The sequence below is a fragment of the Polyergus mexicanus genome, unplaced genomic scaffold (genome assembly GCF_030449975.1).
Source record: "Polyergus mexicanus isolate NDT 795.1 unplaced genomic scaffold, iyPolMexi1.0 SCAF_19, whole genome shotgun sequence".
Classification (NCBI taxonomy): Eukaryota; Metazoa; Arthropoda; class Insecta; order Hymenoptera; family Formicidae; genus Polyergus; species Polyergus mexicanus.
The window spans coordinates 3,116,595-3,188,683 of record NW_027223339.1 but is presented as its reverse complement, the minus strand read 5'-3'; the positions used below and the strand labels follow the sequence as shown (position 1 = coordinate 3,188,683).

The 72,089-nt window shown below is 34.4% G+C and overlaps 1 protein-coding gene across 1 annotated transcript; it reads left to right on the top strand.

Moving 5' to 3' along the window:
* The first annotated feature begins 33,200 nt into the window (after positions 1 to 33,200).
* On the top strand, positions 33,201 to 65,056 carry Myc. The gene is made up of 3 exons (XM_070311322.1): positions 33,201 to 33,975; positions 42,259 to 43,188; positions 62,281 to 65,056. Exons 1-3 carry the CDS (start codon positions 33,786 to 33,788, stop codon positions 62,955 to 62,957), a joined length of 1,797 nt encoding a protein of 598 aa, XP_070167423.1. The 5' UTR covers positions 33,201 to 33,785; the 3' UTR covers positions 62,958 to 65,056.
* The last annotated feature ends 7,033 nt before the right edge of the window (positions 65,057 to 72,089 follow it).

Below are 72,089 nucleotides of genomic sequence, written 5' to 3'. Positions count from 1 at the left end.
AAAATGTTATCTTATAATTTAGGCATACATTAAATATCGAAAATATTCGCAAAACGTTTTAAGAATTAAAACTTATTCGCATACAATGTTTAATAAATAAAATATTTTAAATCAATTTCCTCAAAATTAAAATTTTATTATAATTATTTTTTCTCTACATTTTTCTATTATAATCAAAGACTGTATTAGTATCTACATTTTCTTTATGCAATTGAAATTTTATTCAGTTAAACATTGTATTCCAATTAAATATCAATGATAAGTAAGTTTTATTTGAAGAGAAAAAAATAAGATGTGTAATTATCGAGACATAACAATTTTGCATAAAATCGTAACGTATTGTTTGCACAAAACTTTGATCCAATTTAAAAATATAGCTGATGCAGAAATCTAAATACAGACAGACACTTATCTTATATAAATTGATCTTCACATTGGAACTCCTCTGTTTACCTTACTGCGAATCAGCCGTCTGTAAAATCGGCGCAAACCACATTCGTGCCAAAAATATTGAATTCCCGACGATGAATTGACGTTCACTGGCTCGATATCATTATCGACTCGGGTGTCCTAGAGTGGAATGAGGGGACAAAATCCTTGGAGGATATTGACCTAGGTTCTCGTAATCTAGAGCATGATAGCTTCTCTCTCTTTCTATCGCTGCTTTCTTTCTTAGCTCTTTCTTCTCACCTCCCCCCCCCCCCTCTCACTCTCTCTCTGTCTCTCTTCTCATCGCGTAGATGAATTATTTGATGCAACGTACACTGTAATGCGAAAATCTAATTTTGCCGAAAGCCGTAACTGAAAACGTATATTGCTCATCTCTTCTCGTTTATGTATAACGGGACTATAGAGTATTCAAAATTTGTTGTAATGCGCATTTTTGTACCTTTCGCAATATTGAAAAGTGAAATTAGTTACAATATCGCGATTAATTTTATTGACTTTATTCTAAATTTTACATCTCTTCGTATATCTTTGTGTATACTGTGCCTTTTATTTTAATGCATATACTTTGTACATTTATTTTAGTCTCTCCAAGAGATATATTTTATCTCATTTTTTATTATCATAAAATACGAGCGCACATATATAAGGTGACAATTTCTTTTTCTTATTTTTCTATACGCATCAGTATAACGATTCCAGGAATATCCGGCGTATCCTGATCACGCGCCATCAGTTGTGAGCTACTTTACGCTAAATATCGTTGACTGTACGGTTAAACTTTACGTTTCCGGGATGGCACGTATTCGTGATGTTATTCCCATGGCAGTATCATGAAAGGCGCGCATCGGTTTCCCGCGCGGAAACCTGAATTTGAATGATTTAAGTGAAGTTCCTTTATCTAATATTTGACAGTAATGTGTATTCACGCACAAGAAGCAAGAGTGTCGATAGTGTTATATTGCAATTCAATATCACTTTTATCGATGAGCGTGGATCCATTGTCATGGATAATTTGCATTTTAACATACCGGAACATGCATCTGTACTTTCTCCCAGGGTTGGGAAGTAACGCGTTACTTGTAACGTCGTTATCGTTACCGTTACTTTTTTTCGGTAACGAGCGTTACTTTTTTTCCGTTTGTAACGGTAACGGTAACGTCGTTACATTTTTACAGTAACGGTAACGAATCAGCCGTTATTTTTATCGTTATTTTTTGGTTCTTTATTATCTTATACCTATTCAATAGATGTATTTTTTGAAAAATATTTTGTAGCCTTTTATCATAGGCTGCATTCCGATAGTCACTGCCAGTACTGAAAATCTATAGTAACGTAAATTATAGATTTTACAATACTGATAGTGAATATTGGAATCACACTCTTAATAATATGAATATTTCTCTTATCAATATTTAAAAACAATGTTTGATAAAAATTTTCGACAAAATTGAAATTTGTAAATTACGATTTAAATTCCTATAAAGATAAGTGTATTAAAAAGTAAAGATATTAACATAAAAAATTAGAATCATTAAATAAGTTTAATATAAAAAACGCTTGCTATATAGAGACTAAGTCAGAATTTTTAATTGTAACATAGATTATTATATTTAATATTGATTATTAAATAATTTTATAATCTAACAGCTTATTTTAGTATTACAAAAAACAAAAACGTAACGAAAAAGTAACGGTAACGGTAACGCGTTACTTTTTAAAATCAGTAACGAGTAACGGTAACGAGTTACTTTTTACAAAAAATAACGGTAACGGTAACGCGTTACTTTTATAGAGTAACGTTCCCAACCCTGCTTTCTCCATCTGTAATCATAAAGTCAATCAATAAAATTGTCGTGTACTTTCTTTTTCATAATGCAACCGTCAATAAATTGTCGTATGAAAAGTCGTTTAGTATTTATTTATACCATAGAGGTTGTTTATTAATTTACAAAACTGTGGTTGCAATTCCTATGGTATTTCGTATATTTCGTGCTTCAAATCTCTATATTATACATACGAATGCGCCAGATAAAGTATGCTAAAATATTAATTGTCTATGCTAAAAGCTTTATATAATATACCACATGCATATACGTTGATCATGTAATTAATTTAGTCGCGATTAAATTTAAAAAAAAATTTCAAAGTAATCAATATTTTTGTTAATAGTGATGGCAAATCGAGGCAAGTAGCGTACATTCTCATTTTTTTAAACAAAAACATTACACTTTCTTTCTTTTGTCAGTTATCTATGAGGATTCTTGGTTTATTCGCTCAACGAATAGTTACGAATTATAGAATATGCCGGCACGCCTTGCGGTTCCTCCACTCACCCCCCCCCCCACACCCCTCCTTCTCGACTTGTGTATGATTACGAGTAATATCATTAAAAATAACCTTTCATCAAAAGTGCTTACGAGGGCATCACGATTTCGTGCCCGGATATAGTTGCTCCAGAATGATCACAAAGTACCAACATTTGCATAATTAGGAATAATCACGCGAGATTAACCGTCAAGATTGTCAGTTCGCGACGTGTCTTCATTAGCATACTTCTCCTCGCAATGAAAAACAATCAGCGTTCCTTACGTTCCCCCTTCCCACCCTTTTCTTCTTTTCTTCCGCGCCTCTCGCATCTTCCTTTTCTCGCTTGTAAAAGATACATCGCGTGCCGTTTACGATACCTTTCACATTTTAGACCATCGCTACTGCAATATGTCAGAAGCGAACGCGGTACACGAGCTCGTCAAAGAAAACTTAAGTGCAGCGGTAATTATTTTTTACACGAGCATCATGAAGCACAAATTTAATTTTATCGTCTAACATACAATTATCTCTGTGTGTAGTTGAATGAGATAACGATATGAATCAACGCTCACTCATTTTAAATGACAAAAGTGAAAGCCGTTAATGTAAAGATACAACTATTTTATGAGTATTCATTTATTTACGATTTTACGAAGAAAATCTTGATTCTTTATAGCTTGATAATTAATAATTACATGGAAAAAGTGATATACGTCACTTTTACTGATTCTCACTCACGACTTGTATTATTATTCCGCTTAACAATTCGTCCAATCATCAGCGTCTTTGTATTTGTTACAAAATATAATTTGTCCGGCATCTGTTTTTATATCGATGCGCGCATGACGCAAAGTTACATTATATACTAAGTATACGTGTTTATATTATAATGATAAATTAATTATAGTAATTTTCTTTGGGTTTGTCACAAGATTATACGATCTAAAAAGGGGAATGGAAAATTGCTCAGCAGAGTTAATTAACCGAGACTCTGTCGGCGCGTACTTTCTTTCTATCCACGAATCTGAAATCTCTTTAAAATCTACGTCAAGTTGTATATCTATAAGTTAGCCCGTGGACACATAAACGTTTATAATCTTTTCTAGCGATCGTAAGCGGGAAAAAACGCCGCGTACTTGGAAGAGATTTTCCGCGCGAAAAGAGATGCGTAAAAGAGAGAGAGAGAGAGAGAGAGAGAGCCCTGGCCCGATGGGAAGATCACGGCCACAGGCTGATCCTTAAACTTCGAGCATTAGTATTATTAACTGAGTAGACGGTTATCGTTTAGGTTAATCGCCGATTAATTTTCGTCAGAGCCCGCCGCCGTGGCGCGCCGCGTCGACGAAATTCAAGATCCGATCGAAGGTCTCTCTCTCCCTGGCTCGTAAAGAACCTCGGACCGGCGGGCCAGGTGCGGCCCCAAACCCACGAGGGGAAAAGAAAGAACCAGTTTTTTTAGGGGTCTCCTTTCTTTCAATTCGACGCGACGAAGGGCACCGCATTGGCTCGCGCGCGCATTCGCTCGCCGTCTCGATGTATATATTGCTTTTCGCGTGCGAACAGTGGGAAAGTTACACGGTGACACACCAATTTCAAATTTGCCAACGATTCGGTTCGACGCGCTTCTCTTGCTATTTCCTGGTAGTTTAGTATTTCGCAATCGGCAATCGGCCGATGATAATAATCACGAAATAAATTTAGAATCTAAATCACAATTAGTTTTTTGTGAAATATTGTTTAATATAAATCTGAGCTGCGTGCAATAATTTTATTATTATTATATATTTTATATTCAAAATCTATTATATTTGTCTGCAAATACATTGTTATAATCGATATATTAAAATATTGAAAACTACAATACTTTAAAAATGCAAAAAAGATATATACATATTTATTTTGTTAACATTTTAAATACACTTATTGTTAATGCAATGCTAATTACATATGGCTTGTTTATTCCATATCTTTTATTTATTCCGCTGAGTTTAATGAGCGCGTTTTTAAATTAAATGTTTAACGGAGAATGAGTCGATTACAGGCTAATTAAGCCGCGCGGCTTGGCATCTTCGTCGCGATCTTCTCTGAAATTTCTCCGATGGAATCTTGCGCACGGCCGTGACAATTATCGCGCCACTCATTTAGCTCTCCTTACTTTAACACATTGATGCATTACATATTCGAATGTGACAAAATGGGTACGATTTTTTTCCCACTTTCTCTTTCTCTCTGGAGAATATCCCACTGAGAGAGGCCGTAAAAGAGCGGATGAACCGTAAAAAGATGAATAGAAGAACGGTATTAAAATGGCACTAAGAATAAGCTAGAAAGCCACCTATATTTCCGAATTACCGGATTCTACGAAAAGTTCTTTATTACGCCTCGCATGTCTTTCTTTTTGTCTAAGAAAATAAAGTAACTTTGTCCTTGAGCCTTCTTTTTCTTTTCTTATAGAGATTTCCACTCCGTTAGGACAAACAAAACTATCATATATTTTTTCTTTTTTCTTTTATTTCAGTTTCCTCGAAAATTTTCATAAAGAAAAATTGCCGTAGCTAACGTTAGTCACGTTCGAGGCCAAACATAGACTTTCTCATTTCTCAGTGACCATTAACTACGAAATATTTTGTGGCTGAATAATATCTTAATGTTTCCACATTTATTTCTCATTAATTTTAGGGTTAATCGGCATTCTCACGATATTTTATACGATTGCTTAAGCATAAAAATTTTGTTTTAAAATTGTAACGATTTAATTGATAAATTGCTATGGCAATTCATATGGCAAAGATTGTTTGCGTTAATAAAAATCACAGCATAATGTTTCGCAATCAATTGTAAGAAAAATATTTATCAAATACAACGAAATAATTTTAAGCATTGGCCGAAATCTATATTTTAGAATTATTCAATAATCGATTAAAATGGAAAGATAAGTTTGAGACATTTGTATAAAAAGCATTCATAAAGAATTCAAAATCTTTATCTGCAAAATTTGATATTCAGAAAAAGAATGAGATATAACGTTGAACAGTATAATAGGTCATCGTTGCAAATTGAAATCCCTCACAAAAAATGCTTTATTATTTTTGTAATAGATATAAATAAAGTTAGATGCAATGTCACCTCCTACCCCCCACCCCCCAATCTTTTAGAAACAAGATGTAAACATAATTTGTAATAAAAAATCAAAAGCTTTCCACTGTGTGCAAATCTTTTCGATATTTGTCTATATATTTATGAGGAGATATAGAATAAATTGACGAATATACAATTCTCAAATTATTGCTTTGTCGTGCTCGAATAAATATCGAGTTTGTGGGGATTAAGGATCAGTGACCCCGACTGCCGTTCGACGTTAATCGCCGCGGTCGACCAAAACTTCCGGAGAACGCGAGCGCCCTTTCCTTCTTTTGCTTTTCTCGTTTTCTTTTTTTTTCAAAATGACGCGATGCGTCTACATACGAAACACAAAAAGGACGAAATGCACATGGTCAGAACGCGCAACGTATTTTTGCAGGACGCGCGTCGCTTGCTACTCTCGCAAACTATCCCCCCCTCTCTCTCTCTCTCTCTCTCTCTCTCTCTTCGATCCCATACCGTCCGTCCCACTGTTCTTTATCTTCGCGGCTGAGGACAGCCTCTTTTTTTATCCCTTATCCTTTATTCTTTATCCTTTATATCCCGGTTTGCCTACTAGGCAGACGCGAGTGCCTCGAATGGCATAATGCAAACTGGTTCCTTACTAACTCTCTCGCGCGCGAGCGACGTGTCTCATTTTTCCCATTGGTCCCGCGAATTGCGCCACGCACGGGATCCCCCTCGTCCTCTTCATCGTCGGCCTTCTCCCGTCCCTCGCAGCCCCCATCACCCTGCGTTTCCCCGCACACCTCATTCACCAATGCCGCTTCCTTCCTCTTTTCCTTTCTCTCCGCTATGTGCGGCGCGCCCGATAAAAGAGTCTAGACCGACACCTGTGTGCGTCCAGGACACACAATCGGTCTCTCTCTTTTTCCCTCGCCTCGGCCTCTCTCCTTTTTCCTTCCTCCGCAAGCCTAGTCTCCTCTCGTCTCGTTTCCCGCTTTACACCCCATTTGTTTTCTCAAGCGTCGCCCTTGGCCACCGCGGACTTTACCATTGCGTCAATATGATGCGTTTCACCCCGGAACTGCATCCTTTACACGCGCCCTCGTGGCCGGATGGAAGAATCGTTGGAACCTGTCGGAAGCGTATTTTTACGAGAGATCGCTTAAGAGGATGAAGTAAACGGGGCAAAAATGACACCCTAAGACTCATCGGTGGTGAAGTATCGCTTGTATAATGATACGCATCGTTATCTCTATGTATATGTAATATCTTATTTATTTATTTAAGTCTATACGCGCTCTCTAGGAATTTTCCGAACTTTTTCAAACGGATGTTTGATAACGCGATCCGTAAATATTTGATTATATATGGAGTGTTTTAAACATGTCGAGTACAAGTTTCTTGGTATAGATATGCGAAGATATCTCTCTCTCTCTCTCTCTCTCTCTCTCTCTCTCTCTCTCTTGCAGATTAAACATTTATCACTAATTTTTCAATTAAACTTTAAACCAACATTTTATTAATCTGAAATTCAACAATATTATATATTTTTTAAAAATAGCTTACAATTTATATATAAGTAATACTTATACATCTCTTTAATTTTTTGTATATATTTAATTATCTTTATATATTACATTAATTATTTTTAAAAATATATTTTATTCGAAAATACATATAAAAGTTTTGTATAATCGTTACAATATAATTTTAAGTTTACTTTTTTCCAGTTTTCTTTTTCTTTCTTTTGCTAAATATAAAATTAACATGAAAAATATACGTACATAAGTTAAATAATTTATTACACGAGTCTTTTTTAACATTTTCCTTCTAAACTTATTTTATCGTTTTGTTTTAATGTGATATGTAATGTTTAATATATCATTTTGATATCCCAAAATCGCTAAAGACATAAAGAGAAAACTCGATTATCAGTTGTACCAACTGCTATACCAAGGTCATAATATGTACATTACGAATAAGATGTGTTTACTTTACTGTTTCACGACGCTCGCGCATATAGATATTTCTAAAGAATAACGCGAGCGCACAGATGTTCCTCTCTGTTCTCAACTGAATCCTCCTCTTCTTCTCGCGAAAATTCCCACGATCGACACTGTAAGAAGCCAACGATTGCCAATGTAACCTGAAAAATTGCCGTTTCCGGCAACGCGTCGCGGTTGTTTGCCGCTTGGTTTCGGCTGAAACAGTAAACGCCACACATTTAGCTACGTTCATGCGTATACCGCAGTGTTGATTGCGCAACTCTTCTCTTTTGTAACCTCGAAGTCGCTCAAAGTGCCCAGGTTACTCGCGCGAATCACATCATTTAACGAAGCAGGATGCGCCGCTGGCAGCTTTAAGATCGCGGGCAGCTTAATTGACTAATTAATATCCTAATTATAGACCTAGGTAACACGGCGCTCTCCCCTTCGTTATAAACACTGCATTTATTAGCCTTTTGTCTCTCGGCTTTTTGTTTCAAATCAGACTATTTAAAGATTCTTCGTTCTACTTGTTGTATATATGAGTATTTTTACCCTACCATTTATTATATATAGGATATTTAAATTATTTTATATCTATTTTCATGTATGTTTTTTTGATGCATTGATAAACATTAGAATAAATTCAAGATATTTTGATTTTGGACTAAGCTTAATTTTTACACAACGATATTAAAATATAAATATACTAATAGTGAATTTTAAAATTATAACAATATTAGAAGAAAAAGAATTTTTTTCTTTTTGACTTTATTATTTAATTACTTTATTTAATTTTGAATGATCCTTAATTGTCCTATTGAAACAATTATTGATCTTACTGTACAGTGTCCCATTTTAACTTTCACACTGTAATATCTTGAAAACCATGCATTTTCAAAAAAAAAGTTTCAGACAAAAGTTATTTGACTCAAAGAGAGACGTGAGAAGGTACTGTTAGTTTGATTTGGTATAGTCGTTTGAAAATTATGTGAAGGTCACTTTTAATTTTTTAAACGGAAACCCCCGTTTTTCATTACATACTCTTGTAGCTTAGCTCGAGAGTTTTTCAAAACGCTATAACAAAGTATTTTTTTATTAAGTATTTTTCAAATTATTTTATATCTTAATCTGACATATTTTGATATGAAAAATAAAATATGTCATAAAATATTTAGTTTTCGATAATCTTACTATAATACTTTGATGTACAGAATAATGAGACAAATCAATTTGTATAAAAAAATCAAATAATTAAAAACAATACATTGTTAACAATTACATATTTTTTCTTAAAGACAATTATTTTTTTATACCTATTGGCTGCTTGTTTTCACTTCTGTATTTATTTATATCCTCATTTAATGTTGTAGTGCGTGCTTTGATATAATTAAGACATAAATTTTAAGAGCAACGATAGACACAATTTGATCGAAAATACTTGTAGCAGCTTGATATATTGACAGTGTAAACATCTTGAACGGATCCTATAATACATGATACATGTACTATATTTTACCAAGACAATGACGGAAAATTTTATCTTCGGTTAAAAAAAACATATTCTAATAACTTGATACATTGACAACATAAATATATTGAACAAATATTAGTACAAGTATCTCTCTTCATTTATATCCAGTATAAATATTTTATAATCATTGTATGTGCACAATTTGTGTTATAAATAATTTATTATAATTTAATATATATACTTATAATATGATATCACAAAAATTTAAATCACGTACATTAAAATATATATATCTGACAAATGGAAATATATATATATAATAGAATATATATTTTAATAATATTTATATTTATTTTAATAATATAATTTTAATAATATTTTAATTTTCCATGTATAAAAGTATTGAATTCAATTCGTATTTATATATTTTTTATATTTTTTATATTGATAATATATATTACAAACAAATTTTAAATTTATATTTTTCTGTAAAACATTAAAATAAAAAGTTTTTTAGAACATTCGAACTTCTATCTTTATCATATTTAAAATCCAAAACTGCAATATTTTGCGACTATCATACGTGTGACCCATATACAGGATGTCCCATTTTAAAGGACCCACTCAAATATCTCAGAAACGCTGCGTTAAATCGAAAAATGTTTCAAACAAAAGTTATGTGGCTTCAAGGGGGCCATAAGATGGTGACAATGATTTGACCTTGGCAAATCATTTGAAGGTCATGTGAAGGTCAACTTTAAAATCTTAAACGGAAACCCCCATTTTTTATTTAGTATTCTTGTAGCTTATCTCGAGAGCTTTCCAAAACACTATAATAAAATATTTTTTTATTAAGTACTTTTTGAGTTATTTTATATTTTAATCTGACATATTTTGATATAAAAAATAAAATATTTTGTAAAATATTCAGTTTTCAATAATCTTACCGTAATACTTTTATGTACAGAATAATGAAACAAATCAATCAGTGCCAAAAAGAAAAAATAATTATTTTAAAAAATACATTGTAAATAATTTTCTTAAAAACAATTTTTTTTTTTTTTTTATACTAATTGATTTGTCTCATTATATGTCAAATTAAAATATAAAATAACTCAAAAAGTACTTTATGAAAAAATACTTTATTATAGTGTTTTGGAAAGATCTCGACATAAGCTATAAGAATATGCAAAATAGGAAGTTCCATTTAAGAAATTAAGGTGTCCTTGCCTTGACCTTAACGATGCCATCCAAGGTCAAACCAATGACACCATCTTATGGCCCCCTTGAAGCCACACAACTTTTGAAACATTTGTGTTTGAAACATTTTTCGATTTAACGCAGTGTTTCTGAGATATTTGAGTGGGTCCTTTAAAATGGGGCACCCTGTATAACGCAGTTATTCAAACAATTTTTATCGGATGCATTTCGAACGGTAATGCAACATTATAATAAATATGCCATTACGTTGTATTGTATTGTTACACGCAAAACATGTACGGTTATCTTTCAATTGTAATTATTGTTGAGTGCATGAATATTCAATACGTCACCAAGGTTTTAATTTCTTGACAATGTATAGAAATTTATGCAACAAGAATAATATCGTAATATCGAGGCAGGAAAAAGGAAAGAAAATTACAGGGAGGAAACAATAACGCGTGGAACGGAAATATTAAGTGGTACACGTACCACCCTTACCTCGCACGCACGCACATCTTGATTGCATGTTATGTTTTCACTGACTTTATTGACTAGATACGATCGTTTTTTCGATGATGAATGTTTTACAAATTAATTAGCCACATTAATGCGTGGATTTAGGAGCGTCTACGGTAAGCGTCATTATTGCCTTCGTCTTCTGGGTTACATTTTAAAGACGGACGTATATTTATCTAAATATTCATTTATTACGATTGTGGAGATTTCAAATTTATTGATTAATTTTATGTATAGTGTGTAATGTATTATAATATATACTATACATATATACAATATTGTATGCTTATGTATTTTATGTTTTCTACATCTATCAAACTGTCAGACATCTCTGACAGTCATGATGCAAGCATATTTAAATATGATGCTGTAAAATACAATATCCCTTGTCCATTTTGTTTTTATTTAAGATATATGTATTGTTAAACATTCAAATACACACTTAAGAATAGCGAGCTGTTTTTGTTTCATTATACAGTATGTCTGATTTAAGTAAATACGCGTAAATATTTCGTAGAAAATTGAAGATACAAGAAAATTATTCAAACAAAAGTTATTTGGTTAGAAAGAAGGCACAATATGGCGCAATTTTTTTCACAAAATATTTACGCGTATCCACTTAAATCAGACATACTGTATATATACAGGGTGTTCCAGACCACCCCTTTTAAAATGAAAATAAATGGCTTTTATCAAAAATCGCGAAAATTTTTTAAGTAAATATCGAATGATGATATTTTCAACTTTTGATTCCGATCGAAAATCCGTTAAGGTTGACGGAGGCACTTTCAGAAAAAAACGTTTGATACAAAAATCTCTTATTTTTTCATGTAGAATTCGAATTTGTAATAAAAAGTACTACGTTCCCCTCAAAAAATTCAACTTCCAATCCGGATGGCGTATTTCTGATCGGAATCAAAAGTTGAAAATATCACCATTTGATAGAACATATCCGATTTACTTAAAAAATGTTCACGATTTTTGATAAAAGCCATTTATTTTCATTTTAAAAAGGGTGTCTCGGGTGATCTGGAACACTCTGTATATGTATATATATTTCATATTGCCAAAAAATTTCTTTACCTTGCATTTGAAATATTTTTCACGATATAGATGCTTATATAATAGCTTAGATAAATATTTATATCAATATATATATATATATATATAAATAATATAATTTTAATAATATTTTAATTTTCCATGTATAAAAGTATTGAATTCAATTCGTATTTATATATTTTTTATATTTTTTATATTGATAATATATATTACAAACAAATTTTAAATTTATTTTTTTAAATTTATTTTATATATATATATATATATATATATATATATATATATATAGTTTTGAAATTTAATCTTAAATCTATAATTATATTATATATATCTATATTGCGAAGTTTTCTCGCATATATCCACTCTTCTTTTAATACGAGATTCTTAGGTACACAAAAAAGGTGTCGAATCTTGTATATAATTGGTATCATTTAAACATAGACATATTATAATATGTCTTTTTGAAGACACAGGCAGTTCCTCAATACGCTTTTTACGCCCGATTCTTTTTTTCGATCAGGTTTCAAGGTAGGAACGTATCGTGAGTCTATTAACATATAAACTTTAACGAGAATACCGTGGGGCCCAATTAACTTCGGCGATGGCATTACAGCGGATCGTATCCATCCCAAAAATTACAGGTCTACCGAGAACGGTTCGAGGCGCTGTTCCGTGTGCATCCTCCTATTTTACGATTTTTAAAAACGACTACGGCCTCTAATCTCGCAACTTAAGAACCACCGGTTTCTCGATTGTGTGTTATCGGCTCAGCGAAGCGTGGAGCTCTAGAAACCGCACCGCGCTTATCAATATCAATAAATCCATGCGTCTCATACAAATAAGCATTCTCTCGCTCTCGCTGAATTTTTCTCTATGTGAAAAGTGAAAATATAACTTTTATGTTACATATCACGCCGTTTTCTTATTAGAGAAATTAATAGAGAAAGTAATAAAAGCGAAGGCTATCTTGTCAAAATATATAAATAGACACTAATATTTGCCTGAAATGTTACGCAAACATTTGTTGGTTAAAAATATTTCAGATGCAATATAGAAAAAAATTTCATTGTAAAATAAAAATAATAAAAAAAGATTGTAAAAGCAGCTGCGGAGGGGATCTTTTGCTAAAAATATATTATAAAATGATATTATGAAAGTTTTGTCTATCTATCGCACGAAGACAAACTGATAAAATGATGAAGTTTATGAATTATTTTTAACTCTCTCTTTCTCTCTTCCTCTCTCTCTCTCTCTCTAGATTAGATATGCAAAAAATTCGAAAAAGCTTTTTACAAACGGCACAGTAAATACTACGCAGTCGAAAGATTTATGCTTCGCTCTCTCTCTCAATATGTATAGGATAAATAGATAGACATTATTTGACAACTTCAGCTGTTTCATTATGTCTAAATCAAGCAGTCTTCATTTTCCATGAATTGCCATTTTTTTTTTTACTACAGATTATTGCAAACTATCAATCTGCGAATTCCTGATAATAGCCTAAATTACGGACATGACACATCGTAAGATTAATGTATAAAAAGAGCGAATTAATTTATGCGCATCGGCAAATCTCGCATATCAGATTGTTGCTATCCGCGCCAAAATATCGTGTCCTTGTAACAGTTTCCAGACCAATGCACAAATTTGACTGCTGTAATCTCAAAGTTCAGATAAGAGGATGTATATCGGGCTTAACCATGACCGGCAGAAGATACAAAATTTTGATCTTCCTGATAAGAGAGCGTTTCTAAAAGTAGAAACAGGACTTGTCTGACACATTTACATAATGTGATTTATATCTTCTTCAGTCTTCTAAATTTCTTTCATTAGTAAATTTTATTGTTTTATCATTCAGGAAATATAAAATAATTGGAATCTATTTAAAAGAATAGTATAAAATGATTTATGACATCTGTATCTTATTGCACACTATGCAACCTACATAATTCATTTGTTTTAAATCATATAGATTAAGAAATTAATTTATTTTACAATTCACGGAATACAAATATTTTTATCAGATTAGCATAAACATGAAAAAAAAAATAAAAATTATAAATAAAAAAGAACCAGAAAGAAAGAAAGAGTGTACAACACAAAACAAAATCTTCATCATATTTATAAATGAGAGAGATAGAAAATAAAATTAGATCTATATTTTTTAAAATAGATGACTGCATTTTAATTTCGATAACTTTTTTATAAAAATAAAAAAATACATACTATGACTGCAAAATATTAAGTGGCACCTGCAAACTTTACCCAATTATTACATCAGATTCGTGCCATCTGCTAATAATGTAAACTAATTATAATTGCAAGTATCCCCTCAAAACATTTTTATCGCTCCACTTTTAACTTAAGCAGATATATACCGTTCGCGTTATGTCATTACTCTTCCTCTTCTAAAGATCACGCCGAATCAAGAAGGTCGCCTCGATTATCGGTCATCATTACTTTCGTTTAATAATTTCGGCCGACTATCGGACCCGTAATCATCGCGACCTATATCAACAAGGCGCCATACTTTCCAGACGTTGGTCGGGTGAAAATGCGGAGTTAGAGATTGAAACTTATCGATACTTATAATACGCATATCGCCAAATTACAAGGCCATATGGCAGACGACCATTCGATCGGAATGATCCGAAAAAGTCTATGCGCGATTGTATTCGCGAGCGATAAAAACTTTAATTTGGGTCTGAAGTACGGTCGAATCAGAAATAACGCGAGATAGTTCTCGGCTGTTCTTATCTGGCTACTTTCGAACTTTATCACAATGCGTAATTTCTTTTCTGTCTCTTTCCCTTCCTCTTGCGCTCCCTCCGTTTCTTTCATGTCGGTTCCATCTTCCTCTAATAATGCTGTTTTACAGGCAAAAAAGCGCTTGACGTTGACAAGCGGCTTTGAGTCTCAAATTTTATCAAGTTCTCCCTGATCAAGTCAAAATGTCTTGAGAAATCGTGAGAAACATTTGCGAACGTGTTATTGGATGCGTGAAGGAAATATTTTTTTTTATAATAAGTTTTGTTTTGCCTATCAGAGCTTCTTGATATTCATTCTCAACTTGCGCAATCTTTTTCGAATTTAATCCTTACGTAATCTATCTCAATCTTTTATGCTTCGGTCTAGGTATGTTACGAAAAACCGGGACATATGTTATAGAAAGCCATATATATATTATATATTTGCTTTAATATATTTTTAATTATTTATAGATTAGTAATATATACTTCTTAGTTTTAATTATTAATAAATAATATAATGTAATAATAATATTTTTTATTATGTAATAATAATATTTTTTTACACACAAAAAAGAAAATGTAATATAAGTGTTTTTACATATTAATTCATAACATTATTTATTTTATTAATTCATAAAGTTTTAGTTTAATATTGTCAATATTAGCATAAATATTAATTTGAAAATTATTTTGCTATAAAACTATAATGTAACAATAATCGATCATTATTTATTAAATAATATCTATTTTCAAAATCAAAGTCCACCAGTTGTGTTTGTGAAATAGGTATTTTTTCTCCAAATCTTCCAATATCCGGTTATACCCGTATGCTATTCAGAACTGTTAACATTGTTTCCGTTCTACGAAAAACGCGCTGTGCTATATGTATTGTTGTCTTGTCCTTTGCCACACTAACATCAAAAGCTCGCACTGGGTTGCCGACAAAATGACAAGAAATCTTACCCACACCGGGCTCCGTGGCAATTTATGGTTTAATTTGAACGAAGGTCAGTGCCGGGCGATAGACATAGAGTGTATGTGCCGTAATAAAATAAGTGCTTCCCGGAGATTCTTATTAATCGGAGAAAGCGGAGAACAAAGAGGAAAATTCATCAATAACATCATGAATCAACACTATGATAGAGAAACATCTTCATAATTCAAATATCGATAAAATGATTTTAATTCTCGGTTAAAGATATTTGAACAGATGTCTCGGATAGTTTTGTGCAATAGATGATTACTAATTAATACTCCGATCGTCGGTATCTATCATTCAATTTGCCTGAAATCTAGATCGCACTTCGACGATTTTGAAGATAAACGAATTATCGTCACGAGAGAACTTTGTACAGAATTACTGTTTTACAAAATGTAGACTGCTTCGAAATATGTGTGTGATAGAATTTTATATAAATATATTTATATATGACGCTGCACTATATAAACTGAGTTCTTTGTGCCTACAATTACGGCCGACTCGATAAGATAGATTGTCGAAAACTTTCGAAATTCTAGCCAGCTATTTAATTTCCTTATCTTCGACAATTTGGTGCGACTTATTGTTTATTAACTGTTCGCTGATGGAAAGAGAGTTATGTAGATAGATACGGAATGAAAGGTAGTCATACACATATACATACGCATACATACACATACGTACACATATTATCATATATCGTCGAAAGTCTTTCATCTAGAAGTATCGTTGCTAAAAATAAGAGATTTAGAGGACCGGCTATGCGCGACTGGAATAATGTTACCAGAGCTAACATTGAGGCGAATCTCGTTAGTAACATAAATAAAATTTATTTGAATTGCGCATTTACGAACACTTTTACACGCAGATCCCGCTCTACCAATCAACATTTGAAATAATGAAGCTCTGTCATTTTCTCCGCACGTCTCTATTTTTTCTCAATTTGTTTCTTTCTTTAATTTCTTACACAAGTCCTAAACTTTCGCGCGATCTCAAGCAGCTTTCCAATTCACAATTGTAGCTAACGGAAAACCTGTTCCAGTTTATTTAGTATTTACTCGTCATCCTATCTTTTCATTATTTTCCGCGTATTTGCCTCGAATAACGCGCTTCTTTTACCGAAAGATCATGTACAATATATCAGAATGAAACTGCGAAATCCGTTTCGAATAAGAACATAGGTTTAAATTGTCGTACATGAACGTGCAATTTTTTCGATATCATACTCTTATTATCCCTGGAGGACACCGGCGCTCTTGGCCTGCCTCGGTGCGTTCTTCTCGCTCTCGTCGCACGTGTCTTTTTAAGCGGCGACGCTGAGTCCATAGGCGTCTCATTGATCGAGCGGCTTGTTATTCTTCTTTGTTGGCCCCTCCAGTCCATATTTCCGCACCCGCGTGCCGTGTTGCAAAATCCCTCGTAGACCCTTCTTCTAAGTATCTCATCCTCTCCGAAGCCTTTGGCAACTTCTCTCGCCGCATCTCTCTACCTGAGATTTTGCTGAGAGAACATCCACCTATTTTAGAGTGAGAGAAGCCAGCGATAGACAATCTAGAAGATTATTTCGATGGAAATTATTCCGATTGTCAGATTCACAAGACAATGTATGCCATTATGCAAATTGCGATAAAAATCCTCGCTGCAATATCGTCGTTTTCCTTCCTCATCTGTCAAAATTTTTTCTTTCCCCGATGCTTTCTCAAGTAACGATCCCATAAAGTGACCATAAACCTCGGAATCTCTTCTGCATAACTCGACACCTTTATAGTGCCTCTTTTTCCGCAATGTCTTCTTGTTTTTCATTTTCTCTTTTTCATTTTCTATTTCATTGTCATCTTGTGTTCTTTCGCCTCTGCTATCTTCCCGAGCGAAAACACTTGTCGAATCTCTAGGTGGCTGGTGTATCTCGTTTGGCGCGAAGTTTATCGCGTTGCCAGCTTCTTCTTCTCTTTGCCGCTTTGCCAACGCCGACGATATCACCGTCGAGACGAAGTCAATTTCTGACTGCAAATGAAAAGTTAATCCTTTTCGCGACACGGCGAGATTTTCATATAAAAAAGAGATATCATTACTTAAAACATTTCAAATTGTTTTTCAAATAAATCTGTCGTTATAAAATTAAAATAATCAACCATAAAACATCTAATATCATTTTGAAATAATAAAGTCGTATACATAGAGTTATGTAAATATTATTTCTCTTTTATATAAATTGCTTAATAATTTAATTAAGTGCTATATCTTTGTTTATAAATCTGCACAATTCCAAAAAATTTTACAGGCTGATTACAATTTCTATAATTGCTTCTCAATATTATCGAAATGATTATACTGCTAATACATTCTCACTACTGCAAATTGTATAATTTTCTGAAAATAAATATTTGGTGTAATAAAAACTCGATCTCCACTTGATATTCACATTTATCTGATAAATATTGATGATTCACAATTGGAAAATTTGTTTTCTCGTTAAAAGATATGCCGCTTAAAATTTTTGTGTTAAATAATTAACACATTCATGTGTTAATTTAATATATTGCTGTTGCGTTCATTGAATTAAAATGTTAAATTATTAAAACAATTGAAAAAAGCGTAAAAGTAACACAATGTGCACCCATTTTTCATCTTATATACAGGGTGTCCCATTTTAAAGGACCCACTCAAATATCTCAAAAACACTGCGTTAAATTGAAAAATGTTTCAAACAAAAGTTGTGTGGCTTCAAGGAGGCCATAAGATGGTGACAATTATTTGACCTTCATCATTTCAAAGTCATTTGAAGGTTATGTGAAGGTCAACTTTAAAATCTTAAATAGAAATCTCCATTTTTTATTTAGCATTCTTGTAGCTGACATCGAGAGCTTTCCAAAACACTATAATAAAGTATTTTTTCATTGAGTACTTTTTGAGTTATTTTATATTTTAATCTGACATATTTTGATATAAAAAATAAAATATTTCGTAAAATATTTAGTTTTCGATCATTTTACCGTAATACTTCTATGTACAGAATAATAAGACAAATTAATTAGTGCCAAAAAAAACAAATAATTGTTTTAAAAAATACATTGTAAATAATTTTCTTAAAAACAATTTTTTTTTATACTAATTGATTTGTCTCATTATTCTGTACATAGAAGTATTACGGTAAGATTATCAAAAACTAAATATTTTACGAGATATTTAATTTTTCATATCAAAATATGTCAGATTAAAATATAAAATAACTCAAAAAGTACTTAATGAAAAAATACTTTATTATAGTGTTTTGGAAATCTCTCGATGTCAGCTACAAGAATACTAAATAAAAAATGGGAGTTTCCATTTAAGATTTTAAAGTTGACCTTCACATGACCTTCAAATGATTTTCCAAGGTCAAATCATTATCATCATCTTATGGCCCCCTTGAAGCCACACAACTTTTGTTTGAAACATTTTTCGATTTAACGAAGTGTTTCTGAGATATTTGAGTGGGTCCTTTAAAATGGGACACCCTGTATAATGGATATGTTTCGTATTATTAGTGACAGGATTTATCTATTAAAATTGACAGAAAAAAAATGTTGATTTTATTCTACAATAGGAGTGAAAGCGACTACAGACTGTCAATAATATTTTTCCAAGTTAATCTTATAATTAAAAATATGTTAATTTTACACAAAATTTATTTAAAATTACTATGGAGTTCGCATTCATTTTGTGTTGAAATATTACCATAGTGTCATCATTTAACATATCCATATTATGTTAAATTAACCGACAGAAATTTACCGTTTGAAACAAGCGATATATGTTAAATTTAAGTCAAATTTTTCAACTGTGTTAAAATAATATTAGTATCGAACAAGGATTCAATTTTCTCATTTTACAAAAGCATATGATTATCTGTTCTTTTTTTTACTCACAATCAGTTATTAAAACAATTTATGTTATCGAAAGATTATCATATATACATTCCAAAAGAATCAAATATAAACTTGTAAAGCATGTTGTTTATCAGTACTTAAATTACGCTTGCTAAATTGAGCAATCGATGTAATAATTTACCAAAATACGCACATACGATCTCTATTACATTTCTATACAGATTTTATCCAGAAAAATTTAAAAGGAAGACGAACGGAAGAAGGTCGATTTCATTGTGAAATTGTTTTAAATTACACTGATGTTATCTAGAGATTGGCAACTTATCACACATAAGACAGATCTTATTACTATCGCTACGTGAATTCGATGTATCTCTCAAGAATGTTGCGATTAAGTATATGTAACCTTGATATAATGCGTTTACGATAACGTGTGTTTGAAATTTCATGGTAATGTAACATTATTACGTGATACTTTAAAAAGTTATCATTGATATCGTTTCTTTGAAAAGCAAATGATAACATTAAATAAACTCCATTTTTCTCTCTCTCCCATACAATATTGGTTATATTTTTATCTTAAATATTCTATGCAACTTTTCTTGATCCAGAAAAGAATATTATTTCGAAATGACTTTCATAAAGACTATAATGTCATTGTACACCCACAGAAAAGATTTCCGGATCTAATGCTATTACTCTTCAATCTACCATAAAATAGGATCGATATAGCGACAATCATATTTATTATTGAAAAAGGAATATTTTAATCTTAAATGGAAAATTCTTAAATCTAGAATAAAATGCTCTTGGTGCTATCCCGTTAATTTTCTCACAAAGATGAAGATGGAAATTTGTAGCGATCTAACATCAAGTTATTCTAAATGCAAGAATATATAAGCTTAGATTTGTATATGTTACTCTTGTCTCATGATAGTAAGACAATCTTATTTAATTCGAGAGAGAAGAAAAGGAATTATTGATTTAATTAAAAAAATTTTTTTTTTATACTGCATAAGGCTGTGATACGATTAAATATGTCAAGAATATTTTTTGTCTCGTTATCAGAAATCCTTTCTGAGAGTGTACGTATTATTTTAGTATTGTCTTACTATATTCGACTTTGTATGAATTGAATCGCGCGCACGCGCGCGCGCATATAGTTAACTCATATTTGACATACTCGTCGTTATGCCAAAATGCAAAATAAACCGGCTGTAACTTCTCTCTGCCCTAACATAAATCCTAAACTAGGTTGTCCCTAACTTAACCAACCTGCTCTTGACCGAACCGGCTTGTCCTTAACCTAACGTAATCTTAACTTCATGCTCCTCGAAAATCCGTTTAGATCTCTTCTTGAAATTCCTTTTTTTCTGAAAGAAGCCTACGGTGTTGAAGTTGCTTCGGAAAATTTGAGCTTTGGGCTATTTTACACACCTTTGTTTCCTTTCTAAGAATTATGCCCTTTGCGGACATAAGAAAAACGCGTTAGTATAGGTAGGATAAGGACCACCTGAATAAAAATTCACCATTCTAAAAAATATATTCAAGCATATTTTTTTTTACCATTAGAACTAAAAAGGATACCGAAAAAAATGGCTATTCCAAGCTCTTTTATGGCTTTTGGCAAATATTCCATTATTCGTGGAAAATGATAGATGTATTGATAATAAATCATCGTTTTCCAATCGATGATATAAATAAGATTATCTTGTAATAAATTTCTTTCAAGCCGAAAATATACACATATATATATTGTACGTCGGAGATATCGGCAACATCTTAAAATGCTATAAGCGAAACTATTGTTTACGAAATGAATTGTCGCGCATGAATTCTTCTCTTCTAAGAAAAGTGTTTATCTGCGTGTACAGTTAAACATTCTTGCTGACAATGAGTCACAAAAATTGATGTTACATCTAGGCCTATCACATTTTCCATTCTGCTGCTTACATTATTAATATTTAGCTAATCGCAAATAATTCTGTTGCTAAAAAAGATATTCAAAATACGAAAGCAGTATTGATATATTTTTGAGAAGAAAAATAACGCAAAAAAATAATTAATTTTCAAAATTTTATTGTAAATAATTTGTAACAATTATGCTTTGGTGATTAGGCCTTATATACAATGCCTGTAAAAAATCAATTGACTTCAATTTCATTAAAAAAATACGATCTTGGAATGCGTGTTACGAATCTTAAATCTTATGCAATTTTATTTTAATCCGGAGTGAGATAAAGGAGCTCGAAAGTACCAAATTTTCTCGCAAACCCATCTTTTGCAATCACGAAAAGTCGATTAGCGGTCTTATTTAACTTAAGGGTCGTCGCTACTCATGACGTCACCGCTGATAAATCCGTAGGATGGCGGCAGACGCTGGTTGACCTTGCGCGCGCGCGCGGTCATCTGCCATCCGGTTGTTCATACGGGATAGAGAGGAGAGAAAAGAGGTGCGAAGGCTCGAACGAGATAAAAAAGATATACATGTGAAAGGAAGAAAAAAGATAAAAGAACGACGGCGTCAAAGAGGAAGGAAGAAGGATAGATAAGGATTCGGAGAACGTGTATGCTCGGACAAACTGACCTCCTACCACCATACCACTCCCATGTCCTCTTCTTCCTCCTCTTCCTCATAGCCGTCATAGCTGTCATAACCGTCATAGCCGTCATAGCCGGCGCCGCCCCCACCGCCGCCAGCTCCATCTTTCACCATCTTCCGTCTGACAATGATAAGCCGATCGCGGATACTTATTGCTATCAGTAAGCGCACAGTGCGGCAAGCGCGGATTAATGAATGAATGGAATCACAATCGTGCGTATGCCGCCGTTACTACGACGAACGAGGTAACGCGAAAGAGGAGGATTCGAGAAAATAATTAAGCGAAGAGATGGGTAGATAAGAGGTGACTCGCCAGGGATAACGAGCCAAAGCTGATCAATCCCTTATCCGATGCATGAAAGAGACTGAGATGAATCTTTCATACAAAATATTTGCTTTCTCTATTTAGACGGAAACAATGTTTTTTTAATGTCTCGGATGTTGAGATACATATGTTGAGATACAAGATTGTAGCAGAGACGTTGGCAAGAAAAATTATGAAAAAAACTGGGAAAGGCTTACGAGACATTTAAAAATTATATAATCTGATCTCAAATTATATAATCTGACATTATTATATATTACATTATTAATCTGACGTTTTATTAGGTGCTTCCTGAAAAAGAATATAGAGAAATATGTGTTTCAATTTTAATTTATTATGTATATTCTATATCTATGAAATGATATTACAATGAGAAGAGTGAGAATAGTTCTTAAAAAGAAAATTAACATTATTTCAAAAAATTTTTGTTTTTATAATTTTTAACTAAAACACAATTTAATCTAGAAAAAAATATATCTCTAAGAATATTTTTTACATTTTTTATACATTTTTTAAGAAACTTTTATATGAAATTTCTATCGATTATGTGAAAAAAGAAATATTGTTTTTGCAATATCCTGTATTTACATAAAGCGAAAGAAAGTTTTGATTGACAAAGAATCAAGCGTGTTGTTAGAAAGATGCGAACGCAGATGTACATTTTTCGAGTTTCCGCAGAAAATCGCGCAAAATCTGTCACTGTCACTATGACAATGTTCGTCTCGGACCTTCCGGTGAATTTCGATAGGTATAGAAATTCGCCTCCTTGCGATTTGTCCTTTCATAAACCATCAGAAGCTGTTTGTAGGGAAATACGGTTTTTCGACTTTCTAAGAATCCTCCGCTTCTTCTCTATAATAAGAAATGGTTCAGAAAGGTTTTTATCCTTCAAAGATTTCTTACGGTCTTGTTTTTAAAAGTGTTAAAATTCTAAATTAACATTGACCAAAGACATTTGCCATCTGAATTTTTGTCTATAATGAATAATACCTGTAAATGTAAAAAATCAAAGAATATTGATTAATGGTTTTAGTACTGAGTTTCGTACCTGGACTATAAATAGCCGAAATTTTCAAATACTTCAAAAATTCTACTTCAAACTGGTCAAATTTCATGTTGTTTTTTTTTTTTTTTTTTTAGAAAGTCATTGTAAGCGCACGGTATGAAATTTTTTTTGAAGAAAAGAGAGCACACGCAGTATAATAAATTTGTATCCCTTCAAATTTATATACGATTGTTTTAATTGAAAATTAATATTAGAAAAAATACAAATACGTTAAAAATTTAATCATTGCATTAAATAATAATTATTTATCTTCCAAATTAAATGATATTTGTAATTAAGTATTAATTTGATTAATACTAATTTGATTAATTTCATCAACAGTATATATGTATAGATATAATTTTAATTTTAAGAATATGTATATATATATATATATATATAATTATACAATTTACATCAAAATAATGTTGTGCGCTCCTCGCCTCTTCGAATCTTGAATTGCAATTGTTGTCTTACATCATATTACTCATTCTCGTTGTTTGTACTACTGGACTACTATAGACTTTAACGACTCAACAACAGCATGCCTTCCTCATCTATACCATAACTATCTGTGTTTATCTTCTTTTTTACATTTCAGCCGTGAAAATAAAAAACTACATCCTTGTAATGTATTTTGATCTAGCGGGTAACCGAATCAGTTCCACAGCGTGACTTTTCAATTTGTTTTTTGGAATATCTATATTGAGAGACGAAAGATTCTTCTGATGTTTACATTATCTTATCCTATAGTTATATTATAATTATATACTCTGTTTCTTGGTATATATATTCAATCGTAGAAGATGATTGTGCATATATAACGTTACATTTTATTGTTATAGTCATACAAAAACAAAGAAATATTTATGTACCATTTGTAATTTAAATTTATCTACATATCATAATAATAATTTTTATTTATCTGTGTAATGACTGCATTATTATTGTAATATTACACACGTGAGTATTTATAATACTGAAAATGAACAAAAAAAAACAATTTGTCATTTAATAATACGTTAAAATTCATAAACAAAAATTACAAAATACATTCTATCCTCTTGATCATTTGTCATATAAGTTGAAAATTCATTTCGAATTAAGAACTAAAATGTGACGAATCTCTTTATTTTCACGTCGATGGAAACTTTAAAAAGATAAAGGCGATTACAAGATGCGAAATTACGCATCCGCCCGCGACAGTTCAATGAATGAAAGTTACGTCTTGTCGGGATTAGTTCTTTGTATAGTACCGCGACAATTCTATCGCGACCTCTGAAACTGGATCGTTTTTCAAAGTTCTCATGTTTCAATCTAGACTTTTAGAGGCCCGAGTATTGCGGTGTTTTCGAACCGAGCCAATCGTGTGTGAACTGTCGAAGATCGTCTATCTTCACCGTCTTTTTCCGATCGCAGGTTGTATCGCTTTCCAAACAGAGCTTTAATTTCGAACCCATTATCTCGCTTTTATACAATCAGATCGTTGACGATCGATATTTAAATGCCTCGCAAATCTACGAATTCAATCGTGAATGAAACCGTACGAATCTAACGAGTCACTGTCTTCCGAGACTCGTCCATTTTCAAAAGATATGTTTAGATTCTATCAATTTAATCTAAAAAATATCTAGATAAAAAATACAATTACATTACGTTATATACATGCACAAATTAAATTTTAATGCCAGATTTTTCGGAATAATACAACTTTGTTTCATATAAAAATTTTGTATTAATTTAGTATTTATAAATTATTTAAAAAACTGAAGTTCTCATCTATCAACTTTTATCAGATTCTTTCTGTTGCAACGATCGATAAAGAATGCATCCCTTATTTAAAAAAATATCAACTATTTCAGGAGTGTATTTAACCCCCTTCCAACATTCTGTTTCGCGACAAATTTTCGCTCTTATAAAAATCACCGTTTATCTGAGACGCTCCTCGGTCAGGGTGTGCGAATGGTTCCCAGGCTGGGTTAGATTATAAAAAGAAAGAAACGTCACAAATCTTTTAGTTGACCTCCGGGCTCCTTATCGACCTTCGCCTTGATCCTTTTTTCCATCCGGTCCGCAATGAGATACTGCAGGCTTTTTTGTACGTCCGCGGTATCGAGTACCTAATACATAAATAACCGAATGGTCCGTGAAATACGAGTGCCGTGCGTATTCGAGGACGCGGCGAAAAAAAACCATCCTTGCCTCGCCGCCACGTGTTATCGTCTGCTTTATTACAGCTGGTATCACGCAATCATTTCAATCATCTTTTTTCTTTTATTTAGATTTTTCATTTAAATTTGATATCTCGTCGAGACACTCGCGCAGACAGTAAATATATCATCTGTAAAATTAAGTGCCATTTATCTACCCATACAGCACTGAAGCTTGCAACAACATTGCTGCAACATTGTAATATTGCATATTGCAGTTTAATGTTGCAGAAATATTGCAAAGACATTATTTTACAATATAACTTTTGCAATGTTACAGCAACATTCCGAAAATATTACAAAAAAAGTATTCAATAATCGCTAGTTTATTCGTTTACCACTATGCAGCGCATGTTGTTCTATCTATTCCGCATTTAATTTTTAGTCACGATGATTATATAAAATTTACAAAGAGCAAGTAAGATTAAAAAGATGTAATAACTATTTTTGTTAGTTTAAGTCGTATGATGTGACCCCAATACAGGGGACTGAGACATTGGACTAAGAATTCTTTTAATAGTTTCCATTCTTATATAAAATTAAAAATTTGATAATAATTTTCTAATATGCAAGATACTTCAGATCTTAATAAATAAATTTTGAGATTATATAAAGACAAGAGAGATGTGAAAAAACTCGTTGTATGCGTAAATTCACCACAATCTTTTTGCATCCGGATATTTGAATATTTCGGATACAAAGAAATTGTGAATTTACGCAATTGCAAATTGAGTTTTTTCTTATTTCTCTTAGATATTCTCTGTCACTGAAGGAAGTCGAATGTGTACTGAAAAATTTACATTTTATAATTTCGTTATTATTATAATACAGAAAAACTATATACACGCTAGATCCTGACTCTTATAGGCCTAATTTCTTATTATTTTTTTTCATATTTTAAGGATATTATGTCGATAAATATACACAAAGCATTATTGCATATATATTATATTGCTATGTTGCTGCAATATTATATTGCAATATTTCTGTAGGCGGACATTTTACTGTTGCTGCAATATCATAACAACGTTGCAGCAACATTTCGCAATGTTTCTGCAATATTGCAATCTTGCAGAAAAATGTTGCTGCAATGTTATTGCAATCTTGCGGTGCTGTATGGGTATGCTCGTGCGGCAGCTTGAAGCTCGATTTACAATATTAATCTCGGTAAGAGCGTTGGAAAAGACTTAAAAAGTTAAAGTACTTGGTAAAAAAAGTTTTATATATATATATTATTTGAATAGATAGAATGATTGTATATGTAAAATAGGGAGAAAGAGAGAGAGAGAGAGAGAGAGAGAGAGAGAGAGAGAGAGAATATGCGAGATAGCGAAATCATATTAAAGAATCTTCACAACGTATAAACTCCGTTAGGTATCTTCTTACAAAAGTGGGACTCCGATATCTTCAAAGAAAAAAATTTGATCCTCTGCGATCCGAAACGAGTGTCGCGCGTTTGATCTGTCCGCGAGCGTCTTGGAGTTATCACTCAGTCCAGCACGCAACCGCGTCTCTCCCAAATACGCCGAATAAAATAGTCCCGCCATATTGTCATTGGAAGCGAAAAATCTCTCAAAGTACGATGCGACAGATATCGGGAGTTCGACCGAAAGATTCACTATTAAATTAGCGATACGACGTTGCTAAAGTTTTTCATGCGGAGATATCATAATTGTTATAAAATATGCAACATATAGAATTCGGTCGAGTTCGCACCGATCCCCCCATTTATCAGGAGTGTCGCGACTCGCTGCGGTACCCGACATATCTCAATATATATCGAAAAATTGTAGAAACTATATCTGGTTGCATGATATATGAAAGTTAACTGGAAATGAACATATTCATTAAATCTTTCCAAAAGAATATTTTCGTTCATTATTTAATATCATATTATAAGCAAATCCATAACAAAACGTACTTCTTTTAACTCGAGTTAGAAAAAACATTGGTAATCTTCGGCCAAAGTACCTATAATCAACACATTAATATCTCATGTGTATAATGACGCATTGCTGATTAATGTTTTTTGTTTCCATCGACGAAGATTCACAAGAAACGTTCATACGTCTGTCGAGCAGCCCTTGGATGTGATGTAACGCGACGCTATCGATGTCGGTTTTTTTTTTCCATACCGCTATGAATTGCACAACATTATATGTCAAGGGCTTCGATGCGGACCACGAGAGATGCTCGGTCATCAACGTCGCAATGTCGGAAAAATGACAAGCGCTAATTTATCGTCTCGGAACGATGGCGCGACACAACAATGATAATAAGTTGGCGGATCATACACCCACAAAGAGCTCCAGCGACCTAGAATTGCGGGCTTTCTTGGATATCAATAATCCTGGCATAAACAATAAGTCATCCTCGAGGATGCCTCTACTGATTTCACACACCACGACGTGATTCGTTCCGCCTCGGAAAATTTCTAATCGATTTTCCGCGGGTGGAAAATTCGACGAACAACTCTGTATGATAAAGAGAAACATAGGCGTTTACACGATTGTGCAAAGTTTAAAAATTCCAGGATCATTCATCATAGGCATGCAATATTTGTGACATTAGTTTTGATACGTCATTACTTAATCAATTTTTTTATTCTTACTTATTTAATGTGTTGAAACAGCTTTCAAACTAAACAATTAATTTTATAAGTTTGAATTATATCATCGTAAAAATTCTACATTATATATGAAGTTGTAATATGATAATTCGATATATTTTGTAAAAAAGTTGTCTATTATAATCAGTTTTATAGAAACATCATCAAAATATCAAGAATTATTTTGTTTTGTAAAGCATAGAGCATAAAAACATACACGCGCACACAAAAATATATATTATTGAGCACATATGTGGGATTGCAATTCCTTCGGAAATGCATCGCGCAACGAAAGGAAGTTGTTATTGGGTTACGTTCAAAAGGCCGGACACGTAATAGATTCATAATAACCGAACAGCACGCTTGTCCGCGTTACAATATTGTAATACAATGGAAAATGAAATCGTGCCATAACTATAAAATGACGAGAGTACGTTGTCTCGTAAGACTATGTAAGCATCATTAATGGTTAATCTGCCCTAATAATATATCGGCTTTTTCCTCCTTTTTTTTTTCATTTAACATTATATAATGTTATCTATTGGTCTTTAACTAGTTTAAAAAAAAACTATTTTTCTCCATTTAGAATATTATCATATTATTCTTACGCGAAAAATATCTATTAAATAATTTTGATGAAAAGATATTTATCATTTTTAAATTGTCAGCGATTGAATATAAAGGACTTTCCGTAATCCAAAAATTTTTTTCGAATTCTGAAATCGAAAAACTACCGTTAATAATTATATTCTTTTAATAATAATAAAGATATGCTTTAAAGGAATTTTAATTTAGGGTCAATATATGTACATAGAAAGTTAGGGTCTAAGACACTCACTCTCTCTTTTATGTTTTAACTTGAAGGATATTTAAGAAGACATATGTTGTCCATCAATAAAATTATCTTCTTTCAATAACAATAAAGATATGTTTTAAAGGAATTTTCATTTCGGGACAGTATCCATAAAAAATTAGGGTCTAAAAGCACACTTTCTCTCTTTTATGTTTTAACTCAAAGATTATTTAGGAAAATATACAATGTTGTCATAAAAAGAAAGTCATAAATCACAGAACTTTTTTAACGGCTAAGCATACTCCAGGCTTAAGAAATTTTTCATTGTATTGTTCACGCTCGCTTCATAAATGCACATATTATAGGGCTAAAGATTTAAAAGGTCCCGAAAATTTTTCTCACATGTGATTACGAAAAACGCGATGTGCAAAATTCGTTTCGCGAAGAAGCGACGCGTGAGATGAGATGACACGGCGAGCCCGCAATTCCAGACGCTCTCTCCACGACGACGGCATTAAATCCGTACAGGTTCCCGACAGGTTGCCGACCGCAACCACGCTCCGCGTGCGGCCTCCGTCGCGTTTCTCCCATGACCGGCTCTACGTGCGGACGACGTGCGTACCATGCCTATATGTGAGACCATAATGTATCGCGATTGCACAAAAGAATCCGCTACCTGTCCGTCGTAAATACGGCGGCTCATACGGGGTACCCATCGGCATCCCGCCGTTGGAAACAATAAGCTGCGATAGCCGAACGCGCCAATGTGTATCAGAGACGTGCAATATATGCAAACTCTTTAACGAACAAGAACGTGCGATTAGCCATTCAACTCGGGCCTTTTCTTAGAGCGCGCTAAATTAAGCGTTTCGTTATCCAAATGACTCGCGGGATTATAACGATAAGGGCATATCACAGCTTTAAACAAATATTTTCGTTCCTTAGAGAGCAACTAGCCTTTTTCGAGATAGCAGCAATCATTTAAAAAAAGACTGAATCATCACAAGTTATTTCTATAGATAAAATTTTTCATGGGAAAGTAAGATATATTTTCATACGTAGAAAGAAAAAGAAAGGAAGGGGAAAAATATGAGTCACGACCATATTCGGATTTTTTCTTTAATAGCACAATGACATATTAGCAACAAACAATGTCGATTATATAACGTGACTACGAAAAGCAGACGCTTGAATCATTGATGTAGCGATAATGGTAATATAATAGACATAAATATTAATTAACAAACTCGGCTTGTGTTATAGCTTCATTGAAAAAATTACTCTTAATACCATAATATAGTAATAATTGCACAAAATGGCTCTAAGATAATTGATAAGTGATACCATTAAAAATATATATTATAAATAATCTCTCTCTCTCTTTTTTTTTTTTTTTTTTATAATCTATATTAATTCTCGTAGGTCACACATTTTCTGGTTACATACGGATCACAAGTCATATGCCTTGTCGCAATATTGACTGTCTTAAAGTGCGTGAAAAAAATTTACAAAAATTTACATATATTTCTTGACATCTATAGAAAATGATCCTGCACGTGAAAAGTTACAAATTTTTTTATTCATTAAAGCCTTCGGGATATTCTATTGTCAAAATATCGGTCGTATAAGGATCAAAATGATCTTTATGCAACCTTTAAGGGTTAAGAAACTCTTGCTATTTTACTCGAAATATTTCACGAAGTGCTTCGATTCTTAAGATAATGTTTTTCTTCTTATTAGATTTTTTTTTTCTTCAGCTTTCTCTCATGCTTTATTCTATTGTCAAAATATCGGTCGTATAAGGATCAAAATGATCTTTATGCAACCTTTAAGGGTTAAGAAACTTTTGCTATTTTACTTGAAATATTTCACGAAGTGCTTCGATTCTTAAGATAATGTTTTTCTTCTTATTAGATTTCTTTTTTTTTTTCTTCAGCTTTCTCTCATGCTTTATTCTATTGTCAAAATATCGGTCGTATAAGGATCAAAATGATCTTTATGCAACCTTTAACGGTTAAGAAACTCTTGCTATTTTACTCGAAATATTTCACAAAGTGCTTCGATTCTTAAGATAATGTTTTTCTTCTTATTACATTTTTTTTTTCTATAGCTTTCTCTCATGCTTCTATTCATTTTCATATTGAGCAAGTCATTTAGTGTTACTTCATTAGAATCAGTACATTTGCATAATGTACTCTGTTTAATGCTAATAGTCTAAATGGATCGAAATTTCCTGAGATTACTCGTAATGGATTTATAAGTACAAATATTATATTATCTGTAAATATGTAAAAGGAAAAATATGAAAGGAGAAAAGTAATTAAAAGATAATATATATATATACAGGGTATCCCATTTTAAAGAACCCACTCAAATATCTCAGAAACGCTGCGTTAAATTGAAAAATGTTTCAAACAAAAGTTGTGTGGCTTCAAGGGGGCCATAAGATCGTGACAATGATTTGACCTTGGAAAATCATTTGAAGGTCATGTGAAGGTCAACTTTAAAATCTTAAATGGAAACCCCCATTTTTTATTTAGTATTCTTGTAGCTGACATCGAGAACTTTCCAAAGCACTATAATAAAGTATTTTTTTATTAAGTACTTTTTGAGTTATTTTATATTTTAATCTGACATATTTTGATATAAAAAATTAAATATCTCGTAAAATATTTAGTTTTTGATAATCTTACCGTAATACTTATATGTACAGAATAATGAGACAAATCAATTAGCATTAAAAAAAAATTGTTTTTAAGAAAATTATTTACAATGTATTTTTTTAAACAATTATTTGTTTTTTTTGGCACTAATTAATTTGTCTTATTATTCTGTACATAGAAGTATTACGGTAAAATTATCGAAAACTAAATATTTTACGAAATATTTTATTTTTTATATCAAAATATGTCAGATTAAAATATAAAATAACTCAAAAAGTACTTAATGAAAAAATACTTTATTATAGTGTTTTGGAAAGCTCTCGATGTCAGCTACAAGAATATTAAATAAAAAATGGGGGTTTCCATTTAAGATTTTAAAGTTGACCTTTACATGACCTTCAAATGATTTTCCAAGGTCAAATCATTGTCACCATCTTACGGCTTCCTGGAAGCCACACAACTTTTGTTTAAAACATTTTTCGATTTAACGCAGTGTTTCTGAGATATTTGAGTGGGTCCTTTAAAATGGGACACCCTGTATATCACTTTCGATATTTCGGTTTTAGAATTGCAAGAAATTTATTTGCTATTAACTTATTATATTATAAGACCGTTTAGAATTGTAAGAAATATATTTTGCAATTAACTTATTATAAGACCGTTTCTTGATCATTTTGAGCGCACAATTATGCAAATTTAAACTTAACCATAATTTATAGTTATTATAAGTGTTTTTGATTGGATAAAAGATAATCAAATAAGATAAGCATCTTTAATAGAAGCTTTAAATTTATTATTTTTAGATAAAGAACAATGTTTTTCCTTTTTTTTTTTGCAATTTGTTAAGTATTAAAATTAAAATAGAAAACGGACGATTCTATATCCAAAATTTGAAAATGTAGCTAAATAAAATTTTTAACGCAAATATAAAAATTGAGGAACGGAGAAGCTGGAAATATTATATTATAGTTTTTTAAAAAGTCTTAATATATCTGTTAACGTCGGAAATTGCTTTTGGAAGAGCCGAGCTTTAGGTTTTATCTATCGATCGATGCATTACGAATATAATATGAATGCAATAATTAGGATATAATACATCGATATCTTTGTAGAATATTACATCCTTAACTGAAGTACCGCGGTGCCTGTTGTCCACTGCGCAGGCGCAACAAGACGAGCGACGGCCCTGGCGGGAGCGAATATGGTGGTGGTAGGAGACGTCTGCGGAGATGGAACATATATACTGACGAGTCGCGAGTGTTCAGTCGCCTCTGACCGGCTTCGGAGTGAACGTCGATTCGTGGCCGATCGTCGCGGAGCGCGCGCGCGTGACAGTACGAGAGAAAAGCCACCGGTGCCTAATTGTGTTCCCCTAATCGCGCCGAGAATGAAATTCATCCCTTGCCCGACACAATACGATAGTGGCAAGAGCAGTAGCGGTAGCAACGGTAGTAATAGTAGTAGTAGTAACAATAGTGGTGGTGTATCGTTTCGGCGTGACAATACCGGGAAAGCGAGCAGGACGTACAAACGGCAAGATCACCGGATACTATAAGATACACACGCTTACCGTGCGATTTACACGACTTGCGAATTTACGCGCGCGCGCGCATGCGCGCAGCTTCACCTCCGCATACATTCGTTCGTACGACGAGTAACAAGGAACAGTGAAAAGTTTACGCAAGTGTAAATATAGTGAAAATATAATATATTTATATATAAATATATACGATAGTTGAGATATATATATATATATAATCGAACGTGTCTTGTCTTCAAGAGTGATCGGTGTGAAGTGCAAAGTGTGTTCATACGGATTCGATTGAATCTTTGGTGGATATTGATCGGCTATTAATAATGGATGTAATGCATAGTTGGAGCTACGTCACGCGGGAGATGGGTATGCGTAGGAAAAGATTGTCACCAGATTACCATCTCCAGGCTATACGAGCTTATCAGGCGCAGTTGAAAATCAATGCCCTCATAGAGGAACATTCCACGGAAGACGGGAGGAACGAGTTACGGGAGGACGACCCACGTTGTGACGGTTCGTATACGCATGATATCGTGGGAATCTCGTTCGCGCGGCGCGCCTTTCTCTCTCTCTCTCTCTCTCTCTCGACGCGCGTGGGCGGGGTGACGCTCGTCTTAGCGTCGCGACGCTCCCTCGATCCGGAGCGCGCGCGACGCCGCTATTCTCGGCGGCCGCTCGTCCGCGATCGATGGAATCGCGAACTGTCGGAAGCGGCTTTCCATTCGTGGGGCGAATCTCTTTCCTCCTTATTTATCCTCCCCGAGTAATATGTACGAGACGATCGTTTGCCTCGGTATGGGCGGGGCGGCGTTACATTATACATCCGGCTCGGATTTCGTTCGATTATGAGATCAATCGCGAGTGGGTCTCGTTCGCGACATGGGAATCCCCGGGACTTTCGAGTCTACATCTCCAAGTTTTTATCTTGCCGTTTCTCTATTTAACTTTGACGTCGTCGTCGCGAATCGGAATTCTTAATCGATAATTGAGATGAAACGAAGACGCTAGAATTCGCAATTAGAAAATATATAATATACGCGTAATATGTTTTATAATTATATTTGCGCACGTTTTCGCCGACGAAAGTTCATCGAACTTTCCTATCTGTCTCGTGCTCGACTCGTATTGAATTTATCGGGAATCGATGGGAATGCGCGCGTGCGCGCGCGCGCGCTCGCTCGAAGGAATCCGATTTGGCGTTCTTTAAAAGCTCTTTACGAAGCGTGACGGAATCGTCGGCAAGAGGCTCGCGTTGTTTCGCGAGCGGAAACAAAACGGACGGAGGTAAGGCCGGATCCGAGGGCGATAACGCAAGTTTTATTTATACACGCGACGAAAAGACTCAAAGCCGCCCTTTCCAAAGCGGGCGTAAAACGAGAACGTGAATCGTCGTTCTCTCGCGACAAATCTGTTTTGCTCGTCCGGTCGATGTCCGGCGGGCTTTTTTCCCTCTCGAATAATATCATCCCCGAAACGCGACCGTACTTCTTAATAAAGTTATAAAAAATATTCTTGTCATATTTAATCGTATCGCAACCTTATGCGGTATAAAAATAAAACAATTTTAAAATTAAATCAGTAATTCCTTTTCTTCTCTCTCGAATTAAATAAGATTGTCTTACTATCTTGAGACAAGAGTAACATATACAAATCTAAGCTTATATATTCTTGCATTTAGAATAACTTGATGTTAGATCGCTACAAATTTCCATCTTCATCTTTGTGAGAAAATTAACGGGATAGCACCAAGAGCATTTTATTCTAGATTTAAGAATTTTCCATTTAAGATTAAAATATTCTTTTTTCAATAATAAATATGATTGTCGTTATATCGATCCTATTTTATGATAGATTGAAGAGTAATAGCATTAGATCCGGAAATCTTTTCTGTGGGTACGGGATCTAATTTAGTATGAAAGTAGCCGGGGAATCCTGTCGCTTATGTTCTCGGTCTTTGATTCTCAAAGAAGAAATATATGGGTCTTTCGTTTTGTCCTTTTATCCGTTTGTGTATTCATTGGGAAGGTGTGGAAAGGAGGAAGGATATTATCGTATTTATTTGTTTTTCCATTTGAAAATTTTTGCACGACTACAGTTTCACCATTAAAAATAATAATTAAACAATTATCTTAGTGTCGAACTTGTCTTGAATGCACGTGTAAGACTTACATTTTCCTTGCTTTGTATGTTTGTTAATTTCTTTAATTCCTCGAGAAGAACATCTACGTATTTAAAAGTATTGTCGTACACTTTTTCTCGAATTTTCAAGTCAGAAATAAAATTAGACATCCTCTCTCTTCCTTTTCTCTCCTCTTAATTTTATAAAGTGCACAAAATTCATTCGCATCTTCGTTTTTATCCATTCATCTAGCTATCTATGGAGAAAAAAATGTGCATTTATTTCTTTCCTTCTTTGAAAATCACAAACGTGCAACTTCTTTAAAAACTTTGCTGCCAAAAATCTTTTAGTTCTATATATATATATTTTTTATCTTACTTTCCGAGAATTGCTAATTTCTTTTTGCGAGTTTAACTCTGACCCGATTATTCAGCGACACACCGATGGAACGTGTGATAAAAGCCGGTAAAAGATAGTCGTTCACTTAACGCGTGTTGCGGCTTTCGTCGATCAAAGTTAAAAAATCGCGCGGTCCCGGTCACTCTGATCTACGAGCGTGTCAATTTTCTGGCATTTCGGGCGCCGGCTTTTCGGACTCTACTTTGTGCTTAATTACCATTCGACGGAAAAGTTGTCGGCTCGTTACGCGCTCGAGCGATAACGATATCGCCGGCGGAAACCGATCACACACCTATATCTATATCTATCTATCTAAACTTGGGACCGGTCTTTCTCGCGGCTTGTGTAGGCAGCGACGAAGACGTTCGATTGGTGATCCTCGTGTCCCTCTCGTGCGTTGCGTGTGTGTCGTAGATTTTCGAAAGTCCGGACGAGAGGCGGCCCCGCGCTCCCCTTATCAGATCGTACGAATAATTTCTCTCCGCGTCGACTTGCGCGCGCACAAACGCATACACGGCGATTTTCTACCGCCGGCGAAATTGCTTTTCCTAAAGGGGAAAGATCGCGATAGAGCCACGTCCTTGGACCCGAAGTGTCACGCGAGCGAATAAACGGGATAAATTTCGCTGGCCGTCGAAATCCAGCAAATTGAATTTGATGTCTGAACGCGCGCGTAGGATATATTAAATGTTATATTAAATAATGTGTGTGTACTAACAACAAGTTACGATAAGTAATTTAATATTTAATTAGTAATAAATGATTTACAGCTGACCCTCTCAATGATATAAATTCAATTCATAAAATATTTATAAAAATGTTCAAAAATATTTTTGTTATAAAAAAATAGCATCTATAACAAAAAAAAAAAAAAAAAAACTGAGTGAACTCTTTTTAATCGCGATTTAAAAATCTTGTATCGCTGGCAACGCCGCGACACCGGATCTGTCTCTATGACGTCATAGTACTAACCTATCTCTACATGCACATATATGTGAATGTGTGTGTGTATGTGTGATGTTACTGACCTGTCTTATATATTTACATGCAAGCCGCAATCAATTATATTTAATTTATCGCGAACGGCAATCAATCAAACAAGATAATGATTATGTGTAAAAAGTAGCATTTTTTATCATTTTACATAATCTTATACAATTTTTCGTTTAGACTTTTAAACAATTAATTGAAATCAACGCGACAGATAGAAAGATGATCTCCATGCGAAAGATAGAAAGATCAAAATATTTTCTACGCGTTAAAATCATTTCATTCTATTGTCATCTATACCGCGTGGAAACTATAAAATCGAAAATGGTGTCAATGGATCAAACGGGTATAAGAAATCCGAGATTCGATATCGCTCTACAGTATTGTTTTTAGATCGAATTGGTTCGTAAATTTAATTGATAGCTTGAAGCTGTATTACGTAAAAAAAAAAAAAAAAAAAATATCTTTACTTTTGCAATACATGTCCTATATTAGCAAAAGTTTTACATTGCAGAATCGGATATTGACGAATTTGACAATCAATCATCATCTGCCATGTATGGCAATAATATAATATTGGAATGCGCGCATGCGTGTCGTTCACAACGATTTTGACTACCGACTCTGATTGATAGATACGAGTGCCAGCACCCGAGAGAGATATTCGGGACATCAGAACACTCTGGAATATATTGACAATATTATTCGTGATCCTATTATACAGAATATATTTTGCAACCCGTTAAGTTTCGTTATTTCCTACTTTAATCTTTTTAAGTTTCTTTTTATATAGTAAAATACATAATACGTCAAGCGATGCGATAAAAAGATTAAATATATATTCAATGAAATCTTTTCTTTTCCATGCAACTTATTTTCTCATAGATTTTAAATATACCTGTATCAGAGAGAGAGAGAGAGAGAAAGAGAGCATATATGTGTGTCTTTCTTTTTTTTGCTTTTATAAGAACTTGAATTTTCATCAATATCTTACGTGAGCGATATAGCCAACAATTACATACTTTCGTTTCTCATACACGTTTGTTTGCTTGCGCGATCATTTGTTGTTCACGTGATCGGAGCTATGAACGGGAGTCGTTTATCTTTTTTCATCCTCAAGTTGGCGAAATAATCTTTCTTTGGCTCTCAAGGCTGTTCTAAGGTGATCTCCCACACCGGTTACCTTTAAACTTCTTCTTCGTGAAACTGTCAATATTGTCCAAAATATGAGATTAAGGACTGTCGTAAGATATATATAATTTTCCAGCTGTATTTATTATTGCCAACTCTATATTTATTGTATATTTTTTGTATAAGTGGTTCTTTATAAATTTTTTTTTAGTAAAATTATTACGCGACTTTTGATATTGATAAATTATATTAAAATTAAAGTATAATACGATACGCGCATATAACATTTAATCTCTCCCTCTCTCTATTAAATTCTCTTTTCGTCACTTCTCTTTTTGTGTCGTCTCATTTTTTTTTTTAATTCTACCTTTTTTCTTTTTGTTGCTTTTTCTTTTAATTTTTTTCCCTAATGATATCTTTATTTATATATTTAGATTATCTTAAATTATATTCGCCTTGTATATCATTTTCATTCCAAAATACATTTCGTGTGTTGTCTCTTTTTTTTTTTTCAAGATTAGATAAATCTATCAATTCTATTCCCAGCTTTCTCTAAGAACTTACATTTTTATCATGTCTTATAGATTATATGCCGTTATATGAAGTGAATCGATTGCAGAATATAATTGGATATAGCAATCATTATTATCTTAACCCCTATCGAGCTAGCCCCCCCACCTTGCAAAAATAAAAAAACAAATAGCGTACAATTATGAGCTATTTATGAGCTTTCATATCCCGCAAATTAAAAATTTTGAGCTCGTTGCACTACACAGGAATTTAATATTTATGGTGGGGGGGCTGAGTCGATATCGACTCAGCCCCCCCACCACTTAAAAATAAAAATATTCAATCAATCTTTGCGGCAGAATTAGGAGCTATTTATGAGCTTTTAAGCTAATATAGTTTTAATTTTTGAGTTCATCCCCTTAACCCATAAAATCACCCTACGTCTTCCCGGCACAAGAGAGAACTATACTTAAAATGAAGGAAATTAATTATTTCCCAATTAAATATTGTTTATCGATTTATGAGCTCGTAAAATACGCGAATTTCGATTATTGAGCTGCAACCTTTTTACAATAAAACTACCCCACATTTCCCCGGCACAAGAGATAACTATACTTAAAATGAAGGAAATTAATTATTTTCCAATTAAATAGTGTTCATCAATTTATGAGCTCGTAAAATACGCGAATTTCGATTATTGAGCTACAACCCCTTTACAATAAAACCACCCCACATTTTTCCGGTACGTGCATTTTGATTATTGTATTGTAACTTTTTTTGCAAGAACTACTATTATATTTCTATATGATAAAATTATACATTATAATTATAAAATAATAAATTTATATATTATGTCTAAATCAATTTTTTGATAGACCAAAGTATGCAACTCAATAATTTTTTCATATCTTGCATATAAATAAAAAAAAAAAAAATTAGATCAATTGCGCAAATGTTTAGTTTATATTTTGATGAATCTTAGTATATATTCTTTTTATAAATTCTTTTTTTATGAATTAAATTAATACTGATATGTGAAATATAAAAGATTATTGCAGATAATCTTAATCTTAGATCTCAGATATTTAAATTGTATTACAAGACAACACATTTAATAATTCTCTTACATCTATTCAAAAGGATATAAAGTTAATGAATTAATAACAATTCTTACTATCCAATTTTGTTTAGAAATTTTATCTATTATATTATTATTGCATGTGATTTTGATTTTTATGTGATTGGGGTTTTATTGTAAAAGGGTTGTAGCTCAATAATCGAAATTCGCGTATTTTACGAGCTCATAAATCGATAAACAATATTTAGTCGGAAAATAATTAATTTCTTTGATTTTGAGTATAGTTCTCTCTTGTGCCGGGAAGACGTAGGGTGATTTTATGGGTTAAGGGGATGAGCTCAAAAATTAAAACTATATTAGCTTAAAAGCTCATAAATAGCTCCTAATTCTGCCGCAAAGATTGATTGAATATTTTTATTTTTAAGTGGTGGGGGGGCTGAGTCAATATCGACTCAGCCCCCCCACCTCTTAAAAATAATAAATTCCTGTGTAGTGCAACGAGCTCAAAATTTTTAATTTGCGGGATATGAAAGCTCATAAATAGCTCATAATTGCACGCTATTTGTTTTTTTTATTTTTGCAAGGTAGAGGGGCTAGCTCGATAGGGGTATTATCTTAGCGTACTGAATCTATTTAAAAAGTAATTGAGACAAGATGTAACAAAAGCTATATCCATAAAGAGTATCGTCAGAATACATGTAATTAAAGATTTAATAAAATTGCGTGAATATGAGAAAGGAAAAAGAAAAATATTCTAGAATCAATAAATATTGGTAGACTAATCTTTCTAAATGTCATTCATGCGCGCAAACCGCCCGCGCACACCGTCATCCGTAATTTTGCTATTTAGATGAAATTGCAATCTCGAAACCCAGCGTGTTGAGAGATATGTTGGAAGAAATGAATCATCGTGTAATATAATTGGCTCTTCCGCATATTTTGAACAATCGCATTTTATTTAGAAAAATTACTTTCGCTCATATCTTCTTTGCTTAGGTCTCAAGTTAAACTTTTGAAAATCTGGTATGGGATTGTTATAGGATTATTATCTATATTTAGTATTATAAAAAGATCAATTATATGTTATGTAATCATATATTTCTTGTTCTACATTGTTGCTTACATGTTTTTAATATTAAATAAACATAAAACGTAATATTCGTTTGGATCAATCATTTTTAATTGTTCTAATTAATTACCAAGGAAAACATTGGGTAAACGCATGTACAAATTGTACGTGGTTATTTATTCGTATGGAGGAGCAAGCTGTATCACGTGTTCCTCGCTTACGAAATGCTAAATCGAATTACGTAGATTGAAAAAAAGATGTAGGATACTGGTGCTACACGTGCTTGGTTAGAAAGTAACGTTAAGGATTGCATACATCTAATAACGAAATGTACCGCAAAGAAACTCTTAACGATTGAACACCGCATCCAATATATAAGTAAAAGAGAATTTAGAACATTTTTCTTTGAATAAAAAGAAGAAACTATTTTAGCATTGTGACGTCATTATAATCGTGTGTCATTTACTAACTAATCGGGATAATTTCCCGTAAATAATGAATTCGAGTTGTCGTTATGTTATTTGCAATAATGAATATTATTAATAATTATGTATTAAAAAAATATTAGATTATATCTATATTTGATTAATTATTATATTGTTTTACGTGTGCGCACATAACGTTTGATCGATTCTAAAAAAAATTTTGTGAACGGGAAGGGGAGGGGAAATCGCGATGGAGAGTTGAATGTAACGAAGACTGTCTTTTTTATATTATTGTACACATGATCGTCACGATCTCCATTCGTATTTGCAAATTCGTTAATCGCGTTATTATTTTATTATTAACACACGCAATAATGTATTGGCATTACGATGCTACTACAATTCCGCGTGTTACGCTATCGTGATGAAGCAAAGCGTTGCAATCCGCGGTGGCAAGTATTAGGAAATAAATATATTTTTCTCGCGATCGTTAAATAGCTGCATTCGAGAAAAAAAAAATCTATTTGTGACATTTACGTGGAATTTCATAGTTTTTCTAAAATAGCGGGTATCAGTATATTTTAATTTCAAAATTATCTTAAAATTAAGAAGTATGTAGAAGATATATAATATATTTTTTTTATCATAACATTTTAATAACATTTATTTTTTTATTGCGAAATAATGTTGGCGTGCGCGAAGTTGGAAATTTGATGAATTTAATACAGAACATTTAACATATATGGAGGACTTTAATTTCATTAATTTTGTTGATTCATTTTTTTTCAATAATTCAATTTTTTCACTTTTTAGTAATTTAATTGATCTTATTCTTTCATCAATTTAATTTTTACGAGGCAATATAAATGTAATGTTTTTATATTCTTGCCATAACAAGATTAATAAATTATTTGTTTGAAAAATGATATGAAATAGAGACGAAGATATGAATCTTAACTTTTGAGTACACGCACAATAAATATTTAATTTTATTAATTAATATAATGTAAAGAAGCTTATAGAAGGAACATCTTTATTTAAAAAATTATAAACATTAATCTTTCTAATTTTCTAGAAATTTGGTCTGAGCCGAAAATGACCGAGGAGGAAGTGGAATCGTGTAAAAGGGAAAAAGACTGGACGGAAAGGAGAAAGTATGACGAGGTGGATGACAAAATCAGAAAGTTGGAGAATAGGAATTTTTTTCAAAACAAAGACATGTGCAACAGATATGACTCCTTCGTTACCTGCTGGAATGACTGTTCGGTGTTGCGCATTACTGGCAAGACCTACAAGGATTTAACCGGCCGCGAAACGTGTTGTCCCGATTATCCTTTGCACAAGATATTCTTACGAAAAGACTCTCTCAATCGTACGTTGAACTCGCTCAATTCGTTGGTTACGAATACGAGTACGCCCGACAATCGCTGCACCAATGAAGACCATATTAGCAGTAAACCGACCTTAGTAAGACAGAACGCACAATGGTGGTCGAGGGGTCAAAGAATAACACCGAGAAGGAGCATTCTGAAAGCACACGCGGCGCATGCCTTAGTCAATACTACGATTCTATCTGCGGCGCATTCGTTGGCGAATACGCCGTCGAATAATTCCCGTCAAGATTCTACTCGAATTGTTATCAAGAATCTTGAGAGCGACGGCGACTCACCGAGATCGGCATCGCCGCAGAGTTCCGAAGCAGACGAGGACGAGCCGATTTTCCGAAACGGTCAAAACAAGGTACATGCGAAGTTATCCGACTATATATCGGAGGGGGCGGCATCGGCGAGCAGAGACACGTCGGGGTCGGGGAGCGAGAGCCCCGGTCAGCAGATCAGGCGGCCTTATATCCTGAGGAAGGAGAAGGATAGTCGGGAGATAGAGAGGAAAGAACGAGAGGCGTCGATGGAGAGCAACACCATCAAGAACAACACCCTCAACGATCATTGCTACCATCAGTCCAGAAGTATGGAGCGATTAAGACGACAGACATTTTCCGAAACCGGTAAGTCGGCACGCATCTCTTTTCCCTCTTATTCGAATTCAAATGACTGTTCACACTTATCGCGATAATTAAATATGAATTTCTAACAAGTTCAAGATTAAAGAAGCACGATATTTTATGTGTATTATTCAAAAATGAAAAATGTCATTTTAATTATCAAATTCGCTATTTTTTGCACGACGCATAATTCACGCAGATAAATAAATCGCATATTATCTTTAACAACTTTTATTCCACCAACGAATTTTACACTCTTTCATTTCTCTTATATTTTTCCCTATTTCAATTACACTCGCAATCAAAGTCGTCGGGAATAAAATGTGTGATGAGAAGTAAGAAGCTGTAAAAAAAAAAAAAAAAAAAAAAAAAATCGAAATAGGGTAGTACTAGTCAAAATATTCATTCAATACGTTATGCGTATAATGGCTTAACTGCTCGAGAGCAGTTGGCGAAATTGGGATACCCGCATGAGTGTATATTAATCGCGAAGGACTCGATTATTCGTCATCGTGCAAACACGAACGAGTGCGACGACTGAGAAACACGTTCCATGCGCTGAGGTCGGCAGACCGATGTCCTCGGGTAGTAATTTATTGCGAGGGAGATCCCGTGAGAATTTCGTGCCGCGCATCGTGGAATTGATTCGTCAGTAGGAGGGAAGGGGAAGAAGTGAGAGAAAAAAAGAAAAAGAAGGAAAGCGACGAAAAGGAAACGCGTCGGCGTCGGGTGTTCCGCGTTCGAGCGTCGTCGCGTCCGATATCTTGTCTTCGAAATAACGAGCCGATCGAGATTTCGCGGTGTGTTACACGTGTGGTAACGCATTTCTTATTAACGTTGCGGCAACACGTGTATCACCTTCAATCACCCGTGATGCAAATTCATTTTAGCGTCGCCTTCGCGGTCACAATTATTGAACGACTCGCCATCGCGATCACGTAAATAATGTAATCGTGCAATTTTTTAATTTATCTCTCATACATACCTCGAATACCATGCAAAGGAGAATATGCAGGAATCGTTGATTTTTTTTTTTTTCTCAATTTCATTTGCTAAATCTGAAGATCATAGTCAAAATAGCTTGCAAAATAGTCTTATTGTTAGTGTGTCCGGGAAAAATTTTGAGACATATTTTAAACAAAAAACAGCAACGTTTAATTTTATCACTTTCTCAGCAAATTTCTCCCATTATGTTTTTATTAAAATCGTGGCTTTTATTTGCGCTATAGAATAAATTAGGTTTTTTTTTCTGTTTTATTTTGGGTAAAGGGATTGTTTATTTTATAGTGGCGAAAAAGGAGAGGAATAAATTATACATATATGCATACATCTCATAGGATACAAAGTTCTCTCTCTCTCTCTTTTTTTTTTTTTTTTCTTCCCCCGAGTACTTGATGTGAAAATGATCGTTCCATCTTTATCATCGTCAACTATTCATCCCCCCCCCCCATTTCTCTGTACACTAAACATGGATAATAAATATGAAAGAATCTGGATATTGATTGTAGTTGAGACTCACGAAGATTCCTAAAAATTCGTTATTAAAGTATTAAACTTATTACACTTAATTTTATTAAACTTAAAACATTTTCCTAAGTATTTTTCCAAGAATCTTCTGTAAAAATGATGTAGAATTTCTTCCACATCACTTACACTTGTGATTTCTTTTTATATAATTAAAAGTATCTCAATTCATGGATATTTATAATGACAACTAAGTGAAATCTATTCGTTAGATATTGCAATCTAAAACCATTAGCTTGCAAAAGAGTCGTTTATAGTTGAAATGATGGTAATATAATATTTTAGACAAAACTATAAAATTACATTTATATTCTACTAGACCTCGATAAAGAAGGACTTGAAACTGTCAAGCATCATTACTGTCAGTGTAAGACAAGTGCCAGAATTGAAAGGTGTCTCACTGTCGCGATACATGTACATTTTTTCTGGAATCACTTACGCATTAATTCGCATTACGTCGCATATCGCATTCATTTACAAAGTCCTACAGCACAAAACAATAATAACCCAGACAAGATTAAAACGTCTTAAAAAGTAAGAATAATATCGTTATAACGTCTTTAGAACGTCTTTTAGATACGCGTGAATAATTATCTGAAAATCAAATTTATGATAATTTATTAATATTTCAGATAAATAGATAAAAAGCGAAAAAAAAGATAATTTTTTAAATTTAATGAAATAAATTAAAAATAAGATATTGTTGGTAAGAAAATCGACACTATGTCGGTTTTGTGATACAAAATGCGGCACCGATTGTCTACAGATAGATTATTACGAGTAAGAGGAATGTCTAGAGAAATGTCATTTAAAACTAAAAAATAACTAAATAAAAGGAGTGTCAACCTAAGGGCCAATAAATAAAAAAAAAAAACTCAAAACGATGACCTTTCATCCGAAAGTACGTCTTCTATAGTTGAACTCGAATGTATATTTGTTCGTCGCATTATTTAAAATTACACGGCGTATTACATGGAATTACTTGGGTAATTCCCGGTAATTCGCAATACATGTACAAATTTTTGGTGAGTGAGGCACCCCTCGGCCAGAACTGTCGCTCGTTGTGCACATGTCCTTGTACTTGTTTGGTATTTAAGTAGGTATAGGAAGGTAAATACATAAATACACATGCCCGCGTAATTTTTTAACCATCACTTTCTATTGAGTATACGTATATGTTGAAGACAATGAACGTGGAAACGATGTTAACGAAGATTAAACGAATGAGTGTGTAAAAATACCAAACGTATGTAACGCAAGTATGTAAAACGTAAATATTTAAATGAGTGTAAATATGTAAATAAGTCTAAATATGTACATAGCCCCTAAGGTAACTCCACCATTGCAGGTCCCAAGTCCTGATGAGAAAGGATGAGGACTTGGGTAATATCAAAATATAAAAAATATATAAAAGCATATTCCGATCTATAGTATTTCGTTTCATAGACACTCTACAATAATAGTTTTTGCTATAATATATTATTTATTTTTTATTTATTCTTTTGCAAGAGTAAAAGCCACAATTTTAATAGAAACATAATACGAGAAATTTGCTGAGGTGGCTCGAGAAAGTAATAATGATAAAATCAACCGTTGCTTTTTTCTGGTTAAAATGTATCTCAAAATTTTGTCCGAATACTAAGATTATCTTGATTTTCGGATTCAGCAGTCAATCTGCTGCGTGCTGTTCAAACTACCTGAAATGCATACCCACCTTTCCCAGAACATTGTTTCGTATAAATGCAGTTTATTTACTCGGACGCACGCGTAAAGAGTTTATTTTTCTCCCTCCACGATCCTTAAAATCTGTTTGACTTGTAAATGCTATGCTAACCACATTGTACGAATCTTGTATGAATTTTCATGCTGGAGGCGCTCGATGGTATTTCTAGGACTCGAAGGATATATTTGCAGTATATTCGCTCTGAGGTGTATTTCAGCGAAATGGTTACCGTCTCGCTAAACAATCATTAAATGCACGAGGCGCATTGAGTTTCCGCGCACGAAGCTCGCGATTCTTCTTTCACTGGAGTAGATTTTTATACTGTGGTAGAGCATACGAGCCGTCTCGTAGTATAGCTATCTTCCGCTGTAAGACGAAAAATATCGAGCATACTCGTCGTGCATTCTTTCAAAATACCGCAGACAATAAAGTCTGAATTCGCGCCGTATTGCCATTCCCGTGTCTCGAGTCAATATTGACAAAGGATGTTGTGAACGCGCTTGGCAGCGCTCGTAAATGTGACTTAATTGCCAACCTCTCTCTCGGCAATGTTTCACTCTCAATGATACCAATGATTACTGATTACCATCGACGAAGAAGCGAGTTGATAGATCGCGGTATCGCCGATCGCGCAGCGATCCGACCATTGAAAGATGTATCTTTATGCGCGTCGCAAAATTGTGTCGAGGTCAGGAAAAGTTATCTATCGATCGATACATCATCAACTAGAATCTCCAAGATGCCGGCTTTCCCAGAAATATCTCGATTATTCAGCTTTCCGAAAACTGAGTCAGCGAACTTGGCATTACATTACGGCAAAAAATTATGAGAAATAAAAAAAAAATTCCATACAATTTATAAACACGATAGGAAGAGATTCGACACACATTTCTATTTTTTAATCTTAAAAGTTCGTAAGGGCATATCTAATAAATCATCGATGTCAATGAAAATTTTCCGTTAATAACACAATAAAATGCAATTTATTGAATTAAAAATTGCCGACAGAAGCATCTTGCTTTGCTATTGATTATTTGTTCGCTCGATAAAAAAATGTTGGAAGAAAACGTATGATTTTTAATGATTACGTGACAAATCTTTTGAGATTGATATTATCATTGTTACCGTGCGACAATACCGATTATTTTCATTTCAGCGCTTTTCGCGCTTTCAGAGCATGTCGCGCGAATTTTTCTCGCGTAACAGGCGCATTGTGTTCAGTCACGTGTCGCGCGATGCCGTATGTAACTACAATGATTCCTAGCAAGAAGGTATGTACTTGTGCGCGCGACTTGCATAACTCGAATAAGCCGCACGTATAATGATTGATGTTTTCTTCTAACAGTTGTTTTTTTTTTTTCTATAATATTTTTCACGAAGCAAATATGAGCAATAAAGTGCACGTATTATTTGTACAACTTCAAGTACTTTATTTGGTAGAATCTAAGAAGTAGAAGATTTTCTACAGTTAGTCTTCAATAATCATCTAGTATATAATATATGTATATATATAGTATGCGAGAGATAAAAATGTGTAAATAAGTTTAAAAAAATGAATACTTAGTTTAGATGGAATTCAAAATTAAAAGATGTATATGTTTTGTTTTAGTAATAAATAAACAAAAATAAATTTTGTAATTTTTCTTTTCAAATTTTTGATTGTTAGAAAACAATCGTTTAAAAAAGTTAAACATTTGTTTTATGCATAAAATTATTACTCTTATTACTTTATAATTATTACACATCTTAAAAATATTTACTTAATTACTTTTTTAAAGACATTACGTTAGACAAATGTCGCGAACATGAAATTAACGGCAATGCAACGTTATTCGTGCGATTACGTCTGTAACTAAATATCCGTGATGTCCGCGGAATCGGGACATACTTTTCGTAAATCATGGGAGAGTATTCCGCGGGCGTAATTGCCACCAGCATTGGAATCCACTGTTGCGACGTCGGCGTCATCGCTAGGCAGAAAAACCTAACCTAACCTGTGTGTCACCTGAGAATATGTTGCACCACATGGCGACATCGTCTATCGCATATATATATATATATATACCATATATGTATGCGCGCCTATATATTCATACGTACATTGCGAGGAGCGTGTGCAGCCCGCAGCGCGGCACACGCGCGTGCGGAAGAGTCGCGGGTGCACACACGCGCACGTGGAATGCACACACGCGCACGTGCTCGCTCATGACCCAGACACGTACGTGCGTCGGCTCGTAAGATGATTACGTACCGCCGGCCGGGCTCGCCTCTCGCTCGCAGCGATACTTGGTCGGTTACGTAGCGTGATCGTCTCTCTTATCTCTTGTCTTACGTAGGCGTAGCAAGATTGTCGCGTTACTTTTGGCGGGAAATGAACAAGGCTTGAAATATATGTATATAGTGATATTGGAATGCGTTCGTATACACGGAGTCCGTCCTTTCATCGACCATAGATCAAAAATAGATCTGTTTATTAATTATACATCCGTGTTACACGTAGCTCAGCATTTTCTATATTCTTCTTTTTTATTTGTTCTCTCTACCTTTAAATCGTCGTGAGCATTAAATATAGATAATATATAAACAAGACAAAAAAACACACATAAAATATAATATATTACTATTTTGAAACTTCTCACATGTAAAGTAGAGATCAGAATGAATAATAATGCCAATGTCGGATGACGCAATCTTGCAACATTGTCGCGAGTGGCTCAAGTAGCGATCATTACGAAGATGTCGAGAAGTGTATGCGAAGCGCCAAATGCGTTTTATAAACAGCAAGACAGTAGGACATATTCGAACTGCGGGTTCCTTCAAAGTGCCGCGCTTCCTCTCGGCTCTCGGCTGTTTAATGAGCCCACACACACACACGCGCGCGCGCATCATATAGCCCAATAAGTCTGACCAAGACGACGATGGCGATGGCGTGTGACCGGACACGTCGTAGATCCGACCTTGGCGTTGCCCGATCGTAATTGGTAATTGGCGGAATTCACCGACGCGCAAGTCGCCGGTTACGATCAACTGGCCAGAGGTCAGTGAAACGCTCAGGTGATTGATCGGTCGGGTGAAAAATTACACTTTTCTACACACTCCTTCATCCATACAGCACAGAACATTGCAGCAACATTGCAACAATATTGCAACATTGTAGCAATATTGCGGCAATGTTGCAACGTTGCTGCAATATTGCTGCAATGTTCTGTGCTTTATGGGCACCGATAATTTTTATGTCTTTCTCTTTATTGGCCGCATGTAAAAAGCTTGCATTCGACGTTATCAGAGCGAAATTTGTGGCCGCATTTAGCACGAAATATGCGGACATTTATGTATATCAATTTACGAATAGGTAATCGCACTCGTAAATTACTCTCGACACATGCGGCTTCGCCGAGATCATTCTTATCATACACAATCGTTTTTTTCGTGTCCCACTGAACCGAGCGAGATGACTTCGCGGAACTCTTCGATTCGACCCTCCGATCTCTTATCGGAATCCGATTGGCGCGAAATGGTAAGATATGTATTTGCACGCAAATAATTGATTCTCGATTTTTACGTAATTCCTGATTACGACTAAGTGGCCTTGCCTGTTTCTTCTTTTTTGCGTGACTGAAGCACTGCCATTTTTTCATATCTTCGCGGACCTCTGTACTGGGTGATCTTCTCGTCTCTCATTCATCCGGCAGAAGGACACGTTGATTATTTTTTTTCCCTTTCTGTCGGATTATTTTCTTATGGATAAAATATGAAGCGATTAATATCCAGCACAGATAAATTGAATGGTTTTATTCCGTTTTTATCCGCTTTTTTTTCTATTTTAATCCCTAATTCTACCATATCATATGTTTGAGCGTTCTCCGTGTTGTACACGTACGGATTAACGGGTTCATGATCTGTATTTTTCGAAGCAAGTACCACATACGGCCTTCGATCTCATCTTCGCACGGTCATCCGTCTCTTGTGTGCGTAAGATATATTAAATCGTTAGTATATCTACGCAGTCTCCGTATGGTATATCATCAAATACCTTGATGTTTTTTTTTTCTAATACATAAAAAATATAATGAGCATTTTTATTTGAAAATTTGCCGTACATTAAATAAGCCACGAAAAGAAGTTCTTAAATGTGCGAAAATATGAGAAAGCTTCAAACAAACCAGATCGTTCTGAGACATGCGAATATTAAATTGAATTAACAAATTATATTATATATGATAGTTTAACTCATTTTGTTTCATTATAATTATCCATCACAAATTAATGCGATGCTATATTAGCTTCATTCGATATTTGTTCGATGTATGCGCGATATTTATAGATTAGCATTTATCACGATACATATAACGTTGCATTGAACGATGTGTTTCTTCGCGCCGAGTAGTTCCTTCCAGCGCCAAGTTACTTTCGCATAGCCGGGGAGAGAGAGATCGACGGAGTCTGCGCTCTCGATCGCGCGGGAACTCGAAGGTCGCGCGGTGCCAAGTGACGTCAACCGATAGCCGGCCGGCCGGTCCGCCGGCCGGTCCGCCGGTTTGCCGATCGCCGCTTGCGGTCAGGCGTGGGACCCCGCCGCGGTGGTTTAAATGGTCGCCGGAATGCGGTTAAGCCTTTTTGCCATTCGCGCCGTAGTCGCTCACCGGTACGGCAAAGGGGAATATTCAATGCCGTATCGAAGGGGCGCGTAGCCCCCCTGGTATTTATCTTTTAGCCGCCTCTTTTAGATCTCTCTGACGAGAGTAAATCTATTTTTGTTCAATGAATATGTGATTTTTACAACGTAATCGTAATCGTAATTTATTTATAAATATGGCATTGCGTCGATCATGAAAAGTAATAATTTGAGAGATACGGAGCGCAAAGTCTAAAGATGCTTATTAGAATCTAATTTATTTGTATTTGTATTTTTTATTCTCTCTCTCTCTCTCTCTCTCTTCCTCGTGTTTTGTTTTTTCTTTCTTTTTTAAAGAGAACATACGAACATTATAAAGTTGGAGATATTCCAAGTAGATGCGAAATTAATTGTGTGTCTGCGCGCGCGCGTGTGTATGTGTGTGTGTGTGTGTGTGTGTGTAAAATTGAAGATTAGCGATCGTGAAACTTGCTCGGAAAAGCGAATCTATCTCGTCGTCACATTGAATCAAATTGTGAGATAGATCCGACGTGTACCAGGATGATTCATCGCTGAGAACTGAATTCTGGGCGCATATTAAAGGCAAGCGTGTTTCATTTTTAATCGGGCAATTGTCTGTAATAGCTTCCCGCATAGAGGCGGCGATTCACAATATGCATTACATGTGATATTTCTCTTCATGATTCCTTGTATCGTGTGGCGACTATTTCTCGCAATCATTTAAAATATATTTATCAAATATGCAGATATAGTGTCTTTATAATATATATACATATTATTATTTATGCCATCCACTAGAGAGACGTCAAATAATGGAACATTCGTCAGATGATACGATTAATCAAACGTATAATGTGGAGATATTTTAAACATAATGATTTTCATTATAAATACATAACTTATGAATTATGAAGTATTTGGGGAGGTATGTGCAAATTTTTGTAACTTGAAGCTTATATAACGATTAACGAGAACTTGGGATTGTGACTGTAATGATTTATAAGGAAAACATTTTTCTGCGAATTTTCCTCTTACATAAACTGACATACAGCTTGTAAAAGCTGCAAATCGTACATGTATGAGTCGTCGGCGCCAAGCGCTTAGCGCCGCTGATTACACGAGGCCTTGCGAACGCAACGATATATTTAGCCAATAGCGATAACGACCAAGCTAGAACAAGCACAGGCCTATAATATATATAGTAGGGGCCAGGAAATTCTCGACTTAAGCGAAGAGGGAAGATCATGAAATTCCACGAACTCGGTCCGACCGCTCGATCTCATGTCTCGTAAGATTAATCACCAGGTGAGGATCAGGATGGCTAAGCGACAAGCAAAAAACGAGTGCACTTTGTTCGGCGTATCAAGATCGCATCTCAGAATCGTGTGATTAACGTCGGCTGGCGGATCGGTTTTCAGCCGGACTTCCCGCCATTTCTAACAAGCATTTACCTCTAGGTTGTTTTTAGGGATAATTATTATGAGCGATTACGTTTCTGATTATTTCCACTTAAAAATTATCCCAAAATTTTGCCTTTTTAAAAATAATCTAGATATTATTGCGAGAAATAAAAATATTAAAAAGGATAAAGGGGCAGGGGGAGGAAGAAAAAATGTTGAGATTATATTTCGTCTATAATAAATATAAATAAATAATTATTAGAATCTATTGGAAGAATTTAGAGTTTATAGGTACTTTTATACGCATCGTCGGGTAATATCTCGCGCACGCAACTTAGCTCATGCGTCATTTCTCGCACGATTTGGCATCGTCCGGTGGACGTATTTCAAGGAAGACGCTGACTCGTCTTACGTCTGATGCCGCCTTTCGTGGTATTCGCACACGCGCAACCCGGCCCAGGTTCCTTTCCCATCGATAGTATAGGGCGCGCCGCGTCGCGTCCCGTTTCCTCATGCAAATTTCTGCCGCTTAGAAGCTTCCAGGAAAGTCCATGCGTTGGAACGCGTTACTCGCGCATGCGCCGCATCTGAATCGGGATATGCGCGCGCCTCCGCGAATTCAGGCGGCACACATCGGTCACGTGCGTGCCGCTATGCTCGCGTCTGAAAGTCAATTTCGATTTCGGAGAAGCAGGTGAAATGCGCGTAGCTTTTTCACTTATCGTTATAATGGGGAAAAAAAAAAAAAAAAAAAAAAATCGTTTTGCGTAATAACTTACGATTTTTAAATTTTTAATTTAAATGAATAATTTTATATCATTGATAAACATTATAATGATTAATATTTTCATACATATTATTTAATTCTTCAAATGTTTGCTATTATTTTATTTTAAATATAACATTTAGAATGCGCATACATAATTGGCAGCGGCGCTCACAAAGTCAATGATTGGTTGAAACAAAAAAAAAATCAGATGTTAATAGAGGCGGAATAATTACACGGTACTGAATTTACCCTGACTAACGTTGCGTTGCGAAAGCCATCGTACGAAAGTAAGGAAAATGTCAAGCGGTCCATTATTAAAATACGTATATAATACGAGGTTGACGTGGGTTGTATTCTAATATCATTGAGAAGTTTGTACGTAACGCGCCTTCTGGATATTGCAAAACAATTTCGCTTTGCGCTATCGCCCGCACGCAGACGGGTTTAGCATCTTGCGAAGATATTAATTAACATTCTAAGCACTCGGTTAATTATCTAAGTACAAATCGAAATTGACTATCCTCTCGCGTCTTCTCTGTCTTTCAATTTTTCCATATTATTATAGTTATTATCTTTTTTTAAACATTCTTTGATAAATAATATTTTATAATAACACACACACACACATACAATATATTTTTTTAATTAATATTTTATTGATAGAGAAAGAGAATTTTTTCATTTTTTTTCTTGCAGTTTTCTTAATAATTTTTACGGTCTTTTTTTCCAAAATTTAAATGGTTATTTCCTTTTATATTTCTGCTTTTTTATAAAAACTTATAAAATATAACAAAATGCATTTCTTTCTCATACTTTTACAATCTCCTACTTTCTCTTCCTTTTCTCTTTTTTCCCCTCCCACTATATTCGCCTTTCCCTCGGGAGCAAGTGGGTGGCTATTTTTGTGCTGGGGATTGTATAAAAGCGCATCTCCGTAAGATGACGCAATTCATTCATTCATTAACTGTGACCGCGTGGGAGAGACTGCAGATAAGTACCGTAGTAAGAACGTCGTCTGAAGAGAATCGCACTTGGAACTTTCTAACGGGAAGAGGTTTTCCTGAATAATAAAACAGAAAGAGAGAGAGAGAGAGGGGGGGGGGGAAGAGAGAGTATACTATACTCTTGTAAAAATTCTTTATTTAAAGGTCAGCTAAACGTTATTAATATACGAAATTGTTATGTGTATATACGATGTTGTTAATTAATATTTTATTTTAAAAAATTTAATATTGAATCGCCAAGATTTTTTTTTTTTTGCCGTTGCCAATTTTCCTGTAATTTTAAATAATTGAAGAAATCGTTAAACTTTATTTTCGTTATACAAGAGAACATTATATACGCCTATGAGTTAAATTTAAAGCCGCGATACAAGCTATAATAACCTGCTTTGCATTGCTTAAAGTAATATTCCTATCAAGCACAGGCATCATTATAATTTTAAATTCTTCGCATAAGTTATTTAAATGTTATTCCAAAGACTTAGATAACAACATAATTATCATTTTTAGTCGAACCACAGATTTATCAGTTATTCCCGCATAGGAACGGCGTTTCAGTTCGCATACTCGTTTCCGGTCGGCATGCAAACGAGAGAGAGAGAGAGAGAGAGAGAGAGAGAGAGAAGATTGGTCTGGTCGATCAACCAGAACTTCTTGCACCGGCAATTAAGAGGCCAAGTCGAATGCTTGAAATATCAAACTGGCAAAATCTGATTTGGGAATGAGTTGGTCCAGTATCGTCAATGGCGATTTGATCTTTTTTCTTTCTTTCTTTCTTTTTTTTTTTTAAAGAAGAGTTCGACTTTCTCCCTTTTTTTCTAATCTTAACAATAATTTTGATAAAAAGAGAAAAAATCTACGACGATGAATTTATTCTTAACTATTTATAATTAATTCACCTTTAATTTATTATAATTTAAATAACGAAAAGAAATTATATATTTTAACTATAAAAATCACAGTAATTCGGATAAAATTCTTTTGTATATTTTGTACACTGTCCTTCGAGAATAGAAAGAAATATCACGGAGAAAATTTGAATAATTTTAAATACACACACGCAAGTTTTAAGTACTTTACTATATTTTTTTTAATATTAAAATTGAATAGAGATAAATCTTTGAACCAACTTATTATTATTATTATTATCGATCAATTAATTATTCTCTCGGTGGCAATGCATGTATTTTAATCTCGGGATCGCTTTGTCCCTCATTGAAAGTCTTTCCCTTTCTCTCGATCGACTCGCCGTTCTCTTGTTCTTATTGCATTTCTCATTCAAGGCGGTACGCCACACACACACAGTCGCTTACCTACTCTCAAAACGATAGGTGGAAAGGTATGGAGAAGGGATACCAAGAGAGAGGAGAGATTGTGAGGCAGATAAGGAGAAAGACAGACAAGTAGACACGATGAGTGAGACAGCAGCGAACAGACTGACATTTTCCGTGAATGATTTGCGAGATGCATTTCTTCGTCTTCTTCTTACGCCGTCTGTATTGTTTGGAAATAGCGAGGGATTGCTCGATCACTTATCGGCAAATCATTGGTCACGATTATTGTCTCGATATATTTCGCAAATTTGTGGAAAAAAAACCTTCTCGTCATTTTTTATCATTTTACGGATACAGCGATTACATATCGATTGTATTGCGAATTTAGAATCACAAGAATCTAATTCTTCACAATCTGATTTTTCTCGCGCTGTGACACTCGTAGTTTCACTCGTAAAAGGCATGTGCTTGCTTAACAAGAATGACTCATTCGATCGCGATTTCTCGCGGGCAGACGAGAAAGAATCATTCGGTGATCGTTGCTAAATGCATCATTGATTTGCGGCCGGTTATACCGACGCGTGGGAGTATTCTGATTGCGTCTGGTCATCGGAGAACGGACGTCGACTATATACGCTAGTATTTCTCCTTCCTTCTTCTTCTTCTTCTCTAGATACTACCATTCGCATATCTATCTGCCGTAAGATGTTTACCCCTACCATTCTATACAATCCCCCTTTACGACTATATTTGCATGCGAGCAGCGAACATAATACGAGCGGCGAGACCTCCTAGGTAATCGCGTGGTCGTGTTCGAAACACGATGGGTGGAAACGTGCATTTGATTTGATTTATAAATATACCTAGATATATTTAAGAAAATATATTTTAAAATAATATTTTGTTTAATCGAAACAATTTCTTTAAACGTGATTATTTGCAATAATCTGAAGTATGCTCATCATTAATCGCGAAAGTGAATTGAAAGTTTTACATACATATTATCAAAAAGGATAAGTTATTTTAAAAATTAATTTTTAAAGGAATGCCACGTGTAAAATGCATGCGAATGATGACCGAATTCTTAGTTTAATATTTTTTGTATCGGGCAACAAAAGATATTGATGTTAGTGAAAATTTGATTTCCCTTAACATAATTGTATACGGTAAAACAATATGAGAGAAAGAAACAGTCGTGTAATTTATACAATATAAAATATTTTATTTGCGTATTCATTATTATTTCGGCGTCGGCGTATTTGAAGTTTCAATTCTTTCGCGCGATGATCTTCACTTTCGTAACTGGATTGAATTGCTCGATGCTTACACATCACGAGGCTCGAGCATGAAGAGATTTATGGCTTCGCCTTATATACGGGTGACTAGGAAGAGAAACGTGCCGTCACATTCGCATATGTGGCTCGAGGAAAGGGGGATCGTTATTTGAGATTACTTTAAAATATAAACAGCTTCCCAATATGCGTGTGGTTTTTTTTCTTCAATTCCAGTAACTTGATCGCGAATTTGAGAAAAATTTGGAAAATCATTCTTACGGTGCGCGGAAAATCGGGGAATAATTAGAAATTTTTAATAAATCTAATTTTTATTAAATTTATAACTGATGTAAAGAAATGTCACTCAAGACGATCCTGGATATTGTTAGAGAATTCGATGATATGATATGAAAGTATGAATTCTACGAACCGTGAATAAGAATGAGACTTCACTCAGGTCGTCAAAAGCAGATCATTGTTAGAGGAATATCTCTTTTGGGCCTCGCCTAGATTTTTAAATATTGTATGTGGCGCGGGAGAAAGTGATAATCACTGAATGACGGCGGCTCTATGGAAGTATGTTAAAGCCGCTTGAAGGAAGTTCGCACAGGTCACGGAGATAAGAACATCGCATACATCTCGGTGTAATCGGACGTTGTTATCGACGCACGGGTCGTCGGGTATCAAGAAACTTACTTATGATTATCGCATGAAACACGAAACTCGAACATCATCGGCGTATTCAAGAGTTATATCGACGTGGCAGATATCGCGCGATACTCCGGCAACACTTAATTGTACACATACGTGTTATTCTGTCTGATTAGATTTTTTTTTTCTTCTTATCAAAGTATATCTATGTGTTTGCTCTCTCGTTTGAACTTTTCTATTCTTAACTAAATAATCAGTTCTCAATAAAGATGTAAATTGGGTTGAGTACGATTCTATGGAAACTGAGAAAATACACATTCCTTTCAAGTGTAATCTTATTTCTTTATTTTAAGTCTTAAGTCTTTATAAATATATTCATAATACTTTTCTTTTTAAATTTATTGTTAGTAAGTAAATGTTTTTTAATACAAAGATAATATGTATCTCTCTTTTTAAATATATAAAAGTATAAAAAGATAAAAAAAAGTTTCGCGAATAATTCACTCAGCTATCTCAAATTCTAAAGATTAATTCTAACTTTTTCATTAAATTTTCTTTTTATCGATTCACTTTCAGAAAATTCTTGTTGCTTTATTATTATAATTATGATTATCATATCAAATAATCCACATGTAAAGCATCTCGTTTCCAATAATCTGACAAGATCCTAAAATCACGCATCTGTCCATCTGCGCTTGGCGCACGCGCGCCACTTTTGTGCCAAAGAAAGAGACTTATGAAAGAGGGAGAAAGAAAATGGAGAGAGGAGGAATGGCCATCTGGAAAAGCGCGGGAGTACTTTCACCCCAGACATCCACGCCCAAACTCTCCCCTAGGCAGAGACGTCGCGCTCAATACGACGACGCGGAGAGGAATCCTTCTCCTTCCTCCTCGTCGCGTTTCTCCCCCTCCCTCCCACGCTTTCCCTTTATCGACGTCGCGTCGCCTATCTCAATGGGGGAGAGAGAAGAGACGATCGATTCGCGTCGACGTACTATGTACTATGGCCTGCTTACGCGAGAGGAGAGCACTGACCCCCAAGGTCGTTCTTACGCGGCTGCACGTGCTGCCGCGAATTGACGTTTCCCTCCCTCCCTCCTCTCGCCGGTCTCTCGCGCGGAGTACTCGCTCCGTCGCGTCGGTTCCCTCCCTCTCCCCCAACCTAGCAACGAGGCCGCGCTGCATCGGCGACAAGACGCCGTCGACCACTTTTGCGGCCTCCTCGTTCGACGATAACGTGTGTGTGATATTACACACGAGATACCAAGATTATTCGTAAAATTTCGTTATACGCGTGTCCGGAGGATGTCAGTGGTCTCTGTGAGCGCGAAATGGAGAGACTTTAAGCGAAGTCAAATGGACTCTCTTGATAAAATGTGATGGTAATTTTTTATGTAACATCATACTGCTATATACGTGCTGTTTATACATATAAAAATAAGACCTACGCAATCGACATGAAACGATATGCGTCGTTTGCAACTTGTGGAAGGAATTATCGACTATGATATAGTACTGACATGCTAATTAACCATCGTTCCCGAGATAGCGTACCTTGCTTCAAAGATCGCCGGGAGGAAGCCGGATCAATTTCGCGGCGAGCTAACGTTCGCTCCTGCTCTCGGTTATTCGTCGCGCATCCTCGTAAGACTCAATTAGTACTTTAACGTTTATCGCGAGGCGGAGTCGGGACACATGCGATTATCGGTTAATGAATTAGCCGCATAACGAGTGATGTTAGATCGCCGTCGTTCCTTATGTCAGTAGAATGAATGAGTGGCGCTCGCTTTGTATTATAATCGTGGGTCTGCGCGCGATATCGCATGTATATACGATGCACGCTTATACGCGAACGCACGGTGGTACATACATCGCGAATTCCGCTACGCTGTAACGATTATTAGCATATATTCTAACATTCAGTTGTGCGCGGGCAACATCGGCTACTTCCGCGTTCCCGACTCGCGTGAGTTCCTGCTCGCCGTGCACACGTGTACGCGTACAGATGCGCATGCGTTCTTGCGCGTATGCGTAATTAAATGTATCGTGGAAAGATGAGTATCGCGAAATGTCGTGAAAAATTTCAGGCATTTCCTCCGAGACACCGACGTCAACAACCGTGGATATCGTTTTGTATCTGATTGTGATTAATACAATTGAGAAAGATGGAATACGTATTAGGTCATAATCCTTTTCCGGAGAGAAGATCTGAAAAAGTTCTTAGCGAGAGATTTTTAATTTATTAATTGTCAAACATATATTTCTATAATTATATTTAATAAAGAATAAAAAATATACTTTGAGCGCTTAAAATATTTAAGGGATTCTATCGCAGAGATATCATAGAGGCGCCGGAACAGAGGCACGTGCGAAAGACAGATACAAAGAGAGAGAGAGAGAGAGAGAGAGAGAGAGAGAGAGAGAGAGAGAGAGAGAATGAACCAAAGTCTCTCTTACCAATTTAGTTGGTGCGCCGTTATTTTTAGATGTTTCGCGCCTTTTCCACCGCGACGAGCGACGACGTCCTGGCGATGCGCCAACTTCGGCGCAAGATTCATATGCCCGAATGCACCGAACACGTGGAAGCGCACTGACGCGAAATTTCTTTCGTGCACGTGCATAGGTGCCTGACGCGCGCGCGAGCTTGACAGACGTCTTCTCGTTTTCTTCCTCGTTCCTTGGGAGTGTCTCTTTCCGCTTGTCCCCGTTTGCGAGCTCAGACTGAAATGTTACGGCATCTATGGAGCAGCGCCAGAAAGGGCATGCACGTCGCGAGATGAGAGTTCTAAGTGAGCCACTTTAATTGAGTTCTTTTTCGAATGGTACATTAATTATTTAACGCAGATTCCTATGATACTTACGATTAGTGTTTACGCGAGTCCAATCTCTTCTAGTATACGCTTTAACAAACTTATTTACTTTAATTCTCTCTGTTAAAATAATTGCCGATAGTTTTTTTTTTTTTTTTTTACACTTAATATAATAAATATTTTCATAAGAAATTAAAGTAATATCTATAGAAAATTTTGTCTTTTATCTCAATCCTTTGGCCATTACCTCGTGAAACGTGAGACACGCGGAAATACGCGACGGACACATAAAATTACTAATGGTAGAGGTTTTCGATGAATTTATTAACTAGCGAAAATATATAATATAATAAAATACATGCCAACAAAATTTTGTTTCCTTTATAAATTTTTAATTAAAATCTTATGAGATACGCTCGCGAAATCAACCGAGCCCATCCGCTTTTACGAGCTGCTGAAGAAGTAGAACGAAGGAATGCTTGACGCGGCAATCACGACTCGGGAAACAGAAATCTTGAGATATAATATCCTATATAACAGCCTATTGCGTTTTATTACGTATGAATCACTTTAAAAGACGAATGAAAATTGACTCAATAAAGATAAGATAAACTGCGCGACGGATGCGAAACGATCCTTGAAATGGAATTATATTACGACAATTGAGAAAACACGGACGGTTTAGGGCTGGATATCGTGAGAGAGAGAGAGACCGTTCTCTCTACGCATGAGAATGTGACAATGTTGAATCGAATTACGGAAATGAGAGAATTAGCCACTACGTTCGTATGAGAAAAATCTGAACCAACCGGATTTCCACCGATTGTGCCAGGCGCCGCGAATGATATAGTTTGCAGAAACGCCCACGGTTTCGTATGTCATCCTAAAACGCCTCCGTGGCCACATGATCTTCAAAGGATTCGCTGCTATCAAAAGCTCCCACATATTTTTTTTTTTTTTTTTTTTTTTTAATGATCTAATTCATTGCAATTTAAGTATCCGCTCTGATTTTTCATTTGAAAGCAATGCTTGCAATTTTTTTAAGGAAGAGATAATAATGCAATAATACAATTTTCTAATATAATATAATATAATTGATAATAATATATGCAATATATTATAAGTGACACAATACAATATAACATAATATAATATAAAACAATATCACGCAATAATAGAATATAAACGATAATAATAAAATATATAATTTAATTTTATAATATAATATAAATTATTATATATATATATATATATATATATAATATAAATTTGTTTATCTCTTATTTTTTAATTCTTAGGATATTTATTTTATTACACAATTTCTTTGATGATAGTTACAATTTATTCATTACAATTACTCGATTGTTGATAGGAATTTTGAGATAACTTTGTGTGTTTTGATATTAATATTATCGCACATATCCCAATGTACGCATTTGAGTACGGAAAAGAAATTGTCTAATATCAATGATGCGTTTTTATATACTTTTTGAAATAATATTTTCCGATCTTAATCCTGAGCGCAAAGATGTTTTGATCGAAGAGAAGTGATCGCTTTTGGTTTTCAGCTCTACTTGCGATCAATTAGTAATATTTTTGTACATTATAATTCGTGAATACTAACGATCTTTTCGAAAAATGCGAGTAATTCAGAATTATTAATCAGAGCTTTACATTTTGAGTCAACATTCTGTTAGTTGCTCCAACAGTCATTTGATCGAATATCTGATCGCATGAATAGCTTGCACGATTGATAATGCTATATTATGTATTTTCTTCTCTTTAAGTATAAGTTTATGCGCGAAGACTCAATATAATGTCAACGAATTTTATATGCAAAAGATATTCATATATTTCTTGATTTTCTGATTAAAGGAAATATTAATCAAAGTTGATGAATTATATTCAAGGCATTCTTATACATACTACATTACACAAGCGTAAATTTATACTATTTGCGTGATGTTTAATATGATGATCTTTATATTCGTATTAATGATATTTAATAGACGAATCGATCGATTCTGTTGCAGACGAGGAGGAGGAGATCGACGTGGTGTCATATGAGAAGAAAGCGACATACTTAAACTTCGCGCAGAAGCAACACGATGCAAATCAACTGGCCTTGAACTTCCCGGAGAAACAACACAATCCAAATCAGCTGGCCTTGAACTCCGCAGAGAAGCGACACAATGCAAATAAGCTGGCCACGAACATAGACAAGACAACCGTGCGCCGACCCCGCGGTAGACCACCAGGCCCGAATTCTGCAAAACGAAAGAGAAACGCACAAATCAGCTGCAATGAGGCATCCGGCCCCCCTCCGAAGCAAGCCCGCGTGCAAACCTATCAACGGGGACAGAAACGGCAAAAATGTGCGAGGCAATGGCGAACTCAGGCCTTTGAGGACGATGACGAGGAAGACAAGAGGAATCTGCATAACAACATGGAGCGACAACGGCGAATAAGCATGAAGAACTTCTTCGATGTGTTGAAGCAGCATGTGCCAGCGATCGCAAATAAAGAGAGAGTTGCCAAAGTGACTATTTTGAGGCAGGCCAAGGCGTATATCAACACGCTAGAAGCTGAGGACATTGTCAGCCTGCCGGAGAGAAAAAAGTTGGAAAGGCAACAGCAGATACTCAGAAAGAAGCTCGAGGAGCTCCAGCGGGCACAAAGCAGGTTGCTTCGTTTGCAGCGGCGATACTGAAGGAGGAAAATCCGTGAGCAGTCTCGTGGCGGGAACAGCATCGATTTCGCACGACACAAACGATATCGACGTGCGAATCTAATGCGATATAAAATCCGGCCATAACAGTTGTGGATAGAGACGTAATGCACGCCAAAGACCTTAAAACTGTGTGAGGCTGTGAAACGGAAACACGATATTACTATTTAGGGGAGTGCAAGTGATGACAGAGTGAATGCGCGTATTCTGAGATAAAATTCGAAGAAATAAACGAGAGAGAGATATAGGAAAGAGTGTTATTGTATAACTTTTTTTATATGTCTATTCTTAATGTGCGGATTTTATACAGCTGTTTCGTTACAACGACGAGACAGCATCGCTGACGACCAAGTGCGCGTAAAGGTAACGGGACTGTCGATATGACGTTTTTACGGGCACGAAAATGATCAGCCATTGTTGAGATAACGATTGACGTGATAAATTATGCGAAAGTCGAAAACTCTTTCGATCCGTTCAATGATAATTCTCGCTTGATACCACTTTGATCGGCTTGATCGAAGATATTCTCTGGTATCTTGTCTTTAATATCGCGTTTCTTTACCGATTCGCTTCAATCTTTACGCAAAATGTCCGACCTGCTGCACCTCAGCTAGTCATTGGATGCGGACGCATTTTAATTTCCATCGTGTAGATAAAGCGAATCGGTTGAACGGACGGAGGAGGCCTTATCACGATATTGCTCAACAACCTGATTACCGGTTCCCAACCGGTTTGCCGGTCTTGGGGTGTCTTTGTACCCGTTCTAACAACTTTGTATAGACATACGCATATGCGTATATTTATGTATGTATGTACAAAATAGAAAGAAAGAAAAGTAAAAAAAAGTGAAAAAAACGCGTACTTTGGTCACTAGCAATCGATTCTTTTCCAAAACCTATACCGATAACCAGGAAAAAGAGTTGCTTGAGTTTCTCATATCATCGAAACAAAAAAAGCGAACTGTGCTCGCGCGCGATGAATCGATGAGTATCGTCATTTGAGATCTCAAGTTTAACTTTTGTGCGCGTTATTATAAACGTTAAATTATCCCGGACTGTGTGAATTTGGCAAAATCATTAACATGAAATTGACAATTTGTCAGTAAGAATAAGAGAAAAGGTATTCTTTTCGGTGATGAGTATACGAAGACTCAAAATCCCCAGGACATAAGACAAACTTTTCTCTTCGAGGTTTGGTTCTCAGGTATTCAGCGCATTCAAAGTTCTCTTTTTAATTGCGCTCTACAACATGGATATGATTGGTACCTAGTTTAAGGGCACGAATTAACTGATATAGTATCTCCCTTCCTTCCTCCCGTATTTCTTCGCGATTTAATTCTTGCGGCAAAAGTCTCTTAGGCGATGACCGTCGCGCGAGCTTGATAAAAACAAGGCTCCCTGCCTCGAGCCTTCTTTAGCAACCTGTACGAAAGGTTAAATAGCTGCTTTCGGCTATGCACGACCTAACTAAGTGGAATAAGTAAATGGGTAGGTAGAAACACGAAGCATGAGATGATGAGTCAGTCAAGAAGATAGATAGATAGATAGAAATAGTTCACAGAGTGTCGACGCATAAATTATGTGTGGCGTCCTCATTATTCGCTTCATATCGTGTCGCTTCAAATTAAATTACATCAATAATCGAGAAAGTAGCTTTTTTTACTTGGGGAGAGACACACACATACGTACTCTGCTCGGTTACATGTGAAGCGACGTATCGAACACATGCCACATATAACTTGATCTATTCTTGCTCCTATTATAATTAGTCTTTTTCGTATTTTCTACATATCTTTTTTTACTTCTCGCATACAGCCATTTGAGTCAGTTGAATCATCCTTTCGATCAGGTTTTTCTTAAAGATTATATTTGTTTGTTTGTTTTTTTTTTCCACTCCTTTTGCACTCGGAGTTTTGTTTTCCTCTCTCGCTGTATTTAAAAAATGAGCTCGACTGTACGGCTAACATCGCGTATTCTATTGGGTGCAATAAAATGAAGCAAATGCTGCCGCGGCAAATCGCTCTTTTTGATATGCTTCATCTTTCGGCCGTCGTCGACCGGCAGAGAAGGGATATGAATATAACGCGGGATTGATAAAATTTTTTTTTTTTTTTTTTTTTTTTTTTCCCCTAATAACACGGACTCGATCCCGCCGAAAAAAAAATTTCATTTTTAATATCACTTCAAGATATCGCGCAAATATTAGCACGTGTCTTCCTTGTTTTTAAATAATTAATTACTTTATTTTGTAGAGCAAGATACATGCATAGAAGTATCGCGAAATATACTAGCATGTAGACATGTTTCACGGTCATAAAATACACTTTCAACATTAATATCGATAAGTTTCTACACATATATACACATATGTACATAGATTTGCATATATTTGGATATATATATATATATATATATATATATATATATATATATGGACGTGAATAAATATTTATATACATATAGATTACAGACATATATTGACACGAGAGAAAGAGGAGAACTACGCTCTAACGGCAAATAATAATTATTAATATTATTACTATTATTATAATTATATTTACCTTCATATCAATGTTATTGGCTTTAGTTTAATGTAGCATCGCGCTGCCGGCATTTCTTAAATCAAGATAATTACAATATATTACACGGTCATAATGATGTTAACTTTTGAGCACGGCTTATAAAAGGAAATAGGATGCTATATATGACAATTATAATACATTTTATGTCATACATAATTACGTATACAAAACATAATACAATTATACGTTAGATATGCATAAATAAAAGCAACAGTATATACGCAAATAATAATACGCATAATTATGTATGACATACGAATAAACGACATGCTATAGAGATCGGCTGAAGATGCGAGCGGAAAAGCGAGTAATATCTTCAGAGATGATTTTTTATATTACTATACATATATGTATATGAATATATACATATATATATATATATATATATATATATATATATATATAAGGGCGCAAAAAAGAAACAATGTGTTCATTACATTTGTAGGTAACAGTATTCGTTTGTATGCATACTTTTTACACGGTTGAAAGATGAAAACTGAACGCGAAGGTGAAAACCTTTCAAGAAACAATACACATACACACGCGCGCACGTGCGCATCACTGACAGTTAAAGACGTAGAAAAGATATATCGCATAAATATATGTGTTCGTATTTCGCCGGCGAATAGCCCAAATTCAGGTTATATATAGTAACAATGACTGAATAAGATGAACGAAAAATGGAACGGCAATGAAATAGAAATATATAATCGCGTCGACGAGAGTAAAGAATAAATTTAAGCGAAAGGATCTGGAAGAATCGCGCGAGTTGACATTTTAATTATACAATAGACATATATGTACGCGCACGTGCAACAACACATACACATGACACGCAGACGGATACAGTTAAACTAAAAATAGAAACTATTATTAATTTAACGACACGGGATATTTTTAATCGCAACCCAAGTTTATATGATATATATTTATAAGTACACGTGTGTACGTGTACATACACATACACATACATACATACATTCATACGCAACATAATAATGCAGTTCGGAACACGGACGACTACGACAATTTTCTGATGGCGGTTCATGGGATCCATGGATCGTGAAGGACACATTAGAAGCTTAGTCAAAGATCGCGGGAGATTCTTAAAGATAATTAACACTGACATTCTTCTCTACACTTTTTATAGACTTTTTTGTATTTCGCATTAATTTTTCGCGAAATCGGTATATCAATGGCATATACATAACGCGCGCGATTAGCTACTACCAGGTAATTTGGGAATGCCATTCAAAAGTTAAAAAAATTGACTATCTTCGTCGTTATATACTGCGCTCGAGTGTTCTCGACATTTATCATATTCCGTATAAGACGTTTTCTTACGTCTCCATATTTTTTTCTACGCTAAATATTGAAATAGATTTATATATGAAATATGTAATTAAAGTCATCGCCAAGAGTCAGGTTACGATATTATACATAACCCGAAAAACTGAGCAAGAATACGCTCGTCATATATTAATTTAGGATGATAGCAGCGGCTTGAATATAATTTATTACTATTTTTACGGTTTCTAATAATTCGTATACATTTTTCTCGTACGCGTACGAGAAATCAACGTGAGAAGTCGGCGCGGATCTCGATAAAAATACTCGAAATATATTAATTCGCAAATTATTTTACATCGAATCACATTATTATACAATATTCTCAATATTATCAATTCGTATAATCTGCATGTTTTTTTTTTTTTTTTTTTAAGATTTAATAACTTCAAGTCACTTATCATGCAGAAATATGTAATAATAATGAGATCGGCGATTCAATGTTCTTATAAATTGCGAGTATAGTGAAATTAATGAAGGAAAGTTTGTTAACATTCTTAATTATCGATCGATTTTTTAATCCTTTCCGACCCGACTTCTCGTGTATTTGATTGAAGAGTGTTCCTTTGCTTTAGACGGACGGTAAATTAAGCGATAGATCATAGGATGAACGAAAGGAAACTCGACAATGTATACCTCGCAGTAAATTTCGTACCGTATGGGAACGAAAAAGCCTCCTCTCGCGTGAACTCTTGCTTTGCCACATTTTTCGTTTGCACGTGTATCCGACCTGTGAGTTCTCTGTATCGTGCCAAATTGAGAGGGAAGAAGAGATGAATATAGTATGAAATATAAAAAAAAGAAGACAGCAGTCGATTGAGGTCTGGCTCTTCAGCCGTATCGTAGATGTATTTAACGTGCGATAGAGATCGGGGTCTCGACATTCGGCCCTAAGAATGCATTTTCCCTATTCCTTTTTTTTTTTTTTTTTTTTTTTTTAAATAAAGATAGAATTTTAGATCTTCTCTCGGCAAGGATCTTTTTCATCAAAAATTGCTCAGAGAATAACCTGATTGACGGATCGCGAGGGTGTTTCATTTCTCTCTCCATCTTTATAGTCTATTCTTTTTCCTTATCTTCCGGTACAAGTTATCTCTTGAAGATTTTTCCCGAGTCATCTTTCATCCCTTTTCAATGTGTTCGAGACGACAACATAGAAATTAAGCCACACTTTGAAACAAGATTTCGCAGGAAAGAAAAGAGATCATATGTTGTTTCCATTTTTATAGACAATGTCATTAAAACATATAGATGAATATTTATGAAATAGTAATTAGCGTGGTTTTGAATTAGCAGGACTAGATATTTATATTTAGAGATTAGATAGTTGTAGATTTTTTTTATAAGACAGCATATACATGCACATGAATAAATATACATTTTTCATGATTGTCGTCTCGAACTTAAGATTTTTGTTTATACGAATATAGGAACGATTAATGCATATAAATTTCGAGCAAATTATATTTCGCTGATGTAGCAAATGACTTAGGAAATATAAGCTGATGACCTCGCAGATCGTCGATTTTTTTTATCGGCTGTAGAGAATCGCGCGAAAGGAAGAAATATGTATATTGTAAGAAGATACTTTCGCGATCAATATAGATATTTACAGTACAAACTCTGCTTCTAGTTTATCTTTTGCGAAGTCTCGAATTTATATCTTCGTCTTCAGATTGTTAAGTTTGTTGTTGCCATGTTGACATTGTACACAAGAAAAATTGGAAACTAATTTTGATAACAGCATTTCGTTTCCACTACGCCGTGAATTGATGCAACTACGCGAGTTGCTTCCGATCGAATTTTTCCAACACCTCGCATCCGTCACGAAGAGTACGCACGTACCTGTTAGATAGAATTAAAAAATTATTAATCATAGTATGGATAGAAGAGAAGACGTAAGAAAAATTAGCGTTTGTAAACGACTTATGTCGATTTAGCTTTAACTTAAGCGGAAGGACGACTGTTGAAGCATACATTATTATTATACGATATATATATATATATATTGTAAACGATAGACGTAAGACACAGGCGAACCTCACTTCTTTCGGCTAGATATAGATTTATTCCGAAAGATTTCGTTGTTACAGAAGCTCAGAAATTTATATTCTTTTTTTGCCTTCGAACCATTTTTTTCTTCGCGGAGCACCGGAGCAAGACACACTGTCTATTCTTCTTATCTATGAAGATATACATGTAATATATACAGGGCATTTTATCTCTCACGTTTCAAGAATATCTTAAGATATCTTTGTGATAGATGTAGATAGAAGTAGTAGAAGTAGAAAAGAAAGAAGTCGATATAGAAAGATTTTATTTCGAAAACATGATAGGAGATTTTATTTTTTTTTTTCATTGTTTAATAATTTTTTTCTACCTTCTTAAAGGTATTTAATTATACAAAATTTCGAGATTTAAAGTTGAAATACCCTGTATATATGTATATATATATATATAGATATATATCGTTCACTCCGTCTAGCTCCAGGCCTATTTTTCGTCATAAGCGGTTCGCATCTAGAAGTTTTGTTAGACTTTATAATCGTCGATTTTCATAAAATAAACATTACAACTTTTGCGGGCGCAAACTTGTTGTCCCAAAACACGACCGAAATTCAACTTCGCTCATTGCAATTTATACATACATAATACCATATGTACCTAACGATCGTTTATACGAGAGAATTTTATATATGTATATGAAAAAAAAATAAATATAGTTTGTTATAAGAAACTATGGGTAATTGTATGGAATCTTGAAATTAAGCGAATAAAAAGGAAGGAGGGAAATTCGAAAATATGAGAGGGAGAGTAAGAGAGTGATACGGAGGGGCTTGACGGAAGTGAGGTAGAGTAAAAATTGATCATAGTGATCAATGGATAGTAGTTCGTGTAACTTAGATTTTTTTATTCAGAATAAGAAAAAATATTTTTTATTTATCCTCTTTATTTTTATACGGCGTCGCTACCGAAAAGATTATTTCTCGTTACAACTGGAACGAGAAATAATATATAACGGCAATCGAAATAAATGTAATTATGCGAGCCAATGAAAGCGTTTCTGGCGCAATGGAGGTGAATAAGAATAAATTGCATCAAATTAATATAATGAAGCTTACGCTAAAAATGCTAGAGAAAATCGGAGCAGACGGACGTTAGTATATAAAAGAAGTATATTCTTTTATATACTTTTATAAACTGGCATACGGGAATTCTTACAGACAGGTTTTGAACTGCGATATACATGTATATATATATACATATATATATATATATATATATATATATATGTGTGTGTGTGTATGTATATGTATATGTATACGTATATATATTATATAGAGATATATAGAATCTCTTATTTTTGCAAGAAAATCAGTTTCAGAAAAGAAGGAAAAATATGACGAGATGATATTCGTTAATCGTTTGTACGTCCGGCGAGGAAGGACACGATGTCGAATACACGGCGTCGTTCATGTCGTACTTTTGTATTTTTTTAGTGCATCGCATGCTTTCTCGTCGCGACGATGTACACGAAACGAGCACTACAGAGACTTAGCTGCTTTAATAGAAGGAGATTGCTTCGTCCGGGCTTCGTTCTCGATGCTCTTAGAAATTGGTGCTTCGCATCTCCAAGCGAGATAAGAGTGTGGCAAAAGTATCCAGCTTTGGGCAAAAGAAATTTTATAATTTTATAGTAATCTTTTTATAAAGTGATTTCTTTTGTGATTTTGTTAGATAATTATAAATTACTCGTAGAGATGAAAATTTGAAGAAAAAGAGTTTAATGTTTCTTTTGTATCTCGGTTTTAAGTTCGACTATTGAATATATATATATATATATATGTGAACATTTTGTCGGAACTGTCGACCCTATATTATTTGCAGATACTGTTTCACGATGATCTGCATTATATGAAAATATCGCGCGAGCACAGAGACGAAGCAACGATGCGCTCCGAGTTCATTGTACCTCGAAAATTGTTAAATTATACACAAATAAAGAAAAAATGATTTTTTTCATCGGCGATAAAGACGAGCCTCTCGATGACTATTTCCTCCGCTTTTCTTATATTTCGAGCTATTGTTATCGGATGAAATCGTCGCTGAGTCGCTCTGCTACACAATTTCAAAGAAATCCATACTTCTACGTACAATTATTCTTATTAATACTGTACAGATCTCCATATACAACCATGATGAGAAAACGGAGTCAAGATATACTTACAAACTATAAGAATATATTATAATAGATAAAATAAAGAAGAAAAAGAGAAATAATATTTATACCAGAAGTTATATAAAATAGCATGAACAACTACTTTAAAAAAGTAATATTTATAACTCTATATTTACTACTTACATATTACACACACACACATACGTAAATACACGCGAAACAAACACACATATACATATATATACACGTACGTTATAAGACAGCTTTATAACCTACAGGCTGTTTATAAATAGCTGCTAATATTTTTTTTGTATGAGAATTATGTATAAAGAACTATAAATGCTTGTTTGTATTGAAAATATTTTTCTTTTTTTTTCCCCTTCGTTGATTTTGAAAGGCATCTTGAGGACCGAATTATATTGTACTTAAAATTATGCAAAAGGAGGCCTGTCCTTCCTACAGTGAATCACAACGAACAATTACGAGTACCATTGAGCGAAAATATATTTGTGTAAATAACCCAAACGATTAATATAAAAATGTAAGGAAATCGCAAATATGGTTGGTCGATCCTCTCGATTTAATTTTATTGTATACGATAACTCAGCTGTTTATTGAATGCGAACTTACAACGAGCGCGACATTTATACATTGTGCAGATTTTGTTGCTAGTGCTAGCGAAAACATGCGGGCGCAATAATGTTTATTCTTTTTTTTTTTTTTTTCTTTAGGAAAAGCCTCAGACAGTTCCTTGACATTTATATTCTGAATTACTCTATATGAATAAAATATTATATCATTTAATTTTAGCGTTGCAATTTTTTTTCCTCATCTACTTCCTTTCCAAAATGATTAACTTGTTTGATATTATAGAATAACAAGTTATATATAAGTTTCTATTAGTTAATTATGATTGCAGTAATATTTTAAATACGAAGTCAGTTAATATAATGGCAAATAAAAATCAAAACGCAGAAAATAGGCGCAAAATTAATAATACATATTA

Excerpts from the sequence above, each read along its gene's own strand:
- Myc (XM_070311322.1), top strand. The coding sequence starts at position 33,786 with ATGGATGTAATGCATAGTTGGAGCTACGTCACGCGGGAGATGGGTATG. Across the intron at positions 33,976-42,258 it reads GGACGACCCACGTTGTGACG|AAATTTGGTCTGAGCCGAAA; the intron begins GTTCGTATACGC and ends CTAATTTTCTAG. Across the intron at positions 43,189-62,280 it reads ACAGACATTTTCCGAAACCG|ACGAGGAGGAGGAGATCGAC; the intron begins GTAAGTCGGCAC and ends ATTCTGTTGCAG.